This window comes from Strongylocentrotus purpuratus, unplaced genomic scaffold (genome assembly GCF_000002235.5).
Source record: "Strongylocentrotus purpuratus isolate Spur 01 unplaced genomic scaffold, Spur_5.0 spur5_scaffold_20, whole genome shotgun sequence".
Lineage (NCBI taxonomy): Eukaryota > Metazoa > Echinodermata > Echinoidea > Camarodonta > Strongylocentrotidae > Strongylocentrotus > Strongylocentrotus purpuratus.
In genome coordinates this window covers 274,789-346,877 of record NW_022145606.1, presented here as the reverse complement: position 1 = coordinate 346,877, position 72,089 = coordinate 274,789, and the positions used below count along the sequence as shown (strand labels likewise).

The following is a 72,089-nucleotide window of genomic DNA, read 5'->3' as shown; positions in this document are numbered from 1 at the left end:
TGTCTTCCTTCCTCGCTCGCTGACACTATTTTGACAGCAAGGCAAATAAAAGCAACGAGAGGCCCGAATATCCTCATATTAGTGTATCAAGGTCATGACCGAATATATTACTTTGTTTATGTACATTCGGCGGCAAGGTGCCCGCATACAGTACTTTAAATAGTTTCTAGTGTGTGGATTACAAACTATTTTTTTGACCAATGTCTTTTTATTCTTAAATGTGCCCATATGTGTGTGCATAGTACTTGATGAGAGCCAGAGTCATGCAAAATTAATAGTCTGTAAAGACTTTGGGATTTGAGGAAACTTTTCATTTCTTAAGAGGGTACCGTGACTAACAAAAAGCTAAAATAACGCTGCTCCAGAGAAATGTATTTCTATGTATTTTGAAAAGCGCTACACAATTACCTAAAACTTACATCCTTCGTGGAAATTACCAACCGCGCTGGCGTTGCATAAATTATAATAAAAGGGAAATGTGTAGTAATGAGAAAGACAACGTGCTATAGTATTTGAAAGAATATGGGGTCATGCAGGGGATCTTATGGGCTCGTAGCCATCTCTCAATGTGTCAGATCGTCTTTTGCTATTAAATTCTGATGGTCCACGGGGGTAGTTGTCATCGGGGGGTAATTGTCATCGGGGGTAATTATCATCGGGGTAGTTGTCCTCGGGGGGGGGGGGGTAATTGTCCTTGGGGGTAATTGTCCTTGGGGGTAATTGTCCTCGGGAGTTAATTGTCCCAGGGTGTAATTGTCCTCGGGGGGTAGTTGTCCTCGGGGGTAATTGTCCTCGGGGGGGGGGGGGTAATTGTCCTAGGGGGTAATTGTCCTCGGGGGTAGTTGTCCTCGGGAGTTAATTGTCCCAGGGTGTAATTGTCCTCGGGGGGTAGTTGTCCTCGGGGGGGGGGGTAATTGTCCTAGGGGGTAATTGTCCTCGGGGGTAGTTGTCCTCGGGGGTAATTGTCCTCGGGGGGGGGGTAATTGTCCTAGGGGGTAATTGTCCTCGGGGGTAGTTGTCCTCGGGGGTAATTGTCCTGGGGGTAGTTTTCCGGGGGTAATTTTCCGGGGATGATTGTCCAGGGGGTAGTTGTCCTAGAACCCGTTATTAAATGTGTATATGCAAATTACATGTTGACATCAAGTTATTATTGTGAGCATATTTGTATTGTACCATATGTTTATACAGCAGGCGCGTACGCAGGGGGGGAGGGGGTTTGGGGTAACCCCCCCCCCCCCCCGATTTGTTTTATGTGTATGTTTTTTGTAACCCCCCCCCCCTTTTGATTTTTGTTTTGTTTTGTTTTGTTTTTGTATAAAAATAAATAAAAATATGCCATTGGCTGACCTAGAAAAGGTGACCTTACCCCCCCCCCCCCCCCCGACGGAACACGGAACAAAATGTCAAATTTTCAAATTTGGAGACCAAAAAAAAAAGGAAAAAAAGTGTCCTCTTATTTACTTTATTTACAGAAAGTCCAATTTTGAGCGAAATGGTCACGTATCTCGCAAAGAGCCAAAGATGGTCCGTATAAAGAAAGTATGTTTACGTAAACATTTATGAAAAGATAAAAATGGAGTGACGAAGTGAAGGGTAAAGCCAGACCATTTTCAGTTGTGTATTTAAGGACAGGCGGGGTCTAAATATTAATACATCTCCTGCAACAATTTTTTGATTTAAACTTTGTATAATCTTGTAATATTGATGATTGATATTGCGAGGACGATGATTATGATGATGATGAGGATAATTTTATAATTAATAATTACATAATAATAATGATAATACAAAAATTGACATGAAAAATCTATTTTCACTGTAAACATAATGAAATTATGGGAATGCTAGAAGGCGTCATACCTGGCAGATGGAGATGCAGGAGCCGCAACTCCAATTGAAGACGGAAATGTGGGAACCGGGACTTCAATTGCACATGAAGATGCGGGAGCCGGGACGTCCATTTCAGACGGAGATGCGGGAACCGCAATGTCCATTGCAGAGAGAGATTCGGGAACCAGGATGTCGATTGCAGATGGAGATGCAGGAACCGGAACATCTATTGCAGACGGAGATGCGGGAACCGGGAAGTCAATTACAGATGGAGATGTGGGAACCGGGAAGTCCATTGTAGACGGAGATGCGGGAACCGGGATGTCCATTGCAGATAGAGATGTGGGCACCAAAACGCTTATTGCAGACGGAGATGCGGGAACTGGGACGTGCATTGCACACGGAGATGCGGGAACCGTTACGTCCGTTGCAGACGGAGATGCAGGAACCGGTACGTCCATTGCAGACGGAGACGAGGGAACCGGGATGTCTGTTGCAGATGTAGATGCGGGAACCAAAACGCTTATTGCAGACGGAGATGCGGGAACCGGGACGTCCATTGCAGACGGAGAAGATGAAACCGTGACGTCTTCTACGGACGGAGATGCGGGATCCGGGATGTCCTCTGCAGATGGAGATGCGGAAACCAAAACGCTTATTCCAAACGGAAATGCGGGAACCTGGAATTCTTTTCCAGATGGAGATGCGGGAACAAAGTGTGCTGACGTGGGTTCTGAATAAATTGAGCGTGGTTGAAAAGGAAATGTGAATCTTACAAAATATCTACATTGGTTTTATTGAGCATTTTGGGGTTTCTTATCTTGGAAATTGAGATTTCCTTACAGCTATTAGGAATTTAAAAAGATTTTACGTGAGTAATCAAAAAACGTAGACGACCTGTGTTTTTCGAAATGAAATGAATCCAAGGCTCGCTTTAACATGTTCATACATAAGCTTGAGTTGTTTTAATAGTGAACAAAACATTGAAAATGTTTCTCTTTAAATCAAACCAATTGTTAAGCAGTAAAAATATATGACCGTTGCTAAAAGAGTTGGAAATAAATTGTGTAATTGCGGAGAAAAGGGCAAGATATACATTCATCTCCTTAGAGAGCGGTAAATCTGTTTGGCTGTTTTGGCTTCACCTTTCATCAAATACCCGATATAATCCTCTCGGTGTGCAATTCATTAACGCCGAAAAGGGTAAACCCACACACTACACAAGCCAAACACTCTACTGTTAACTTCCGCATTATCACAATCAGCAGGTTGTTGTTTTTTTTTTACATTTCATCAGCTAGAGCACTGCACGTGTTAACTTGAATTTATTTTCTGCGTTAGTAGGCCCACTTAGTTTTCAAATTCTACCAACGCTCATAATTGAAAGAAACTTACGATCAAAGCGATATGGGAGAGAGAGAGAGAGAGAGAGAGAGTGAGAGAAGATGGGAAGGGGATGATGGTGGTGACGTTGGCAGTGTGCTGTGCTGAAAAGTAACGAATTGCCTACTTTGTTTGAACAATGCTCTTCCATATCAAAACTATATTTTGTAAATCGTATCATACTTTTGTTTTTGAAGTGGAGTACTCTAGTGTTTCAACAAACCAAATTTGCGGGGTCAAACGTTCGCGCTAAGAATATTATGACGTAACGCATTTGCTCGTGCCGTAATAAATAAGTACGATCGTATATTTGTTTGTGCAGCAATACAGTACGCCCTGCATGAAACCCTACACACAGCGCACCGCGGCAAAAGGGTCGAGGGTCACTTTCATGTATATATAATTTTAATGAAAGGAAAGACAAACTTATACCATGCTAGTACATGGTTAATGGTTTGTATCTAACATGTCTTAGCTACCCCATTATAATGTTTATTGTTTTCGCTGTGTACGGGTTTCGAGGTTGTGGCTTCATATACGAATGTAATAGGACCCGCTCATCTCCCTCTTGATTTTTTTTTTGTAGGAAAGAAAGGAATGTTATACACGGCATTATTTAGGCAAATAGGTTGTAATATTTTGTTTGAAATAAGGGAACATAATTCAAATAATCATCATGAAGGACACTACTTTATTTGTATGTGTAGTAGAATAATTTTAAATAGCCATCGACAATTTTGAGGATTAAAATGGGTGTTGCAAAATGTTGAGTTTTTGAATTTATGATGGTATTATCTCGATCAAATAAACATTTACTTTACTTGTACTAAAGAGAACTGTTGCTCAGCTAGCGCCATGAGCGATCCTGGATGGTGTGTGCGCTCTATAATAAGTTTACACTATTATTATTATCATTGTTATAATGTTAAAAGAGCATTTGTTTTTATTTATTATCATTATTTTGAATTTGAATTTTTTTTTTTTGGGGGGGGGGGGAGGGGGGTTGGAAAAGGATGATAAAAGTGAATCATTAATGTTTTATTTCTTGTAACGCTAGCTGTAAAAATAAATGGTTCAAATTCAGTATTTTTGTTGGCCCAAATTTTAAATATTTACCATATCATCGTATCACAGCATTATATAATATAATTTGGACCCCTCAGCAGAACAGTTGCGCTTTAATGGCACAACAGGACAGACCTGTCCATCCTGCGTGCAATTTACTAACGTTTCAAATTATGTTATTACATGTATTTATTATGTTGTTTATTTTTTTAGAACCGAACATTATATTCAAATTATGATTATAAAGGACGCCGTTGTTTAAAATGTGGCTAGTATAAAAATACTGTCCAATTGTAATCGGATTTTTTTGTTTTTGTTATGATGGTCACTTGAGTAGAAAAAAAATAAGACACATATACATTCTAACTTTTCCGGGGAGGGGGAAGGGAAAGGGGGATATGAACAGTAAATGTATTATTTATTGTAATGCTAGCTTTTAACGAAACCTGTTCAAAATCAGTATGTCAGTTTGCTAAATGTTAATCTTTAATTGCCATATAATCATAAAATATCATAACCATCATGTCATTTTGACCCTTCGGAAGAACAGCTGTGCTATAATGGCACAACTATCCGTAGACTTCCATTTACCCACGTTTTTATTTATGTTATTACTATGACTTCCTTTGCAATCAACCCCGGAAAATCACGCCGGGAAAACTACCCTCAAGGACAATTATCCCCCGGAAAAATTCCCGAGGACAATTACCCCCACCGCCCAAATTCCCCCTTTAACCCCCCCCCCCTTCCCCCATATGGAAACGTTGTATCATCTGCTCAATCTGACTTGCGTACATATAACAAATAAGCATTTTTCCATGAAAAAGTGAAGTTTTCTAAAATGTGCGTTTCTTCCCAGCATTGGGGTGCCCGGAAATCACTTTGGTAACATTTCATGAAGTATAATATAAAAAAGACCATATGCAAATTGTCTGTACTTTTATCTGAAAAAATATATTTATCCAGCACAATGTCGTCTCTTTTTGCGTTGGAGAAGAGCAAATAGCAAGTTCCAATCACACTTTGGCCGATTTTGCAAGCTCTCACTCGTTTCACTGTGGTCAAGCGACTTTGGGGGTAAGCGGTTAATGAAAAAACTAATCGTTAGCTTTCTTCTGGTATTAAACTTGCTTTGATTGATTGTATAATTTTGTCGGAACAAAGGAAACAAAAAGGCTTGACCAATAACTTATCAGCGTCTGAATTGACCTTTTGACCTTGAATTCCATGATGCAAGCGCACATAAACAGGTTATAAAGACGTCATCTTCGCTAAATCTGTGTCTTTTATCGTAAAATGCTACACTTTCACAATGTTTATCCATCTTTAGTAAGATATAACATATTTTGTCTGATATCACTGACATTTTGGGTTTTATTTAATGAGTAATTTTAAAGAGCCATTTTACTCTTTTAATTTACTGGATCGTACCATTAAAGTCGCAGGGTAGAAAGATGCATTTTCCAACCGTGCCAAATTTAATTTACGTTCCGACATTCTGTTAAATGTTCTGTTTATCAACTTAATTATTCAAATTTATGGATGCTTCCATCCCAGGTGTATGTGTTGTTGAAGTATTTATTTCACCTGCTATCATTCTTTGTACTCCAATTGCCAGAACGCAAATTACATTTTGGTTTTATAGTTTCATGCGGAGTCGTTTATCAACTATATGTCAGCATATTCAAATTTATAAATGTTTCCTTCCGAGGTGTTTGTGGTGTTTATGCATTTCATTCACCTGTTATTGTTCTCTGTACTCCAATTGTTAGAATACAAAATGTATTTTGGTTTTATAGTTTCATTCAATAAGTAATTCAATAAAAGAATATGTTCTGCACAATAAAAACAATGTGTGTCCATATTGTACAAGGTAATGTGTCCCCTCATTTTGAAATAGTTAATTTACACTTTCGCATAATGGAACTACCTGCCCGATGAAGCCAGTGGCCCGTGACCCCTGAGCACTCAACACCGTGTGGGAGACAAATCCAAGCAAACGTTTTCATATGCCCTCTGTTCGTTAAAGCATGGACCTATTACGGATGGACATTCATCGTTTTCCTAACGAATTCGATGTGATTGTCTCCGTCAATGTCATCTCAATAACATTCCGTACATGTTTCGTCACTTTGATCTCATGATGGTCACCGCCAAAAAGCCGGGACAGAATCAAGATAGTGATTTTACTCATGTTAATCTACATGCGCAGAATATAATAACTCGCCTAAATCATGGAAAATCGATGTTCAGCTCTGGCTTATAATCGGAAATTGTTGTTCCGTGTACTGTACATGTATCTTATTTTGAAAAACATGTTGATATTACCAGATAGAGGTTATTTTGGATTTTGGGGTTGTGATTTAAAATCCCGTTTCCCCTATTTCCTTAAAATATTCCAGAGTTACAAAGCACAGGACTTATACAGATCATGGCCTTCAAACTGTTTTATAAGGTAATGGGAGTGTGCAAAAGTGTGCAAATCAGTAATAATACATCACATATCACCGAAATCGTCTGTTTTTCAACTTTGCTGCTCCCCATTGGGGATGCTTTCATTTAAGACACACTCTTACAGAGCACATCATCCAAACAAAACCTAATGCCTCAGTCACACCTTTGCGTATTGGGCTTGCGTATTGCTGCATATTGCCAGAACGCAGACATAGGCAGTCATACCCAATAAAGCGCACTGGAACGTGCTCACTGCGTACTCAATACGCAGACTAGCGCAAAGGTCTGCGTTTTCCGCTCGCTAGTTTTAAAATTTTCTAAACTTTCGCAAGCAAACGCAAGGTCAAATCACCTACGAGCGGATACGAGTGGCAACCAGAGAATGCGAGCGACAGCGAGTGGCTTAGCGCAAGTATACGCAACCATACACACCTCTTTTTTTTGGAGCGCGTGTCACTGGCTATAGCTGCGTTCCCTGCACGATTTACCTCGCCAGAGCTCGTTGTCGATCGCATGATTACGCGTATTGTCGCGCTATTGCTCGCCTACCACTCGCAGCAGCAAGAACCGTTGCAATTGCCGCTCGCTACGATGCGAGTCTAGCTCGTACGCCGTTCGCTTTAGCTCTCTCTCTCTCACTCTCTCTCACTGCAATTAGTTGCCTAGCACCGACCACCGTCGCTGCGCTGCATTACATTAATAAACTAGATTTGTAATATTTTTTTTGGAACAAGTATATGTGGGCTGATCCAATAATAAATTGAGACAAAATAAAGGGTACATTTGAGATAGCTTTTTGTCTCAGCTACAACATACTCGAAGTTCAGCGTAAATGAAGCTAAAACGACGTAGTTATTGCTCGCGAAAGACGGGAATGTAGAATCGAGTTTTGAGAAAAAGTCATGTCCCATAGAGAATACACGCAAAAAGTGAAAAATTGACATGCCTCCTTTAATCTTAAAAAAATACGCCATGATGTCTTTGTCAAAATAAAGGATAGTAGTGACTGCATTTGTAGAAAATCGTCTCAGCTAGAACATATCAAAATTTGGAAGAAAATCGATCAAATTTTACAGAGATAAAAATAATTTTCCATATATATGCTGACGTCAAAATTTGCAAATTGGAATTTTGAGTTCGGAGGCCATTATGATGACGTCATGAGTTAATTGAGGGTCAAATGAGACATGAAATCATATATCCGAATCATACTCTATTGAAATATGAAAAAAATTGGGGTCACCTAGCATCCTAAAGAGCTACAATTGATTTTGTATAGGCAATTTTTTGCCTATATATGCTATGTATTACAAGAGCTCGCGCGCACGGAAATTTAGGTTAAACGGTCGATCATTCAGTTATTAATAGTCATAAAGAGACAAATATGGTATCAATTTGTTTGTAAAAATATGTGGAATAATATGAAAGCAACAAAAATGGCGATTCTATGTTGTGTTATACAGCCCACCTGATAAATGAAAGCGATTTTAACAAAAATATAAGGTGGTCTGTATTAGATACAGCCCACCTGATTAATAAATAAATAATAAAGGCAGTTCTAACGAAATTATAAGGTGGTCTGTACGATATATAGCCCACCTAATAAACAACATTTGTCTCTGATTCTTCCAGCTGAACCAAAAGCTTAAGCTTTTGCAAGGCAGAGCTCTGCTGCAGAGACATTTTTTCATTTGATTGATTTTTCTTGTAGATGTAGATTCGTAGATTCGAGCTAAAGCAAGCGAACACGCAGTAAAGCAGGGCTCCCACTTAGCCGAGTTGGACCCTTGAGTTGTGGCGAGCTGGCGCGATCTTATGGCAAGCAGTTTTACCATTAAAACATATTTCTTGATATCAATAATTCAATTCTTAATATCACGAAATCGAATTTCTGATATCACGAAATCGAATTTTTGATATCAAGAAATACTATCGTTTTACAACGTAAAATTATTTCTTGATATCAAGAATTGATTTCTTGATATCAATTAATAATAAAACGGCTTGCCATAAGATCATGCCAGCTCGCCACAACTTGAGGTTACAACTCGGGGAACAAGTGGGAACTGGTGCGAGCGGCTAGCGAGCAGCAAACGAGCAAAGAACCAGTTACATACGCAACGTGGCGAGCAAACTTCGTATTCAATCGTACTGCTATGGGCAACAGCGAGGCAGTCTTTGTACGAGCGGCATACGAGCTACCTACGAGCTAGATACGCAATAGTGTGACTGCTACCTTCAAATTTGCCGCGTGTTGCTGGGAACGGATGCGTATTGATATAGCCCGTACAGCGCAGTAATACGCAGCAACATACGCAAAGGTGTGACTGAGGCATAAGAGAGGGAAACTGCTCCTTTGCCAAGACCGAAAATACTTACGCAGTCGTTATTGTTGAAACAGCTGAATGTTCTCATTAAGATGCACATAATCAGGAGGCGGCCACTATCATTGGATCAAAGAAAGAATCACGTCGAGTGTCCATCCGTTATAGGTCCATGGTTAAAGGGAAAGTCCAGCCGGGTTATAAGTTGATTTCAATAAAAACTGTTTTTTCCTGAATTAATTATCCTCGGAGGGTAAATGTCCATTCGGGTTATTTTTCATAGGGGGTAATTATCCTAGGAAGTAATTTTCCGGGGGGGGGGGGTGGGTGGGATGTTCTCGGGGGCGGGGTAATTCTCCGGGGAGATAATATACCCGGGGAAGGGAAAATTGTCCTCTTGGGGGGTATTTGTCCTGGGTGTAATTGTCTTTGGGAAGGGGGGGGGGGGGGAGGGAAATTGTTCACGGGGGGGGGGGGGGGGGGAATGTCCGAGAGGTAATTTTCCGTTGGTAATTTCTGGGGGTCATTGCCGAGGGGTATTTGTCCTCGAACCCATTTATTTATATGGTGATTTTTTGTATAAGTCCAAATAACAACAATAACGTGTTTCTCGTCCGTACTTAAACAAAAAAAGGAGGAGGCAGGGCATTACCCTTTACTATTTTTTTTTTTTTTGCAAGTGTTTGTCCAAGATGGCTGCCATGCTAATTATAGCTGGCCAAGCCTATTTATTCACACATTTTGTGCCATGTGAGTATACTGATGCAATGTATGACAAAACAAATGATTTGTATCACTTTGGAAGCTATTTAAACAAAATGTATATCATAGGCTTGTTTTTTTTTCTTCTGAATAGTAAATAGTAATAAAAGGAGGCGGCGGCCTAAAACGTGGCGGGCGAGGACGAGAAACACTTTTTTTTTGTTATTTGGCCTAATGGAACATAATGTTCAAATCATAATCATAAAGGAGAAGGTTCTATGTGTGTGTTTATTTTAAGAGTATTGTCCAAAGCATTCGGAAAAAAACAACATTGTTATAATGGTCACTTTTGAGAGAAGTAGACATATATTCAAATTCCTTTTTTCGGGGGTAGGGGATATATAAAGGAAATGTATCATTTCTTATAATGCTAGCTGTACAAGTTGTACAAATAGTATTGTAATCTTCTTGTCCAATAGTAGTACCTCTAGTTTATTTCTGGATTCAAGACTTTGCAACGCTAAGTAATGTATTCAGATGTAGACCTCATAAGAAACCATGCACATACCTTCAGGTATTCTCACTTTGTAAATTACAATAGGCTTCTCCTGATAAGCCTGGCAGTCCGTTATTAGTCTTGTTCAGACGGGCAAAAGTTACCCCAGGGTAAGTGTCGGGGTAAGCGCAAGTCGAGGTAAATATGACGGGCCAAGCAAACCAATATCCGTACAACTATACATCTATTGCACTATACGTCTATCCAGCCGGTCAATCAAAACGCAGGAAACTGTACATCTATACAACTATACCAGTGGTGGCGGATTCACGGGGGGGGGGGGGGGGGGGCACATGGGGCATTTGCCCCCTCTCCCGGTAAAAAAAAATAGGGGAAGGGGAGAAAAGAAAAAGGGAAAAGGGGACAAAAAGTAGGGAGAAAGAAAAAGGAGGGGAAAAGAAAGAAAAGGAAAGAGAGAAAGAAGAAGAAAAAAGGGGAGGAGAGAAAAGGGAAGAGGAGAAAAGGGAGGGGGAAAGAAAAGAGGGGGAGAGAGAGAGAGAGAGAGGAGAGAAAAGGCGGAAAAGTAAGAAAGGGGGAAAACGGAGAAGAGAAAGGGGAAAAGGAGCATAATGAGGGGCGAAAAGGGAAGGGGGGCACGCAATTTTGCATCGTGCCTAATATGGGGTCGCTCTTGCCAGGCGTGTAGCCCCCCCCCCCCAACAAAAACAAAAACAAACAAACAAACAAACAAAAAACACACACACAAACACAAGAAGAACAAAAAGAACAAAGAACACAGCGATAAAAGAGAGATGCGAGAGCATGAGGAATTGCATTTCTTTAAACAAAAAAAATGGGATAACAACCAGGGGCGTCGATAAATGTGAAAGGGGTGTGGGATGCGACACGTACCCCCCCCCCCCCCCCACACACACACACTTTTCAGGATATTGTCGGTAAAATTGCGCTGCTGTCGGGAAAAATGAAAAGAAAGGGAAGGGGGGAAATGAGTGGGAAAGGGAAAGACAAAAAAAAAAAAAGGAAAAGAAAGGAGAAAAAGAGAAGAGAAGATAATTAGAAAGAAAGGGAAAAGAAAGAAAAGAAAGAAAAGGAAAAAGAAAAGAGAAAGGAAACAAAAGAAACGGGGATGAATGAGAAGAGGAGGTAAGAGCCTGAGAGAAGAGGGGTGGGAGTAAAATTACTAGGACCAACTTGCCACGAGTAAGCACGACCGACCTCAACGCAGCCTTCGCATCCAATCATGCTACGGCGGGGAATTGGAATCTTCCGACAATATCCTGACAGAAGGGGGGGGGGGGGGTGTCCCAGCCCAACATCCCCTAAAGCGACGCCCCTGGTTGTTATCCCATTATTCTTTTAATAGAAATGCAATTTCCTCAACATCTCGCACCTCTCTTCTATCGTTGTTTAATTCTCTTTTATTTTTTTCCTCTTCTCCTTTTAATAACATAAATTCTCTCTTTCCCCCTTTTTATTTATTGTTGTTCTTCTTGTCCTCTTTTTTTTTTTGGGGGGGGGGGGGCTACACGCCTGGCAAGAGGAACCCCATTGTGTGCATACTGCAAAATTGCGTGCCGCCCCTTTTCTCTTCTCCGTCTTTGCCCCTTTCTTCATTTTCCGACTTTTCTCTCCTCTCTCTCTTCCCCTTTCTTCCTTTTACGACTTTTCTCTCCTCTCTCTTTTCCCCTTTCTTCCTTCCCCCTTCCTAAATGTCTCCTCTTCCATTTTCTCTCCTCCCATTTTTTTTTCTTCTTTCTCTCTTTCCTTTTCTTTCTTTTCCCGTCCTTTTTCTTCCCCCTCCTTTTTCTCCTTTTAACCACTTTTGTTTTCCCCCTTCCCCTTTCCCCCTTTTTTTAACGGGGGGGGGGGGGGAGACGTGCCCCTTGTGCCGACCCTCGTGACCCTCACCTGAATCCGGTGTAGTTGGGGGTGGGGGGGGGGTCAACATAGCTGGAAAGTAAACCAATTTCTTGTGCACGGATGTAAAGATCGCATAGCCCAATATAACGAATTGACCGTCTGGCATGTTCTAAATGGTGGGTGTGGCCAGGGGAAGGGCCCAAAGTGGTCCAAAAATGAGCTAGATCAGCTGGAAAGGAAACCCTATGAAACCAATATGAGAAGATTCGCCATAGTCTCGAGGTACATAAATGGACAATGCCAGGCGTTTTAAGTGGCGGAAGGTGCCCGCCAGACGCCCCCAAAGGGAGTTCAGAATTTGAGCTAGATCAGCTTGAAAGGAAACCCTATAAAACCAATAGGATATTGTTCGGCAGAGTCCATATATACACAAATGGCCACAGTCACACGTTTTAAGTGATGGAGAGTGTCTGCAAGAAGACCCTTGGAATACATCAACCCCCAATATTGAGCTAGATCAGCTGGAAAGGAAACCCAATGGAACCTATATGAAAAGATTCGCCACAGTCCAAAGATGAACAAATGGCCATTGCCAGACGAAGTGATTACAGGCAGCCATACGCCATAATACCCCCCCCCCCCCCCCACCCCCTTGTCAAGCCTACATTGAATGATAATAGGGTCAAACGAATGTTCCAGGGAACGAAGCTGGAAAATAATAGCAAACAAACAAACAATCTGCTTTGTGCTATTTTGGGGGCATTTATGCGGAGGGCCAAAGTCAAATATCGTGCTGGTTAGTTTTGAGTTGACTGCTACTATCACACAAACTAAGCACACCTTGTTTATTCGAAAGACTTAATCATAATACACAATATTTTAGGTTTTTATTTTTTTTTATTTTAGCGAACACCCCTAAATCGGAGGAGTGTCTCAAAAGTGGCCGTTTTGGCGAATAATAATATGTTGTCAATATAATGTTAAGTAAACCTTGAACCGCCGTGTGTTTGGTTTTATATGAAAGGAAATTAAATTATCTTCATTTTGATACCATTTTCTTTTTTTTTTTTTTGGGGGGGGGGGGTGGTGATTCTTTTCTTCAAATATTGAATTTTATCTAAACTGTTATTTTCCATACTTATCAAAATCGGAAAGGTGCATTTTTCCGAAATTTTTCAGAAATTTGCGCATTCTTGGCCAGTTTTTCGGTATACTAACTGGACAAAAGTGATTAGACATTTAGTAATGCAGAGAGTTCAAAGGATTTGGAGTGCTGAGTGCAATTGATAATTTTTTCTGTAATCTGGGATGTTTCAGGAAATGCGGACATTGGCATTTCCCCCTCCCCCTCCAAACCCGCCCCTTCCAGCCGCTCTTCATAACCATAACCAAGACAAGTTAGTGCATCAGCATGAATATAATATGATATAGCCATGCTCGGTTCAATGGTTTATTTTGTTTGACTACTAAGAAAACATGTATAAGCTTTTAACCCTTACTGTACTGGGCTATTTTGAGCACCCTCTGACTGGGGGGGGGGGGGGGGGGGGGGGGCCTGGGAGGCCCCCCCTATGATCTCGGTCGTTGAATGTCCGATGAACACGAAAATTTGCATATTTGTAGATATTTACGTAAGGAACAAGATGGTATAATTAGTTTTTTCCTAATATGCAAATTTTTGTCGATATAGCCTAATTGATTATGCAAAATGCTAATTTTATGCATTTTACAGAAAACGCTACATATTTGTCCGTAGACTTGTGAAGAATCTTGAAAATGTATTGAATAAACGTTTCCTTCATCTCAAATTCAAGAGGTTTCATTATTTTTATGATATTTGAAAATGCTTAGGTTAATTTGCATAAATTATGAATATGCAAATTACGCATTCATGAATATCAAATCAGGAACTATATTTAGGGAAATAGAATCATTACAAAAATTGTCAGACTCCACTTTTTGAATGTTGAAACTCATTATTCATATGAAACTTCTTTTCTAACACAAAATAGTTATTTGATGTAATTAATAATGATAATTTATGCAAATTTGATGCGATTTTCAACTATTTATTTTCTTATGTATTTTATTGTTTTTTTTTATTTCTTATTATATATATTGTTTTATTTCTAATGTATTCTTTTGTTCTGGAATACATCAAGTTACTCTGAGAAACATATAAAAGCAATTTCATATCAATTCATATCTTCACATTTCTGCTTGTACATGAATATATGCAATTATAGCACTTTTTTGATTGACATGCGCATACTAATTGTTATGTAACACCTTACAGGTATATCCGATTTTGACGAAAATGGTATCAAAATGTGCGCAAGACTTGAGGGAAAAAAGTCATGAAACGACAATTCAAAATTCCAAGCGGTTGCGGCGCGATCTCCGAAAATGTCGAGGGGGGGGGGGCCTCCCAGGCCCCCCCCCCAGTACAGTAAGGGTTAAGCAATCACATTTTCACACATTAAATAACTCAATGACATTGATATTAACATGTAGATATTTTAATTATCATTTGTTTACATCAAAGCCATGGTGATTAAAGGTTTTACTTAAAACTTAGCTTTAAAACTCGATGTAAAGACACCAAACATGTCCTCGATACACTAATACACGTATATGCATAAAGTTAATACACATTTGGTCAAAAATGTCGTTTTTGTGGGGAAAAAAAAATCATATTTTTTATTTGCTTATTCCGAAAGGTCGGATAGCGTCGCGTCGCGTCGTGTTAACTTGAGCGCGACCATTCGTCCAAAGCCCCCCCCCCCCGGTTTTGCCGAAAGGGTGCGTTAAGAAGGGAGTACCGCCGTAACGCACCCTTAAGGGGTAAGTGGGGGGGGGGGGGGTTCTCGAATAAATTAATAAATTAATAACAGAGTACATAGAAAGAATTGAATTTATTTTGTGTAATTTGATAAATAAACGATTGACTTGCAAAACTAGGTCAATACCTTTATTTGACATTTTAAAAATACTTTAGTAAATTATTTGATTGTGTTTCTCGTTATTTATTTCTTAATTCTTATAAACGCCCGATCTGCGAATCTACGTAAACAAAACAAAATTATTTAATTTGTTATTTGTTTGAATTTTGATATATTTCAATTTAAAACGACTTAAATTGATATTCCTTAAATTTCATTTTAAACGACTGATGTGGAAGACTAGTCAACGCACCCTTTCGAGAAAGCCCCCCCCCCCCTCCCCCTCCCCCGCTTATCCCGAAAGGTGCGTTACGGCGGTACCCCGTTCTCAACTCACCTTTTCGGCAAAACAGGGGGGGGGGGGGGAGCTTTGGACGAATGGTCGCGTTCAAGTTAACGCGACACTACCCGATCGGAATAAGCCTTTTTTATTCGAATATTTGATGTTAATTAATCCCAATTCCATTAAAATTGGTGTGAAAATGAAGACAATTTTTTTCCTTTCATATGAACGAAAGCCATGGTTTCCTTAAAATTTTAGTGACACAATATTTGTTTTCATCAAAACGGCCACTTTATGGGACACCCCTCCGATTTAGGGGTGTATTTTCTACAATTATAAAAAACACCTCTGAAATGTTGTGTATTATAATATAATTTTTCGAATAAACAAGGTGTATTTAGTTTGTGTGATAGTGGCAGGCAACTCAAAAAATAAGCAGCATGAAATTTGACTTTGGCCCTCCGCATAAATGCACAACAGAATAGTACAAAACCGATTGTTTGTTTGCTATTATTTTCCAGCTTCGTTCCCTGGAACATTCGTTTGACCCTATTATCACTCAATGTAGGCTTGAACAGGGGGTGGGGGGGGGGGTATTATGGCGTATGGCTGCCTGTAATCACTTCGTCTGGCAATGGCTATTTGTGTATCTTTGGACTGTGGCGAATCTTTTCATATAGGTTGCCTTGGGTTTCCTTTCAAGCTGATCAAGCTCAATTTTTGAATCCCCTTTGGGGGAGTGTGGTGGGCACATTCCACCACTTGAAACGTCTTGCGTTGTTCATTCATGTACCTCGAGACTATGGCGAATCTTCTCATATGGATTTCACATAGGGTTTCCTTTCCAGCTGATCTAGCCCATTTTTGGACCGTTTTGGGCCCTCCCCCTGGACCCACCTACCACTTAGAACATGCCAGACGGTCAATTCGTTATATTGGGCTATGCGATTTTTACATCCGTGCACAAGAAAATTAGTTTCCTTCCCAGCTAGTTTGACCCCCCCCCCCCTCTCCCGCTGGCTCCCGGACTACTCGTAGTTTTTTCGAGCTCACAGCGCGAGCCCACCTTTGTGTTGGATGTTTGTGTTTTGTTTTATGTGTCATTTGTCCTTATATTGAAGAAGAAAAAAAAAATCTTCCACAGGTAGTTCCTTGCCTTTTTTCGCCTTGCTACTCTTATCTGATGCAGGATGACATTATTAGTATTTCAATGAATTGTCACGGCCTAGCAAATGATATGAAAAGAGAAGATATTTCGTTATATTTGAAATCTAAACAATATGATGTATGTTGTATCCAAGACATTTATTTGACTCCTGACATAACGACGGAACTATGTCACGAATGGGTAGGCAACTGTTTTTTTCTCTTAACATACATCCAGCTCTAGAGGAGTAGCAATTCTGTTTAAGGATATCATTCCGCTAAAAGTTACTCAGAGTATAATAGGCAATGGGGGAAACTTAGTAGTTTTATATTTGACATTATATGAGTAGACATTATACTAGCATCTTCATATTGCCAAAACACTGATAATCCAACTTTGTATACCGATTTACAGCATATCATAATATATTTCGAAATCCGCATGTTATTATTTGTGGGACTGGAATTTAGTGCAGGACCAGACCCTTAATACTCAAAAGTATGTTCATGTAAATAACCCTAGGGCGAGACAGCAGGTTAAATTATATAGAAAAAATTAGATCTATGCGACCTGTGGAGAATTAGATATCATGTGAAAAGATATTACACGTGGCGCCAGCCAAACCCTTTTGAACAAAGTATATTAGTCTTCTTGGTTATAACATCACGTACACGAAAGAAGACCATGCTAGACTTCAATAGTTTTGCATGAAGGACCAATACATTTTGACAGCTTATACGATCTCATTTTGTTGGAAGCATGTGATATTCTTAAAGTTCACCAACTTTTGACTCTCGGGATTCCGAAATTGTTATTCAAATCATCAATATAGCGACCATTTTGTTTGGAAGTCTGTCTTAGTCTGGTTATTAGAAGCGTAGCCTTTTCCCCCAACGGGCCGGCTCAGGCGATCTTGCTGTTCGTGTAAGCATACTTATCTAGGCCTATAATCTCCTAAATCGTCAGCATACAACAAGCAGGTTCTATCGTTCTCACTTGAGTGCGTTCACACCTGATTGCTTTCCGTCTTGGTTGCCTTCTGGGTTTAACAAGGTGCTATTGTTCAGAAATGACTGTATGCCGTTTTCTACAGAGTTTTCTTTGCATGCATGATCATACACGATGTCCAAGCCGCAACATTCCTCTATTTCTACGAGGCAAACGTTCAACTAAAACTGAAACCCCTCAATCCAATGTTTCTTTCAAAGATATCATACATCATGAGGATTTGTTTACATGCGGTGAAAAAAGCTTTGAGAGAAGCTGTAAGCGAAGAATTGAAAGATATAAAAAAAGAACTTGACAAAAGTTTCGCACAAACTAAATTTGGATGAATCGCGAATCGTCACTCTTTAAAAAGAAAAGGATTTGAACTCATCAAAATTGGTAGCTATGGAGAAGAAATTATCAGAGCAGAGTGATGATGATTCGAAACCTACAAAACAAAGCCTAGGAAGCCAAGCAATATTCGAGACGGAACTCAATTCGTATTGTTGGCTGCCCTGAAGCAGAAAGGGAAAACACGGATAGCATCATACTTGGTATTGCTAAAGATAAATTAGGAGTGGACATCAGCAGTAACGATCTTGATAAATTAATTGTACGGGCCCAATGGAGAGACCAAAACGGAACCCATCACAACATGTGCTAGGATCTTCGTAGTTGAATACGTCCGTATCATTGCCGATAAATTATAAGTCTCGTCATCGCCCGATCCTCGTCATGTTCACAACGTACCGCGCTGGCCATGCCGTGTTGAGAGCAAGACGGAAACTGAAGAATTATGGACTCTCAATAGCGGAAGATTTGACTTTAGCTAACTACATGGTACTGAGAGCAGCAAGAGAAGCAAGTAACATCACTGCAGCTTGGTCGCAGACGGACGAATTTACGTAGCCCTACCAGCAAGTAATGGAAAAACTGTTAAGAAGCTTATCACGTCCGTCGAAGATCTGGAAAAAAACGATGATTGAGTCGGTACGGTCGGTCGCATCATGGACCATGGTCGCATCGAATCCCCACCGTCGCAATCGGGTCCCGACTTCGTTTTTTGGAAACCGATGCCCCGATAAAAATAATGAAATATATAAGAAATTGCAGTTTTGCACACCGTAAAAATGCATCCACCTTTAAACTCTGAAGTATTTAATTTTTACCAATTAGTATTTAATATTCTAGCTCATCCTAAATCGATCCGAACTGTCAATATAAAGGTTGCAAAGCAGTTCGTTTTTCGCGGCATGGGTTTGTTGTTGCCTACGCACCTAACGAGCAAGCTAGCCACTGGCGAGGGCGCAGACCATCCGGGTGTCTAGTCTTAGCAATATGAATACATCAGGTTAAACAAACATTAATCTTAGAATAATAAAAGGGCTTTCTAAAAAAATCTTCTTTACAACATACTGATGGAATAATTTTGTTATTAAGACAAAGTAAATATTTTCTTCTTAATTTAAACGCTGCATGCTTTTTTTAAAGTTGATAATTGACAAGTTTCAATACTGAAACTGTTGCAAGGCAAGTTCGGACTAGTCACAGAAGAAATGTGCAATATACTTCATTAACTGTAATGCGTGCCGAAAAGAACCCAATCAAATACGTGATCGTATCAAGAAATCATTCAAAACTACGAGAGCACAATTGGAAGGACAACAACTACTAAAAATTACCGTAATCAGATACATACCTTGGATGGAGAATACAACCAAGAAAATCGGAATGGCCTGCTGCGTGGTACGTGTACGTCACATGTACTGTTGTATCGATCACATGCACACGGCTAGAATCCACTATATGCTACCCTCTACGGTAAAAAGCGGTATAGTAATTAGATATGTGTAGCAGGCCTCTTTCGATAAAAATGTGCCCAGTAACTGCTCTAGTATCACAATTTCTGTAGCATTTATTTGATAGAGGACACCCCACGGCTATGGTGTAGCTGTGCGAGGGGCGACACATGACCCTGAATATTTGTCTCTTTTTAGAGTAGTTATATTTCATCTTTTATCTTTGATAATTATACAAAGACATCCCCCGCTTATGTGGAGAAGACAAAAAAAAGTAAAACATAACACGCATATATAATCCTATCGTAATGTGTACTCCTTGTTGGAAATCTTGCCCCGCCACCCTGCCCTCGACTGATCTTATCCAGGCTACGCCACTGAGACACTAAGTAAACCAAGCAGGCTAGATATTTATTTAATGACTGAGTTTGCTATTTAAAAAAATACCCACCACAACCACCACCACCCTCACTCTCCCAAGAACAAAAAAGACAAGAAATGTTTGGTTCGTATTTGGATTATATACCCTCTTTCTACGCCACATGACTCAAACATCTTCAAGCCCCCAACCCCAAACAAAAAAAAAATTCTAAAGTGCCGCCACCCCCCCCCCTCATTCGTCTCTGGGCAGTTACTAGGCTTAAGATCCAGTCCAACCCCCCTATTTAATGTTTAGGTCCATAAGTCCTACGAAAAGCTACTTTCTACACAAACATTATTTAAACAATTACTAGTTTCTGAAATAGCAAACTCAGTCCTTAAATAACTATGATAATGGGCCTGCATGGTTTACTTAATGTGGGGCAAGATTTCCAAAAAGGAGGACAAATTACGACAGGACTATATTTTATGTGTGTTTTGTTTTACCTATTGTTTTCGTCACCACATAAGCGGGGGATGTCTTTGTATAATTATCAAATATAAAAGGTAAAATATAACTACTTTAAACAGAGACGATTGTTCAGGGATATGTGTCACCCCTTAGGGCCCCTTGTGGGGTCGAGGGGGTGGACACCCCTAAACTTAGTGGTTTTAGGCATTAATTTACGGTCAGATGAACAGATTTTGATACCTTATTTGTGACACTGGCAGGACACTAAGGTGCGTGAGGTCCAGGGGCCGAGACCCCAGAAGCTCGTGGGTTTTAAGCATTACATTACCGGAAGATTAGCATCCAGCCGTCCACCTTGGGGCCCTAGGTTGGGTACAGGAGGCAAAGCCACCAGAAGTCGGTGGGTTTTAGGCATTAAATTATGGTCAGATGAGCATATTGTGATATATCTTTCCCTTTTATTTAATTCTTTTTTTTTCAGGGGGGAGGGGGGGGGGGGGCTCGGGCCCCATGCCCCCCCCCCCACACCCTGGATCCGCCACTGGTGTTGTATATTGAATATCCTAAAGATAACGAATGAAATAAAGCTTCCTTAGATATATCAATTCAACTATTTATCATTGTTTTTTTTTGTGGATTATAGTAATGTTTTATAGGTAAATGAAATTGTTTAACCACGTTACCTATATATGCTGTACCTAAACTGACAAATGTATAATCTTAATCGTATCATAGGCCTCTTGAATTGAGATAGGGTAGGGGGCAGTTTCCAAAAATAAAAAAAGAAACAAGAAAATGAACTACATTTTCAATAATTTATTGCATTTTACCCCGGTCCCCAACATAAACAAATCTTATGTGTGCCCATGCATGTGAGTCATAATGCATGGCCGTTTACATAATTGTTTATGTTACGGACCGGGGGGAAATTCAACGAATTATTGACAATTTATTGCATTTTCTCAAAATAAAAGGGGCTGTTATTAGAGATGAAAAGAGCACTTTTCAGATAGATAAGGGGCACTTGTCAAAATAAAACGAGTATCTCTGAACATTGAATAGAGTCATTTACCAGAGATGAAAATGGGCACTAGTATGAGAATGAAAATGGACAATTTTCATAGGTGAAAAGGGGCATTTGTGAGAAGGGGAAGGGGCACTTCTTACAAAGGAAAAGGGGCACTTGTTAAATTAAAAGGGACACCTCTAATTAGGGCAATTATTAGAAATGAAGGAGGCGCTTATGACAAGTGAAAAGGGTCGCTTTTCGTACCTAACAAGGGGCAGTTACTAGAGATTAAAAAGGGCACTTATTATAATGGAAACTGGACACTTATTGCAAAGGAAAATGGGAACTTGTCGAAAGAAAAGGGGTACGTGTCAAAATAAAAGGGGCACTTATCAGAGGTGGAAAAGAGAGGGGCACTTTTACAATGTAATAGGGGCACTTGAAAAATAAAAGGGGCACTTTTTTATGTGAAAAGGGGCACTTCTTACAAAGTTAAAGTGGGTTGGGGGCACTGTGCCCCCGCCCCCGGGAGCGTCACCTCTTGGTGTAGGTATGCTGACAAATTAAATTAATTCATGCCCTATGATGTACAATATGCCTTACTAAAGTGCATAAGAGTTGTATACTAAAAGATGGTTTTGGCATGATGCTATGCCCTTTACTTGCATTCAAGAGCCGCCATTTTAATAATTTGACGTACCAGGCAAAGTTAAACATATATCACGCAACAACCCTAATAGTTGGAAAGACTTTTAAATGTAATAGCAACATATCTACGTTTCAGCAGGGACAATCATAGCTGAGAAGATACATGTAGTATTTGGTGACAAATATATATAGCAGGGGAGCAATTGAAACTCATTCATTAAAAAAAATACTAAAATATAGCAGTTGACAGATGTACTTCATATATGCGAAACCTTCACACTAGAAGAGTAGCAATTACTATAATTATGATAATCCAGTCGGAAGACAGTGGAATCGAGCTGTTATGGGCAGCAATCACTTTCAGGGGTAACACATTGCTACTTGGGTTGCTCTACAGATCACCACGCAGTCCAGCATCTTTTTGGGACCTACTGCAATCTGCTGTTGGTGCTGCCAATGTGGATAGCTTTGATGGATGTATTCTCCTTGGTGACTTCAACGTAGACATGTCAGTTGGATCTGCGTCATCTCATCGAAATCGCCTTCGGGAGATCATGGAAGAGTCCGGTCTGGTACAGCTTGTGACTTCACACACTCTGTTTGTATCGCATGGAAATACTATATCTGGATCCAACACCGACCCGGTGTTCGCTAATCGCAAACACTCTCTTTTTGATGTCGAGACTGAGTGCAACCCAGAGGACTCCGATCATCTTGCTATCAACTTTCGTCTCTGCTCGCCGAGGACAGTTCTATTACCCTCATCCTTGCGAGTATTCTACAAATTCATAAGGGGGACTTCATCCATCTTCGCAATGTGCTTCGTCTATTTCCGTGGAGCTTTATCATGAGTGGCATAGATGTAGATGAATGCAATGATACTTTCCTTGATCTCTTTCATGCCGCAATTAATGACTCAATTCCCCCAAAAAGAAAACACGTACAAATCGCTGCTCCCCATGGATAACACTTAAATTTCGTCACCTTTTCATGAAGAAACGTTCTGTGTTTAGAGTTACTAAACGGACCAAAGATCCTTCTGACTGAGAATCGTACAAATCAGTCAGAAATGTTGTAAAAACTCAGTGTAGAAAAGCTTACTGGTCATATGTGCATTCAAGTTTTGCTTCCGATGACAATAGGCGCACCTATTATGGGCTTTCATACGTACTCGTAAAAACTCACCATCTCCTCCAAAGTTCAGGTATAATGATGCAACAATTGTACATTTAAACAGGGACTTAAGTCCCTGATTTAAATGACATAGCTTCAGGAGCTCAAGATGGCGCACTTCTAGAGACAACACGCATTTTTGCGAAGTGAGAAAACCCGAGGAAAAAAAGCAGAAATGTCTGCTAGGAAAAGGATCTTAGACAACCCAAATACAATCGCTAAATACTTTGAATAACCTGGAGACAAATCAGATAAATAAACAAAAATTATGGACAGTAGCGGGGACAAAATGAATACTCAAAGTATGAGTGAAGTACCTGCCGGTCACATCGATAAATCTATCCCCGAAGCTCTGGGCGTGGAATCTGCCATCAGTACGATGGACCATGTTGACATGCAACGACGAACAAACGGCAACGGAGATCAGGCAAGTAACACCACAGCTAATGATACAAAGGAATTGCTTATGACGATTATTAAATGTAAAGACCAGTTATGGTCATGTGATTGCATTGTGAAAGAAACGTTGTGGAATCAATCAGAAAAGGTTGATCATCTAGCATCTAGCATCTGCAAGGTTCTGGAACCATCAAAATGATAAGAAATTTGGCCCATTCTTCGTAAAGTTACAAGCACTATACACAGAAAGATGTATATGGGACTACCCTATATCTCTCACAGACCATGAGAGAAACAAATTTACCAAATATATGAATTAGTAGGCGGCTTCCCGGCAAATTTGTTATCATCATGTATTAGTCAAAACATATTCTTTCACATGATTGGTAATGAGAGCTTCCATTTCATTTTTTGAAATTGGGGCGTTTCCAATACTGGTCTTTACCTTTAACAAAATAGACAATACAAACAGTAAAGTGGACGAAATGAATAATAACTGGACATCCAGACTAGATGTGGCTCTGCAGAAGATAGGCGAAAACAGGAAAGACATCGACGAATTGAAAGACAAACAACAGCACAATGATTTTGAGCTTAATTAAACAAAAGACAGAGTAAAAGAGCTTGAGAAAGAAAATCAAAGAATGAAGAAACGATTGGTTGATCTTGCAGCTAGAGAAATGAGATGCACAGCTGTTTACTTTGGCTTTCCTGAGGGCTGTGAGAAAGGAAATTGTGAAGGGCTGATTCAGTCCTTTGCAGAGTCACATCTGGATATGCAGGGGCAAGACCTACGTATAGAGAGAGCGCATCGCTCTGGGCAGGCATCTAAAATAGGGGCTCCTCGCCCCATAATGGTGGCTTTCAATCGGTACACGACGAGAAGTGCCATCCTCGCAAGTGCCAGAAAACTCTTAAAAAACAAACCTTTTGTGTATGAGGACAAGGAAAACCCCATTTTCATTGATGAAATGCTACCCAAGGAGATAAGAGACCTACGCAAGAAGATGTCACATACCAGCTGAAGGAAGAGCACGGAAGGGCTTACTTCAAATATCCAGCAAGGCTCTTCTACCGCGACAAGCAAACACAGAAGGAAGTGGAGTTTAAGAAAGATTGAAAATTAAAGACACCATCAACAGAAAGAAGAAAAATTAAAGCAACAAGTAAGGAAAGAGCAAGATGATAAAGCAACAAAAGGCACTTTTGATTAAGTTTGTTGAACAAGGAAGGTTATATCAGATCATTTTTTCACAACGCGAAGCGTCGCTTGAGCTACGACGAAAGAGGCTGATGGAACAACCTCATGCACACCTTTTCTGTGCATTTTTTCCTATTGTAACTGTTTATGTTTTTTGTTTGAAATAGTGGGACCAACATTTGATGCTTACATGATGGACAATGGATTTGAAATTAATGACGCATAATGTAAATGGATTAGGGGACTTCAAGGCTAGGAAGCGATACTTCAATTTCCTGTTAAAGTTAAAAAAGGATGTAACTTTACTTCAGGAAACACATTCCATCGAAAAGGACGAAATCTTGTGGAGAAATCAAATCAGATCAAACATAATATTCAGCCACGGAACATCCATGAGCAGAGGAGTGTGTATAATATTGAGAAGAACTTCGGACATTAAACTTATTGACTCGATCAAAGATAAAGTAGGACGCTTTTTATGTATCAAAGTTGAAATATACAAGCAAATTTTTGTTATAGCCAATATTTATACACTTAACAATGAAAAAGAGCATGTAGAGTTTGTAATGGTTTTAATGTAATACTGCAAAAATTTAATAATGAAGGTCATACATGTATAATAGGTGGTGATTTTAATCTTATTCAGGATTTGGCAATGGATAGAGAAGGGGGTGCTATGAAAACAATTTGGAAGCATTATTGTACCCTGGTAGACAGTTTGAAAGATTATTTTAATCTTATCGATATTTGGAGAGTAAGAAACCAAACAACTAAAAGATTCACTTGGAGGAGATATACACCATATGTCCAATCAAGACTAGACTTCTGGCTAATCACAGAAACTTTGCAAACTGACGTTGTAGAAAATGATATATTTCCATTTGTGCTGTCAGACCATGATTATGTTACATTGCACTTACATGTTAAGAAACAGAGAATGGAGCCTTCATACTGGAAATTCAACAACAGTCTATTAAATAATGAGGAGTTTGTTGAGGCTCTTAGTGACAATGTCCCTTTATGGGTTGATGAATATGAACATAAACATGACAAAAAAATGCTGTGGGACTGGCTAAAATATAAAATTCGAAAGTTTACTATCCCATTTTCAAAAAAGAAAAAATGTGAAAAGGAAAAGCTGAGACAAGAGCTAGAGGAAGAGCTGAAAAAATATATGAAATGGAAGGAGTCAGTTTGAAAGAAGAAACTTTAATTAGAAAGAAACAAATTGAAGAGAAATTACATACAATTTATGACTATTTTGCGGATGGGGCAATTTCGAGGTCAAAGTGCACTTGGTATGAAAAGGTTGAGAAAAGTATCAAGTACTTTTTATCATTAGAGAAAAGCCTGGCTGAAAATACATGTATTGATGTGTTGGATACAAAGGATGGGCTTATTCGAAAACAAGCAAACATCCAAATGTTTATTAAAGAATCCTTTCAAACATTTTTTGAGAATAGAGATATGGTATATCAAGAGGATTTTATGGAATATATTTGTCAAAGTAGACTTGAGTAGTTAACAGAATCAGAAAAGGCCTCGTGTGAAGGTTGCATATCATGCAATGAGGCAAAAGAGGAATTGATGAAAATGGCAAACAATAAAACTCCAGGAAATGATGGCATCACAGTAAAGTTTTATGAGGTATTTTGGCCTTTGGTTTCAAAATATGTGATTGATTCTTTTAATGCTTCATACAATGACGAGTGTATGTCAGTTTCACAAAGGCAGGGGATAATAAAATCAATTCCTAAGCCCAACAACTGGCGACCAATCACTCTGATAAATGTTGACGCCAAAATCCTTTCTAAATGTTTAGCCAAAAGGATATCTAAAGTGATAGAAAAATTGATCAACAGTCAACAGACTGCTTTTGTTAAAGGGAGATATAGTGGAGAAGGGATTCGATTAATATCAGATCTCATGTTTTATGCAGAAAAAGAGGGTTTACAAGCTATAATAATGGCATTGGATCTCACCAAGGCATTCGATTCATTAAGCCATTCATTTATTTCCCAATGTATGGAAGCCTATAACTTTGGGCCCTCACTAATACAGTGGGTTAAAATTCTATATACAGATATCAGTAGCTGTGTTTTGTTAAATGGGTTCACTACAGGTTACTTCAAAGTTAGCAGAGGAGTAAGGCAGGGTGATCCTCTTGCATCTCTGTTATTCATTTTGGGATTGGAAGTATATTTGAATAGAGTAAGAAATAATGGCAATATTGTGGGTTTTGAAGTGGGGGGGGGGGGGAAGGAAATAAAATACACAGCTTATGCTGATGACATAACATGTTTTTGCAAAAGTAATGAGTCCCTAAAAATTGTATTTTCAGAGTTTGAGGAATCGGTAAGAATAGGCATGAAGGTGAAAAGGACAGTGCCTATACATGGCCAGAGAAGGGCATAACAGTTCTGGGCATATATTTCTCATATGACTTTGAAGAAGCAAGGAAAATAAACTTTGAAACTCAAATTAAAGAAATGAGAAATATACTTGCTAAATGGAAAATTGATTGGCAAAACACAAATCTTAAAAACCTTTGTAATGTCCAAAGTAATTTATCTCTTGTCCAACATTTCATTGCCCACTGAATTTGTCAAAGAAATTGAGAAGCTCATGTTTTCATTTATGTGGAACGGTCCGGACAAAATATCAAGAGCAACTATGTATGCTGATTACTCAGAAGGGGGACTGAAATTCCCAAATATTCAATGTATGATAAATACTCAGCTGGTAAAATGGGTTCAACGATATTTTCACAAATCAGATCACAGCTGGACTATTCCTTTTGAGAAGTTCTTAAGGTTATATGGTGGTAAATCTATTTTTGTCAGTTATTATGCAATTGAGAAACTACCAAAAATTGAGGATATTCCTCCATTTTATGTTGCCTTATTGAAAGCATGGTTAAAAACAGATATTCATTGTGAATTGGTTACTAACGATAGAAATCAGGTCAGTATACTGAAGCAGAGTGTCTGGAATAATAAGTTCGTTCTGGTTGATAACAGGTCAGTATACTGCAGAGCATTACATGAGGCAGGGCTTTGTAATATATACTAATTGTTTGATAACAATGGAAAAATTCTCCATTTTGATTTTTGGAACGAAAAAGGTGTTTCAAACAAATATTTTTTACAATACAAGGCAATAGTGAACATGGAAATGTGAATTTGTTCCCTTGGTATTCGAAATTTTTTTGAACAGAGAAAGTGAAGAGCACTCTCAATTAGAGTTCTTGTTATCTGAACTATATAAACTGAAGTCGAAAATAGTGTATAAGGGTTTTCTTTCTGAAGTAATAGCAAGACCAGTTTGTGAACAATTATTCTCTAGCACCTTTGATATTCAAGAAAACGACTGGTCACAAATCTATATTTTACCTTTCAAGTGCACAATTGAAGTAAAAATGAGAGTTTTCCAATTCAAACGGTCACATAACATACTTTATACTAATAACAGATTGTATAAGATGAAATTAGTTGAGTCAGAGATGTGTACCGTTTGTAATTCAACTTTAGAAACACCTGTTCATTTATTTTATGACTGTGATGTTGCTTCTAAGCTTAGACAGGAACTTGTTGATAATATTGGCACGACATTTAAAGTTAAGTTTGAAGATCTCAGCAAGAAAAGAATAATGTTTGGATTCATCAAAGATTGGAAAGGGCCCTATATGATGTTATTGAATCACTTGTCGCTTATGTTTAAAAGATATATTTATATCCAAAAATGCAAAAACACAAAACCATGTTTAAGTGGGCTCATGTCTTTTATCAGTAACACGAAATATATAGAACTTAACATTGCAAAACAAAAGAAGATTGAAGGAATGCACTATAAGAAATGGTCCCCTGTTGAAGAATTATTTTGATTTTAATCCTATGATATATACTGTAGAAAAGAAAGTGTTACCCACTATTTCTGTATTGTTGGACGTTTTTCATTTGTTTTTACCTTTGTAATTATTGTGCGGTGATTTTTATGATTATTGTTATCATGATGTATGTACGAATTACTTGATAAATAAAAGTTTTAAAAGATAACAAAACAAAAAATGACATAGCTTCAGTATTTAGTTCTTATTTCATGTCTGTGTTTAATCCATCTGTGCCTATACCCGCAGATCCTCCGATATGTCCCTTGCCGAATGCTGCACTCTTTCGTTTGTCTATTCATGCTTCTGATGTCTATACAGCTCTTCTGAAATTAAAGAAAAACAATTCTCCTGGTTCCAGACGGAGTCCTCCCTAGTATACTTTGCCAAATTGCCCTTGAAATTTCTCACCCAACCTCCATACTGTTCAGCACGTCTCTGCGCTGTGGGAAAGTGCTAACATCTTTGAAATGCGCCAACATAACTCATGTCGATAAAGGTGGTGATAGGTCTTGTATTTACAATTATCAACCTGTCGCTCTAACCTCGATACTCAGTAAGCTACTTGAAAGATTTGTGGTAACTGCCTTGCACAATCACATTGATTCATATGGTTTGCTTTGCACTAACCAACATGGTTTTACGGCAGGTAGAAGTTGCGTGACCCAATTGGTTAATGTATTACACAACTGGTGTACTTCACTGGACAAGAGACGTCCAACAAGAATAGATACCGTGTTCCTTAATATGTCAAACGCCTTTGACAAAATGCCTTACCATGTCTTTCTCTAAACTTGCTGAAGATTTCAATGTCCAGGGTCAATTATGGCACTGGATATGTTCAATTCTCTCTAGTCGGATTCAGCTTGTCATTTTCATGGGACCGACGTCCAACCAGGGGTACCCCAAGGCAGTGTCCTTGGACCAAAGCTGTTCAACTTATTTGTCAACGACTTTCCTCTCTCAGTTCTTTCCCAATGTGTTCTCTTTGCTGACGATGTATTATTGTTCAGGGAGATCACATCTCCGATTGACGAAGTCCAATACCAAGATGATCTAAATGCTCTGCATTTGTGGGCCCATAGGAACAACATGATATTCAACGCAGCAAATACTAAGATTATGCATGTGACACGAAAAAAGCGGATTGAACCTCCTATTTACCTTTTAGGTGCTACCCAGATAGATCCCATTTCCACATTTAGGTAACTCGGCGTAGTCATAAGCTCCGACCTGACATGGAATTCGCACGTGGATGCGACTGTGTCTCGTGCGAATCTCCTTCTTAGTTTTATAAGACTTGTTGCACGTGGCGTTTCGTTCAATGCTTTATTTTGCCTATACAAAGCACTAGTACTCCCGTTACTATTGTATATGGCATTCCAGCTTGGCACCCAATGACATGTTCCCAGAAAAACAAACAAGAACGTATCTAGAAAACCGCCACGCGTATTGCACTGAAGCAATCTCGTGGAGTGATGCCCTACAACGAGAGACTCCGCTCTCTCAATTGGTATTCACTAGCTTCTCGTTATGACTATCTTTTGTGTTCATTTGCCATGAAGTGTTTATACGGTCTATGTGATTGTTCAGCTCTGCTTGATAACATGCTCATCAATCCTCATTTAATATGCCCATCATCCTTCTCTCCTTCAAGGTCTCAAAATCAGCAATATTAGATAGTGCCTAGTTGTGACGTTATCTTTAATCCGTTTATATCTTTGTTACCTCACTGTACACCCTCTGACTAATGTCCGTTAATTTGTCTTAATAAAGCATGTCATGATGCTGTATTAAACACACAAATATACATACAACAATTGTATTGTACTTAATTACTCTTACTTCTTTATCAAATATTAATAGGCTAACTGATATATAGACATGCTTTATTATGGCCTATAATATATAGCACTGAGCTAGGTATTATTACTATATTCTCTTGTATACTTGCATTTTACCTCATTTATATACTTACATTTTGATACTATTTAGGGCTCTATATCCTGCATCATAACTAAATACATTATGTCTGGTTTTAATGATTTTTCTCAACCCTGTTAAAGATACCAGACCCCTTACTCTTTAATTCCTCATTAATTTAATATAATGCTGCTTTGTATTATAATCATTATCATTTCCTTGGTACATCTTAATGATATCCTTGTTTGTAGGAATATGTGATATGTAATGAAATGTGTCATTTCAGTTTTAGTTTTAGTTTTATGAGGGGGTTAAGATTTTGTTTTTGTTAAAACAATGTGCAGTATTGTGTTAATATCTAAGTTGATTGAACATGTGAGGGCTCACAGGCCTCCGGGTAATAGTGTTGAATTTCACTTTTGTGAGCCCTGGCCCACGCATGCTCCCTCCCTTTTCCTCTTGTTTTGTTTATGTATTGCATGATCTGTCAAGAGGCTAGGCCTAGTAAAAGGGTTTAAATTATGACCTTTTATTTGAATGCTTCGCTTTGCTTAGATGTCAGATCGGGCCATATAGCAATCGCGTAGTATAATGGTGAAGACACCTTGTTATTGACATTGGGTAACTGTAATTGTAATTGCAACGGATAAGTGTTGATTTGATATCGTGTTTTTTTTGGTGACATATTACTAAAATTCATATCATAATAGAGATATGTACAATGCTAATCGAGGAGAGTTCCATTAGGATATCTCCATATTCAAGCTCATTTACTATTTACATTGAATATTGGTTAAAATGACACATACACTAAACATGGAGCCATGGGCCTAAATTCTTTAAGTTACATAACAATAATTAAAACAAATACTTCATTATCAATATAAGAACTAAAACAAGTATCAAATATATGTTTATTTCATTTATTGAAATTTATACATAGTGAAAGGGGAGAGAGAGGTGGGGAGTGGGCGGGGGGGGGGGGGGTTCTGTCTACTGTCATAAATAGCCCAGTTACGCGAGTAAGCTGTAGACAATCTTTGCTAGGTTTACTGTTTTTGGATGTTAAACGGGCAATGCCTGTTATTTCGTTTACAGTGGAGAAACGGTTATGTGTGGTGTGACGCCACACACGTTATGTGGTCACTGAATCGATGGCAAAAAATTGGTAAAGTGAAGAAAAGTGTGCTGTAAAACCAGAAAAATTTAATAAACTTTTTAAAAACCTCACATAGAAATCGCCGTTACAGGTATTGCGCATGCGCATATACCATCAAGGCAATGCCCAATTCCACCTCCTCTCCCCTAGTTATGTAATCGCTGATTTCTGCAACGATCATGACGATATCATTATGTAACCTTTTGGTGGTGCGACATCTGAAACTTGGTACAGGTTGTGCGCTTGGTTGAAAAAGGTGTCAAATGACACATGACATTTTGTTATGTGTGTACGGTCGTGCAATATAACAACCTGTTTTTCCATACCAGTCGATCGGCACCGCATGATAATTCGCCTCCAATTAGGGTTTTTCCGTTTTTTAATTTTTTTCTTCTTCTAAGAATCACTCATTTTGCATGGTTTTGGTCTCAATTTAGAAATTAGATATTCAAGTTTCCTTTCCAATGTATAAAAATCATGTCCAGGAGGAAGCTCGAATGGACATTTAGGTTTTGATATTGGCAAAGCGAGATTAAGTTTGTTTGCAATTCAGTGCTAATTTTCACCGTCAACAAAAATTATCATATGTAGAAAGAGTACATTTTGATCTTTCTGTGTGTATCAACATCATAATATGATATGGCGTAGCTAGGTCAAGAACCAAGAACTACCACGTGTATGAAGATTGAACAAAAATAAATAGCTGAGACCTGCCGGTTTACTTCCTTTGAAATGTATCTTCTAAATGAACATACTGTCTGATGCTGAACTAGACAAAATGTTGCCATCATCTTGAGATAAACATAACCCACTATCAGTTGTATCGTTTGTCTTAAATGGTAGATAAGGCTAAACAAAATATTAATTTGTTTCTTCAGTGTCTCATTAGTTGCACAATTTTACACTGCAAGCAAAAATCGCAAGATCCAGTGTTTTTTTTTAATACAAGCAACCACGACGGAAAAAAAAAATCAAAAAACAAAGTGTTAATCGAAACTTTGGTACGGATCAATTTTTCATATTGCGACTCTTCTCCACTCTTTTTCGATCGTACGCAGAGTAGCGACAAGTCGCGCCTGCGCACTACTCACCAAAGAAATTGGTATGAGCAAACCCTAATGGGTTTTTTTCTTTCTTCCTTTAGTGTAAACAAAACATTTGTTTTGGAAAATAGTGCTTGGGATGTGTAAACGGGCCTATAAACACGTCTTTAAAGCTAAAAACCAGTTATGGCCATGCAGTTGCATAGTGAAAGAAACGTTGTGAAATCGATTATAAAAGGTTAATCATCTAGCATAGATGTAGTGCAAGGTTCTGGAATCATCAACATTTGGCCAAGTCTTCATAAAGTTAGAAGCACTGTACACAGAAAGATGTATATGGAACTACACACACGTGCGCGAAACGTGCATTTGTATCTCTCAACAGTATATAGATATACTAATTTACCAAATTATATCAATTAGTAGGCGGTTTCCTGTCAAAATTGTTATCGTCATGTAATATTCAAAACATATTCTTTCACATGATTGGTAATAAGAGCTTCCATTTCATTTTTTAAAATTGGGGCGTTTCCAATACTGGTCTTTACCTTTAAGTGCGCATTATTAAGCAAATCAAGAGTACGCGCCTTCAATTCAGCTGTATACGCAGTAAGCGTCCTACTTTGCACTGCGCTTTAGGCAAGGAATTATGAATTATGAAACGTTACTGCATTTTCCGATTTTGATTTTTCCTGGTGTTTGCTGGTAGTTGATAGGCAACTGCTTACGAAACACCGGAATACACACAGAGAAATAAAAGGTGTTCCATTACGAAAAGCTCTCGTTAAAACTATACCCCACCACTATAGCACAACAGTCAAAGTAATCTGGTGGGGTAGCACTACCCCAGATTCGTTTCTCTCGTTAAAACTTTGTAATCTGGTGGGGTAGCAATACCCCAGTTTCGTTTCTCTCGTTAAAACTTTGAGAGAGCTACTACTATTACACAGGCACCAATGGGAATCTGATGGGGTCTCACTACCCCACTTTCAATTCTCTCGTTAAAAACTTGGACAGAGCCTTGAGGCTTTGAGTGAGAGATTAAGATATTGGATTGCAGCTGGACTCTACATCATCTTACGTAATACTAGTGTAAACAAACTCTTACTGGGGTCTGCCTGAAAGGAAATGAGAAGTAGGAAATAAGTATTTTACTTGTTTTAAGATATTTTCATGTCCTAAAGTCACTAATAATTTAGATGAAGACCAAAATGAAAGTTCGAACGAAGCAAAATGACCCATAATTGGCGATATAACAACAATTTTAACTCTGGCAGCGAACCCCTGCATGTGTCTCTTTCTCCCTTCTCCCTTCCTTTCCCCTTGTATCATGCTTATCTCTCTCTCGCTATCACCTCATCAAGGTCTCGGTGGGGGTGGATTACAGCGCTAGTGTTTACTTAGGGCTTATCACAATCTCAGCTCTAGTACAAGTAGAAATGGTGAAAGTCAAATGGGGGTTTCAATTTTAAACGACGAGTTTTCGTCATGCTTGGGGATTAAAACGAAATAGGAAACATAGGACGTCCCCTATTACACCTTTTAGGGAGTAAAACACGGAAATACGCAAGGGTGTACAAACAAGTCATTTGATGGGTGTAATTTTACACCCTGTTTTAGTCAGACGAGCTCTTATTGGTCAATTTATTTGTCTATTGTGAGTGCATTTGCGCATGCGCTACAGCAACGGCTCATCGTGTCGATATAGCTACTGCCAAATAAAGGAAAATTAGCATAATTTACATATTTTAGTCATGTTAGGGGAATTATCATGTTTCATTTGGGCATATTATTTGTGTGAAAGTTATCAGATCAAGAATAAGGGGTTCTACCGAAGGTTATATTTGATACTTTAATGCAATTAGTAGAAGTGTTGTTTCACTTACTAGTACATAATTGCCGTCTTATGCGTGTAAGTAAAGGAAAGATGTTCGGGGAGGCAGGATTGTTTTAGATATTTCCACTAAATTTGATCCGACACGTCCATACAGGCCAGCCTCACCCAAATATTCCGGTCTGATTTCTTTAGAGCAATGAAACGTAGACAAAAGGGTGAGAATAAGTGACTGTTGGGTGATTACGAAGCATGGATGATTGATTGCTCGAGGGATGATCAATTGGTTGATGCTGTGCATAAGAAGGGTGTAGGTTTTAATCCTCACAGTGTGTGGAATCGATCATATAGGGTATAAAATTCTACCCCAAGGGTGTAAATTTGAACACATTTTTCATGAAAATGGAACCAAAAGGTGTTAATTAAACGCAAATTTCACTTCTTAAAAGGAGTAAAATCATAGCCTTGGCGTGTAAATTTACACCTCATAGTGGGGTGCACATTTACTCTCAACATTGGGGAGTAAATTTACTCCTTGAGGGATTTCACTTATGCGACAAGCATTTACTCCCTATAGGGAGTACATTTACACCTCTTTTTCTCTGTGTGTATGAGAAAACAGTGACGAGTTTTTGTTGCAGTGTAAATTCAGCTGTTTAATTTCTTATATCTTTCTTTACAGGAACATGCTTAGCAAATTTGAGTATTCTATACAAGCATAAGAATTTATCAAATATTGTTTGAATTTATCTCAGAATAAAATTATTTACAAGGTTAACTAGTTGACTTTACAAAAAACGATCTGTTTTATTTAATTTGAACATAAGATGCGAAGCTTAGCCTCTTCATCATTACAAATATTCCGATTAATGTTTCACTGGTGGGAATATTTTTTCAGAATTGTGTGCCATCTATTTTAGCGGAGATAAGGAGATAAACCAGATGTACCTTCTTGTTCAGCTTCGGACAAAAATTTATATTCCATCTCATTGTCAGTTTTATGAATAATTTACACCCCTCTTTCATTAAGGGTGTGGGGGGGGGTAATGAAAGGTATACATCATAAACACAATGCAATGATCTCAAAGCACTGATACACTTATGGTTACTCTTCGGTAATATGCATAGATGCGCCCTTCATAAAATATTACTATGCCAGTCACCTCAGACAATTCATAATTTCAACCGGAGCCTCTGAGTGCATGCTTTATTTGAGTATTATCTTGAACTCATGAGCATTCAATATTTGTATGCTATGAGACAACATATATACGTAATATCATATAAAGATATACAAAATGTCATGTTGACATCACTTAACACCTGTCAAAAACAAGAAAAACATACACTGGCAACTCATTGTTTTATACCATGTTAAACACAAATCGTTATAAATATATGCGACAGGAGATGGCTTTTAAGATAAACACAATAACACAATTTAATACTTTGAAACGAATTTTGTTATGTTATATTTATTTCCCCTGCATACTTTTCGATTTCATAATATTTTTTTTTATCACAGACATTATACTGTAAGCGTTAAACAGTTTTGGCACTTGGCTTTAACAAACAATAATCTTGCCACCATCATGCATCAGAATACATTATTGAGAGTACTAGTATGGCGTCAATAAAAACCAAATAGTTTCACTCGAAGTTGTAAAGATTAATCTTTATCTTATTACAGGATACCGACAGCTCAAACTGTGACCATTTTACATTTCAATAAGGACATGAACAAAATACATTCGTCGTTATTCATTCTCCGTTACTACAAAAGGTGCATACTCGGTTACTTATTTAAATCCCAACAATGTGCCTTCTTGCAAATGCTTATATTCAATAATTTGGATTGGAACAGTTTACATCAATAATTGATTTAAAACGAATTTTAGTAATATAAACTCCATACAATATGTACAAATTCAAACGTTTATTTCCATTTCATGACACGTTTACCCTATGTTATTCTGTAACTCAAAAGCGCCTAGTAAATAAATGAACATTAGAAGCAATACTTCAGGAATAATACGTGGAGGTTCCATTTTCTTTGGTGTAACTTTTTTCCTCAGACCTGATCGAATAGCATTACACAAGCCATACTATTTAAGAAGTTTAAATTGTACGTCGTATCTTTGTTGAAATTCAAAAAAGAAGAAAAAAAGATTCATCAATTAACAAACAATATCGTTGACATTGCGTACACCTTTAACAAAACCAAAATTTAAAATATAGTACATCATTATTGATTTTCTATCTAGGATTATTCCGATGGGGTTGATATGCAGTGGGGTCTTTACCGGACCCAGATATCTCTGAAAAAGGGTTAATAACATTTTTTTCAAAAGTGGTTGAGCATTAAACTGGCTTGTGCTTTGCAATATTCAGATCCCATATATAAATGACGAGATCGAAACGATTGGGGCAAGGCGAGTGGAACAGTTCGTGCCAGAGGTCAATAACGAATTATATTTATGAATTATATTCTCAAATGGTCATTTTAACTCCACCGTCATCTGATCATTGTTTTCCAAAGTTGGCCATAGCCTTAGCAAGGTCTGCATCTGATAACCCTTTGATTGCCTGGGTCATTGCCTTGAATGGTTCAAAGAAGGATTTCTTACTACAGAGTCTGTTTTTGATGTCCTCAAGAAGGAGTATTATCTGATCTTTGTCGTCCATGCTGTCTGGTGGGGCTGAAAAAATAAAATAAACTAAGAATTGTTTCATCACAGCTTTTGTATTATCTTTGATTAATGACGAAACTAGAGATCTGCATCTGTTTTCTTCGTTTTCATAAAAAAAAACAGTTTGGAACATCGGGATCTTTGGAACGAGAGAAAAATTAAATACGTGTATAAAAGTATAAAGCATATTATACCGTTTTTATCATCGGGTACCATATCGCTTGGGGTTTCTGACTGTTGCCTTGCTATCACATTTAAAATATCTCTAAGGAATATTAAACGAGCAAGAACTTGTAAATGTTTTAAACATTTGTTTTTATAGTGACAATCGCTTGTTCCTTATTATACCGTGTATGTCAAGTTGATCACACACATACATTATACGAAATTAAGTTGCCACTTTTTTAAAAGTATTATATTGTTATTATAACAAAAACGTTTAAGTTATATGGCACGAATAACGTCTTTTAAATACGATAGTCGTGTATTAAACAATTTCTAACAAATTACATGAATACTGTGTCGATGTTTGACGTTCCTATGAGAAGGCTTGTTACTCGCCGCTTGCTATGGGAAGCTTACTTCTCACAGCTGTAGTGAGTTAATGTGTTTATTATTACAGGTATGTGATTGAATACATATCTTTTGTTTTTGTCAGACCGTTAACAAGACAGATTCCGTGATTTGGCTTTGAATATTACGATTACCTATAAAGACTGGTACATATTTTATGTAATAACATTCCTAAATCATGCAAATAACATGGAATATTACTATAATTATTTCAATAACATTGAATTACAAGTCTGAGAGGGTCCCTCCTTTCAAAATATTACTTGAAAAAAAAATCCCCTCAATGTGTGTATATAAAGTAAATAAATATATACATCACGAAACCTGTCTGGTGGCATGTCCACCATAAGGTTGCACATCACGATTGGTATTGGTTTGCATGGACCTATTATGCTCCTGGCTTAAATGGAACGTCCTTTCCTTTCAGTTTTGAGTACTTTAGAGTTAAACAAAATGTATTACAAAGTGAAGCAATATGGCATTATCTTAAACATTTATATTCTTCACGTCACGCAATAAATAAATAGAGACGATGATGTTTAACGCTCGCGGAAATGTTCTTAAGAACTTTTTCCTTTGCAAATCGCCCATGAAATGCATTTCATAGCCCATGCCTTGTTATCCTTATTATGCCAAGGAACATTATAATTTCCAAAATTTGAAATGAGTTTCCCTTTATTATAATATGTCGATTAACCCTAAGAACGGTTACTACTACTGCACAAGGGGTTATTTATAGGGCACAAAACTCACATATTTCAAATTCCTTTAAATGTCCTCCATGTTGCCTCACTGCCAAGCACATATACATATGTTTACCCTGTTATTATACTTTATGTCATTTACAGAATGTAAGAATTATCCGTGTTTGTGATTAGCTTTATTGTTTTTTCTTCATGTTTGTCATGTTTCCTTTCGCGTTGTCTCTCTATTTTTCTCTACCTCTCTCATTTTTTACTGAACTGTGAGCTGTGAAATATGAAATGTTATTTAGCTCAGATGTAAAGTCGTCTGTACTACAGCTATCATTACAAATAGCATAAAGTTCCTAAATTCCAATGTTCTTTTGATAAAAAGGATGAAGACAATAGTTTCGTTATTGATTAAAGACTGCAATGATACAATTCTTGTGTTTTCTTCGGCCCCACAAGTAAGCTTATTTCAGTCGCTCATGAGTCTTCGGTCGAAACCAAATTTATAATTAACTTCATGGAAGAATAAACCATTTCACCCTATAAAACACACACGTATACAAAATTATAAATATGTTTGAAGAAGAATTAATAAAACCGTAGGAGATACAAAATATACGAATCTTCGGCTTAAAGCCTTCGTCAAGTAATGACAAGTTTATTCAAAACACATAAAAAGTGGCGCAACAGTTGGTGAGTGGGCATTATTCAGAAAACAAAGAGAATAAGTGTGCAAGGAAAGTTGAAGAAACGAATAAAAAACAGAGAGTGCGCGGAAAAAGAAATCACTAACGGAAGAAAATGAGCACGAGAGAAGAAAAAGAGAAAAAGAGAGAGAGAGAGAGAAAAGGGGGTAGAAAACAGCAGTAAACAAGAATAAAAGAGAAACGAAAGATGGAGAGTAAAAAGAAAGAAAACGAGAAAACGACCCCCCCCCCCCCGAAAAAAAATGAAACAATGTTCAGAAAACAAAGAGAATAAGTGTGCAAGGAAAGTTGAAGAAACGAATACAAAACTGGGAGTGCGCGGAAAAAGAAATCACTAACGGAAGAAAATGAGCACGAGAGAAGAAAAAGAGAAGGAGAGAGAGAGAGAGAGAAAAGGGGGTAGAAAACAGCAGTAAACAAGAATAAAAGAGAAACGAAAGATGGAGAGTAAAAAGAAAGAAAACGAGAAAACGACCCCCCCCCCCGAAAAAAAATGAAACAATGTGAAATAAAGGGAAAAAAGTTCATCCCACGAGTTATGAGACAGCCGAGGTAGTAGATATTAAAAGCGTTCCTCAATTTCCTCAATTAGATAGCATCCATTAGGACGGTCACTTGGAAGTCATTCGTGCTGTGGTTAGGCCTGTTGAAATGCTGTGCCACGGGGAGGCCGGCCGTCATGATCTTGATATAACTTAGATATTCTTTCACTCTGTCGGATAATCTCCTCTTGGTTTCCCCGACGTAGAGATGATGGCAATTGGTGGAGTTGATCGCGTAGATACAGTTATTGGCAGTGCAAGTGAAGAGTAACATGACATGTATTAAATCGAGGCCTCTCGCAAGGTCTAGATCTTATAAATTACACCGGGTTGGCTAGCTTAGATGTCATTATGAGCTGGTGAAGGGAGTGGTCTTTTCGGTTCGCCTTAAGAGGAAGCACATCGAAAATGTCCTTTATTGAAGGGTTGCCCCTTAACTACTTAACATTCTCCCTCACTGACTTGGCAAGACGCTCACTCTTAGGGCAATAGGTGAGTACCGGCGGTATCCGGCTTTAAGTGGCACCCTTCTATCTTATTTCGTTGTTTGAAGTACCCTATCATATCAGCACGGTGGAGTTTTCCTCTTCTGAGCAAAGTCAACGAATGCGAGAATGTTGTGACAAGGGTACACATTTCTTACATGCAGGTGGATGTGATGATTTATAGTTGAGGTATTAAGCATGGGAATGTAGTGATATTGTGATGCTCATAACTTTGTTGGTGACATACATGCCAAGGAACTGGACACTGACGTTTGACATGTTTGGCTGATATTCACTAATAGTACGTTGCTGTTTCGCTGAGTGTGTCAATGAATGCCAGAATATCATCTCTGCTGCATGCATCAGCACCTAGATCATCATCGATATGTATGCATGCATGGTTGTGTATATACTAAATGGGTCCAAGAAAACGAAACCCGAAAACGAACGGATATTGTGAAGAAACTATGAGTTGTACAAATAATATTATTTGCTTCTAATACATCATAATTAATGTGCTTTCAAATTATAGAATTATTACATTAGTATATAAATCTCCCGAGCAACATTGTTTTAAGAATGACGAGTCAAAGTCGGATTATGCCAGATTTGGATGAAACAGTGTACATGGTTGAAAACATTCGTATCACACGCTAACACGACCTATAAAGGGAACATAAACTGTAAAGCCGAATGAGAAATTGGTTTAAATGTACTTCTTTTATATAATAATGAGGGCAAGGTTATTGACATCACTATAAACAAAGGGATAGTAGAGATAATCTCGATGATGAGTGCATATTACATTGTATGTACCTTATCTATTTTTGTTCTTGTTCTTAAACTGCTATGAACAGTTATTTTAGAGTTGTTTAGAACCGTAACTTTTTAAAGATCGAAACAGAGAGTCCGATAATATTTTCGCAAGAGTCGAGGTACGGGGGCACCTTCAATTTGTATAAAGGGGAATAGGTTTTGTCTAATGGCCACATAGGCAGAAAATAAACCATGTACATTGTAATTTTCCAGGATGAGCACTATTTTCAATCAGTAAAGGGACACTGTTCATGGCTCGAGTGATATTTATTTATTGGAGGAAACGTGAAGCAGTACGCCCTTGTCATTCAGGGAATGGGTATTCGCCGTTTTTTTTTTTCAATAGGTTATTTATATGGATGTTAACCTTGCCTTATCATCTTTTAAAGCTTACATTTCCCTAAGATACGTCGTAATGCTTACCTTTCGTTATGTTTGCCTATTATACTTTTCCTTTTCTTTTTTTCGTGATACCATAATCTGACACAAATTGATTGACTCGTTTGCAATTATGAAGGCGATTACAAGAAATGAAAATTTGAGAATAATGGTATGTAGCTCTAACAGACTTCCTTATTTCTGTCCTTCTTTTTTGCGTTGCTTTCATTCTTAAAAAAAAATGAAGAAGTGTCTCAACCGTAAATCGAACTCGGTTCGGTGGCATAGAACGACAATGCCGCAATTACCACTAGATCAGGAGACGGGCCAGTACTTTCGGGTAGACCAGATTCAATCGACAGTTTGAAAAATCTAGAAAATGTTACTAAGGGTTGAAATCTTACTTCAGGTGCCGTGGTCTAGTGAATACTTCGGCGGACTGTGGATCGCATGATACTTGTTCCGCTGCAGCACTAATGTCCTTTCGCAATACATTACTTTGCACATGCCACTCTCCACCCAGATGTATGCAATTTTCGATGACCAAACAATTATAAGACATAGTCTCTTAAATATACACAATACACACATGACAAACACATAACATTACATAATTACAAAAAAAAAGAAAAAAAAAGAATTAGAACAAACAATGGCCTGTATTCTGAAGTCTTGTTGAATAAAACCCGGATTTAAATTTAAACCTGGGTGTTTTAAAGCCAGACTTCAAGTCAAAGTTCCATTTCAGTATCAGAAAGCCAGGTTCAGCTAAACCCGGGTTTAAGTATAGCCTAAACTTGAACCCAGGTTTGAAGTTAGGCCAATGTTTAACTACTATGGAGATGTAGTCTACTTCTACTGCACATGCTCAGTACAGCTCACCCATCTTCCAGGGTAGCTGCTAGCTGGGTTTCGTGCTACAAATGTAATAATTTCAATTCAAAACATCTGACACCAAAGCATTTCTTTCGAAGCACCCGTTGAATGTTATGGCGTGATTTTTTTATTTGTATTACTCTTTGATTATAATTTTGTTATCTGCTGAAAAAGTTTGAATCTAGGCTTATGTCTGAATTGGCCTTTAAACATATTAAATACAAATTATATACATAACTTGACAATTCTACAATTTCTTCCCAGATTATTCAAAACTTCCAGAAAATCCTAAAAATGCTATAGATACGATTAAAATGACTTTATAAAATGACACTAAAAATGATTTAAAATACCTTCTTGATGCAGAATAACTAGTTCAAGGTCAACATTGAAGCTCAATTGGTTGAATTGTAGACATTTGTTAAGGACAATGCAATCCTTTTTCAAACCTTGTTTACGTAAGTATGACGGCCGAGAAGTGGATGTATTGCGATCCACGTCCCGGTCACGGTGCGTGCGACCTTGGACTAGTTATTCTGCATCAAGAAGGTATTTTTGATCACGTTCAGTTTCTCTGTTAGTCTTTTCAATCTTATTAAGATTTCTTATTTTTAGGGTGTTCCGGAAGTTTTTACTAATCTTGGCAGATATTGTAGAATTACCCAAAACCCTACTAGAGTTCTAGCTGAATACGTTTGTTGGCTCTTAATCAATCAATGATTGCCTTATAAATATAAATCTAGATGTACAGGATTTACTCTAACTGGAATCCAACCTTACAATTAAATTTTAACTCGCATTTGTTTACATCGTTGGGACGCAATTCAAACACGTCAATTGCATTCACAGCTTCAAAGTAAGTGAACTTAACGTCACACTAAAGGTGTGGCGCTACTGTATTTGTTTTACTCTGCAACAAAGTGATACGCGTCAATTTAATTTGGCAACTTTTTAGTTTCAAAGATTGTCGCACAATGAAAATCACACAAACTTATCCCAAATATAAATCCTTAAGATTTGGAAAATATTAGACATAAAGATTCAACAAGCAACACAAGTACCAAAACTAATGTTCAAACTTGCCAACGGCATAAAAATCGCAAGGCGGTCGGCACCAGCATTCGCACGCGATGTGTGTCTTCTTTAGTGCTGGACCCACCTAGCTAGCAAGTATCGGGTCTGTAAATCGCCGTTTGTTTGGTAAAACGACAGCGATGCAAAACATCCTCGTCAACGTATATGTGCAGGCAATATTTTCTTTCAATGAGAGGTCTCTCGAGTCTAATAATTTGCAGTAATTGGTCGTAACGGTTTCTTCTTCTCTCGATATGTAATAAATACGCCATGTCGAAAAATAGTTAGACCTGACTTTAGCCAGGCTTAAACTAGGTGTACCCCTGGTTTAGAAATCTGTACGGTTTCTACACAGTTAGACCAGACTTAAACCTAAGTTTATGTTAAACCTGACTTCAAAGACATAACGTTAAACCTAGGTTTAAATCTGATAGTTTTGTAATAACAGGCCCACTTTTTATACAACCTCAATGGAGGGCATTACCATATGTATTTATTGCCACTTTACTCTGTGTTAATGTATGTTTTTTGCCTTTCCTTTCGGCGATTTGTTTGATTCGTATATAGTGGCCTTAGGTATAATGTTTTTCACAAGAGTAGAATAATAAAATATCTTTTGTCCTTGGTTGAAAAAAAATTAGTGAAAATTGATTTGCAAAATATTGAAATCCTGGGGGAGCGGAAGAACAAAATTAATATGGTGTGGTTTATAATTCTTCGTTGCAAAAAGAGCATCGACCGTCACTTTTTTCCAGACGCGAGCTAGTCACGTGTGTACTGGGCTAAAAGTCTTATACAATGTTATTCTCGGTCTTATGTATATTGTTACGCTTGCTGGTTGTATAAAGAGATTTTTTAACTTTTGTCCAGCCCTACACCATATTTTTTCTCTGAGTTAGCCAATCGCTGTTGGTGTTCCACAATTATAACAATCTAAGAAGTTAGTTGTAAAGCTGTTTGTGTTGTTACATTCCTCCAAACTGACAAGAGGGAGGCAGCCACGAACACCCTAAATGGTGTCTGTATCGTTACATTATTTTCTTATTTTTTGTAATTGCTGTTGTTATTGTTGATGCGTGTTGTGTTAGGGTGTAGTGTCTCTGTTTGCTTTTGTAGGTACTTTATGAAACCAGGTCCGGGTTTTTATATTTATTTGTCTGTTAAATGACCCTGATTTCTTTTTGGAAAAGGTATTTTAAATGTAATACCTAAACATAAAAGACAAACAATTTGTAAATATATACACTGTATGTTGATAGTTTATGTATTACTTTGTTGAATACGTTTACAAATAGTATGTATTAGTTGATAATCAATTATTTATATAATTTATATAATATGTTCCAAATAATTATGTTAATGAAAAATAAAAATCAAGTTTGTTAATAGATGTAAATTTCGACCCCCCCCCAAAAAAAAAAAAAAAAATGACACTAATCAAAATTACGCAGAGCCCAGGGGGGCAGAAGCACAATACTTAAACTGTGATTGAAACGAAATGCGCACCTTAAAAAAAAGAATCGTAGTCATTTTTAACGCTATCAAATGTCCCTTTTATGTATAAGTTATTACAAAATAAGAGCGCCCGTTTTAACTTACAATGGCATATCCTTCCTCAAATGCAAAAAAAATCGCCATCAGCCTAAGGACAGAATTATGTCAGAAGGAAGAGCGATGGATGCAAATTCAAAACTATATGTATATGATTCCAAAAACTCTATGGCTATCGAAATGCGAAAAAAGGACAAAGACTTTAAAAAGTTATATGCAGATGCTTTAAAAAAACCCGTGGTTTTAATTCAATTTAACTAAGAATGTAGGCAATCAATCGTTTCCAATCTCAGTTTAAACGAATAGCTAGTCGTGAAAGGAAAAAAGTGGATTCATTTCAAGGGGCTACGATATATTACCTGTATATTGAGTATGATATTCAAGTGTCGTGGAATCCACACTTCCCATCAGTGGTTCTGGGGCTCCTTGTTCTTTTTTATCAGCCTCTGCTTGAGAAACTAAAAAAAGAGCGAACGAAAAACAGAGAAAAGAGGGACGTGAAAGAGATACAGAGATACAAATTTTGTTGAGCTTATATCTAAATTCTACATCCTTCATTAATTTTAAGGAATTTGTGTTATAGTATATACAATATTCTTTAGCGCTTAGTAGTAAATTATTACAAAAGTTGTTTCGCATTGTTATGCTTTATTTATATACATATATTAGGATTAAAGAAAAAAAGAATACTACATGGCTATCATAATGACAGAAGCTGCTTACGACTTTATACATATATGTTATGATGTTGTAAACAAACTCTTTAAACAAATTCAATTTATCTTAGAGTGCAGACAATTTAAACCAGTTTTACTTTTACCCCATTTCAAGTCGTCCAATTTAAAAAGATGATATTTGTAAAGAGGGAACCGTTAAATTACCTGTAAATGGAGGACCGTCTTGAGGTGTCTTGGAATCCACACGTCCCTCCGATGTTTTTGGGGCTCTTTGCTGAATGTTATCAGGCTCTTCTTGTGAATCTAAAAAGAGCGAATGAAATACAGAAAAAAAAAGAGGGAGAGCAAGGGATAAAGAAAGAAACATTTTCTTGAGATTATATCTAAATTCAACATCCTTCATTAATTTCTAAAACGAAATTTCATAATATATAAATTATACTTTGGCGCTTAGTAGTTGATTAATAAAACATTTGTTTCGAATTAATGTTTTAGCTATATACTAAGATAATAGAAGAACAAGAAATCCATGGGCATCGAAATGAAAAAAAAGCTGACTACGAATTTACAAATGTATGATTGATGTTATGAACAATTTGTTTGGTTCTAATTCCATTAAGCTGAGATGGCTGCAATCTAAATCAGTTTAAATTTACACAATTTCTAGTCGTCCAATATGATAAGGTTATATTTTTAAAGGGGCACATTTATGTTACCTATAGATCGAGTACTGTCTTGAGTTGTCTTGGAATTTTGTTTGGCATTATTTTATCTATATAAATATATAATGAGAAAACTACAAGACTCCGTGGCTATCATATTGAAAGAAGCTGCCTACGACTTTATAAATGAATAAATAATATGATGTTGTAAACAATTTTTTAAAAGGGGCACCTTTATATTACATGTAAATCGAGTACTGTCTTGAGGTGTCTTGGAATTTCGTCTCACATTTATGCTTTATCTATATACTGATATATGAGAAAACTTCAAAACTCCATTGATATTAGTTTAGACATATTTGTTACTTACACCCAGTAAATAAGATCGACTTATCGATATGTAATTGAAAAACAAGTCAGAAAAAATGTAATGAACATTATTAAGTCAGAATGAATCAGGAGAGCTTTGGGTATTTGTTTCTAGTTCATCGTGAATGTGCCATTGTCCAGTGATGGCCTGGTGGTAGAGTCGCTGCTCGGCAAGCAGTAGATGGCAGGTTCAAATCCCGCTGGTTCCAATATTTTTTTTGACTTGTTTTTCAATTACAGATCGATCAATCGATCTTATTTACTGGGCGTAAGCGACACATATGTTTAAATTATTGAAATTCTCCCAGGAAGCCTTACATCCATGGATATTATAATGAAAAAGCTGCCTACGACTTTACAAATATAGGATTTGATGTTTTGAATTTTTTTTATTTTTTTAATTCCATTTATTTTAGAGTGCAGGCAATCTAAACCAGGGCCCTGTTTCATAAAACTCAATACCAATAACAAGTTATAAGCTACTGTTATAAGCTACTGAAACCTGGCATCTGATTGGCTGAGAACAAATTTGTCATATAAATTTAGCAGTTGTTATAGATAACAAGTTTTATGAAACGGGCCCCTGTTTTAATTTTACCCATTTTAAGTCGTCCAATTAAAAACGATGATATTTGTGAAGAGGGAACCGTTATATTACCTGTAAATGGAGGACTGCCTTGAGGTGTCTTGGAATTCACACGTCCCTCCGATCGTTCTTTGGCTCTTTGCTGAATGTTATTAGCCTCTTCTTGTGAATCTTAAAAGAGCGAATGAAATACAGAATAATAAAGAAGGGGAGGAAGGAATACACAAATTCTTGAAATTTTATCTAAATTCAACATCCTTCATTAATTTCTAAAATTAAATTGCATAGTATATAGATTATTATGTGGCGCTTATTAGTTGATAAATAAAACATTTGTTTCGTATTAATGTTTTAGCTATATACCAAGATATGAGTAGAACAAAAAATCCCTGGGTAGCGAAATGAAAAAAGCTGACTACGACTTTAAAAATATATGATTTGATGTTTTGAACAATTTCTTTTTTAATTCCATTTAGCCGAGAGGGCTGCAATCAAAATTAGTTTTAATTTTACACAATTTCTAGTCGTCCAATATGATATTTTTAAAGGGGCACCATTATGTTACATATAGATCAAGTAATGTCTTCAGGTGTCTTGGAATTTCGTTTCTCATTTATGCTTTATCTATATACCGATATATGAGAAAAGTACAAAACTCCATGGATATTATACTGAAAAAAGCTGCCTACGACTTTGAAAATATATGATTTGATGTTTTGAATAAATTGTTTGTTTTGTAATTCAATTTTTTTTTAGAGTGCAGGCAATCTAAACCAGTTTTAATTTTACCCCATTTCAAGTCGTCCAATTTAAAAAGATGATATTTGTGAAGAGGGAACCAGTTTTAATTTTACACAATTGCTAGTCGTCTTAAATTTTAATTTTAAAGGGGCACCATTATGTTACCTTTAGATCAAGTAATGTATTGAGGTGTCTTGGAATTTCGTTTCTCATTTATGCTTTATCTGTATACCGATATATGAGACAAGTCCAAAACTCCATGGATATTATACTGAAAAAGCTGCCTTTAAAAATATATGATTTGATGTATTGAACAAAATGTCTTTTTTTTTTTGTTATTCCTTTTATTTTATAGTGCAGGCAATCTAAACCAGTTTTAGTTTTACCCCATTTCAAGTCGTCTAATTTAAAAAGATAATATTTGTAAAGAGGGACCGTTATATTACCTGTAAATGAAGGACTGCCTTGAGGTGTCTTGGAATTCACACGTCCCTCCGATCGTTCTTTGGCTCTTTGCTGAATGTTATAAGCCTCTTCTTGTGAATCTTAAAAGAGCGAATGAAATACAGAATAATAAAGAGGGGGAGGAAGGAATACACAAAAAAAAATCTTGAAATTTTATCTAAATTCCACATCCTTCATTAATTTCTAAAATTAAATTGCATAGTATATAGATTATTCTTTGGCACTTAGAAGTTGATTAATAAAACATTCGTTTCGTATAAATGTTTTAGCTATATACCAAGATATGAGTAGAACAAAAAATCCATGAGTATCAAAATGAAAAAAAAGCTGACTACGACTTTAAAAATATATGATTTGATGTTTTGAACAATTTTTTTTTTTGATTCCATTTAGCTGAGAGGGGTGCAATCTAAACCAGTTTTAATTTTACACAATTTCTAGTCGTCTTAAATGATATTTTTAACTCATAGCCTGCCATGAGGCTGCATGCACGCTATTGTTACTCGGCTTCTTGTATGCTAGCACGCGTTCGTAATAGCAGTTATTGTTCATGCCCATTGGACTGTGCCTAGTGTTTTGCATGCGTTTTTGTTAGTACCATCGCGTTAATCCGATTATCTCGTTATAAATCTGGCACGGGGGGGGGGGGGAGCCCTGTGGCAGGATACGAGTTATAGGGGCACCTTTATGTTACATGTAGATCGAGTAATGTCTTGAGGTGTCTTGGAATTTCGTTTTGCATTTATGATTTATTTATGTACCGATATATAAGAAAAGTACAAAACTCCATGGATATTATACTGAAAAAAAACTGCCTACGACTTTAAAAAATATATGATTTGATGTTTTGAACAAAATGTCTTTTTTTTTTGTTATTCCTTTTATTTTGGAGTGCAGGCAATCTAAACCAGTTTTAGTTTTACCCCATTTCAAGTCGTCCAATTTAAAAAGATAATATTTGTAAAGAGGGACCATTATATTACCTGTAAATGGAGGACTGCCTTGAGGTGTCTTGGAATTCACACGTCCCTCCGATCGTTCTTTGGCTCTTTGCTGAATGTTATTAGCCTCTTCTTGTGAATCTTAAAAGAGCGAATGAAATACAGAATAATAAAGAGGGGGAGGAAGGAATACACAAACAAAATTCTTGAAATTTTATCTAAATTCCACATCCTTCATTAATTTCTAAAATTAAATTGCATAGTATATAGATTATTCTTTGGCGCTTAGTAGTTGATTAATAAAACATTCGTTTCGTATAAATGTTTTAGGTATATACCAAGATATGAGTAGAACAAAAAATCCATGAGTATCAAAATGAAAAAAAAGCTGACTACGACTTTAAAAATATATGATTTGATGTTTTGAACAATTTCTTTTTTTGATTCCATTTAGGCGAGGCGTCAAAAATAAATATACCAGCCAGCGGCAGCTAACTGCACTTGTGCGTCCTGGCTGCATTTTTAAAATTAGCTCAGCCGGCTACCGCTGGCGGTAGGAAATGGCGTTCAAAAGCATACGCCGGCTGCCGCCTTTCGAATGGAAACCGAGCCTCAGATCCCAGCCTGGCGCAAGCCGGCTGGGCTAACAAAAGAAAAATAATTGCCCCAGCCAGGCTTCGGCCGTAATTGCAGCCTCGATGCGCCAATACGTGAGGCGGCAGCCTGCTGGTATCGATATTTTTGACGCCTCGCCTTAGCTGAGAGGGGTGCAATCTAAACCAGTTTTAATTTTACACAATTTCTAGTCGTCTTAAATGATATTTTTTAACTCATAGCCTGCCATGAGGCTGCATGCACGCTATTGTTACTCGGCTTCTTGTATGCTAGCACGCGTTCGTAATAGCAGTTATTGTTCATGCCCATTGAACTGTGCCTAGTGTTTTGCATGCGTTTTTGTTAGTACCATCGCGTTAATCCGATTATCTCGTTATAAATCTGGCACGGGGGGGGGGGGGGTAGCCCTGTGGCAGGATACGAGTTATAGGGGCACCTTTATGTAACATGTAGATCGAGTAATGTCTTGAGGTGTCTTGGAATTTCGTTTTGCATTTATGATTTATTTATGTACCGATATATAAGAAAAGTACAAAACTCCATGGATATTATACTGAAAAAAAACTGCCTACGACTTTAAAAAATATATGATTTGATGTTTTGAACAAAATGTCTTTTTTTTGTTATTCCTTTTATTTTGGAGTGCAGGCAATCTAAACCAGTTTTAGTTTTGCCCCATTTCAAGTCGTCCAATTTAAAAAGATAATATTTGTAAAGAGGGACCGTTATATTACCTGTAAATGGAGGACTGCCTTGAGGTGTCTTGGAATTCACACGTCCCTCCGATCGTTCTTTGGCTCTTTGCTGAATGTTATTAGCCTCTTCTTGTGAATCTTAAAAGAGCGAATGAAATACAGAATAATAAAGAAGGGGTGGAAGGAATACCAAAAAAAAAAATATTGAGATTTTATCTAAATTCAACATCCTTCATTAATTTCTAAAATTAAATTGCAAAGTATATAGATTATTATTTGGCGCTTAGTAGTTAATTAATAAAACATTTGTTTCGTATTAATGTTTTAGCTATATACCAAGATATGAGTAGAACAAAAAATCCCTGGGTAGCGAAATGAAAATAAACTGACTACGATTTTAAAAATATATGATTTGATGTTTTGAACAATTTCTTTTTTAATTCCATTTAGCAAAGAGGGCTGCAATCTAAACCAGTTTTAATTTTACACAATTGCTAGTCGTCTTAAATTTTATTTTTAAAGGGGCACATTTATGTTACATGTAGATCAAGTAATGTATTGAGGTGTCTTGGAATTTCGTTTCTCATTTATGCTTTATCTATATACCGATATATGAGACAAGTCCAAAACTCCATGGATATTATACTAAAAAAAGCTGCCTTTAAAAATATATGATTTGATGTATTGAACAAAATGTCTTTTTTGTTTTGTTATTCCTTTTATTTTATAGTGCAGGCAATCTAAACCAGTTTTAGTTTTACCCCATTTCAAGTCGTCCAATTTAAAAAGATGATATTTGTGAAGAGGGAACCGTTATATTACCTGTAAATGGAGGACTGCCTTGAGGTGTCTTGGAATTTACACGTCCCTCCGATCGTTCTTTGGCTCTTTGCTGAATGTTATTAGCCTCTTCTTGTGAATCTTAAAAGAGCGAATGAAATACAGAATAATAACGAAGGGGAGGAAGGAATACACAAACAAAATTCTTGAAATTTTATCTAAATTCCACATCCTTCATTAATTTCTAAAATTAAATTGCATAGTATATAGATTATTCTTTGGCGCTTAGTAGTTGATTAATAAAACATTCGTTTCGTATTTAATGTTTTAGCTATATACCAAGATATGAGTAGAACAAAAAATCCATGAGTATCAAAATGAAAAAAAGCTGACTACGACTTTAAAAATATATGATTTGATGTTTTGAACAATTTCTTTTTTTGATTCCATTTAGCTGAGAGGGGTGCAATCTAAACCAGTTTTAATTTAACACAATTGCTAGTCGTCTTAAATGATATTTTTAAAGGGGCACCATTATGTTACATGTAGATCAAGTAATGTATTGAGGTGTCTTGGAATTTCGTTTCTCATTTATGCTTTATCTATATACCGATATATGAGACAAGTACACAACTCCATGGATATTATACTGAAAAAAGCTGCCTACGACTTTAAAAATATATGATTTGATGTTTTGAACAAAATGTCTTTTTTTTTGTTATTCCTTTTATTTTATAGTGCAGGCAATCTAAACAAGTTATCTCAAAAAACGATATATTCATGGGTGTCGGAATGAAAAAAGCTGAAATTAAAAATATATGATTTGATGTTTTGAACAGTTTAACAAAAATCCAATAGCTGAGAGGGCTGCAATCTAAACTAGTTCTAATTTACCCAATTTCTAGTCGTCCAATATGATAAGATGATATTTTTAAAGGGGGCACCTTTATGTTACCTTTAGATCGAGTACTGTCTTGAGGTGTCTTGGCTTTTTTTTGCATTGTTTTATCTATATACCGATATATGAGAAAACTACACAACTCCATGTCTATCATATTGAAAAAAGCTTCCCGCGACTTTAATAAATATATAATATGCTGTTTTTAACATACTCTTGAACAAAAAAAAATTATCTTAGAGTCTAGGCAATCTCAACCAGTCTAAGTTTTATACAATTTCTATTCATGCATTTTGGACAGATGATACTTTAGAAGGGGCTCAGTTATATTTTCTGTAAATGAATTTCTGTTTTGAGGTGTCTTGGAATTTCGTTTCTCATTTTTGCTTTATCTATATACCGATATATGAGAAAAGTGCAAAACTCCATGGATATTATACTGAAAAAAGCTGCCTACGACTTTAAAAATATATGATTTGATGTTTTGAACAAATTTAATTGTTTGTTTTGTAATTCCATTTATTTAAGAGTGCAGCCAATCTAAACCAGCTTTAGTTTTACCCCATTTCAAGTCGTCCATTTTAAAAAGATGATAATAGTAAAGAGGGACCGTTATATAACCTGTAACTGGAGTACTACCTTGAGGTGTCTTAGAATTCACACGTCCCTCCGATCGTTCTTTGGCTCTTTGCTGAATGTTATCAGCCTCTTCTTGTGAATCTTAAAAGAGCGAATGAAATACAGAATAATAAAGAGGGGGAGGAAGGAATACACAAATAAAAAATATTGAGATTTTATCTTAATTCCACATCCTTCATTAATTAAACAAATTAAATTGCATAGTATATAAATTATTCTTTGGCGATTGGTAGTTAATTAATAAAATATTAGTTTTGTATTTATGTTTTAACTTTATACCAAGAAGAAAAACAAGAAATTCATGGGTATCGAATTGAAGAAAAAAAGCTGACTACGACTTTAAAAATATATAATTTGATTTTTTAACATTTGTTTTATTTTAATTCCATTTAGCTTTGAGGGCTGCAATCTAAACCAGTTTTAGTTTTTTCCCATTTCAGGTCGTCTAAAAAAAAAAAGATGATATTTGTAAAGGGGCACCTATATATTTTGTGTAGATCGAGTACTGTCTTGAGGTGTCTTGGAATTTCGTTTCATATTAATGCTTTATTTATATACCGATATATGAGAAAACTAAAACAACTCCATGGATATTATAATGAAAAAAACTGCCTACGACTTTAAAAATATATGATTTGATGTTTTGAACAAAATGTTTGTGTTTTAATTCCATTTATTTTAGAGTGCAGGTAATCTAACACGGTTCAAGTTTGACAACATTTCTAGTCGTGCATTTTGAAAAGATGATACCTTAAAATGGGCTCCGTTATATTACATGTAGATGTTTTATTATCCTGAGATGTCTTGGAATTTCGTTTCTCATTTTTGCTTTATCTATATACCGATATATGAGAAAAGTGCAAAACTCCATGGATATTATACTGAAAAAAGCTGCCTACGACTTTAAAAATATATGATTTGATGTTTTGAACAAAATGTCTTTTTTTTTGTTATTCCTTTTATTTTATAGTGCAGGCAATCTAAACAAGTTATCTCAAAAAACGATATATTCATGGGTGTCGGAATGAAAAAAGCTGAAATTAAAAATATATGATTTGATGTTTTGAACAGTTTAACAAAAATCCAATAGCTGAGAGGGCTGCAATCTAAACTAGTTCTAATTTACCCAATTTCTAGTCGTCCAATATGATAAGATGATATTTTTAAAGGGGGCACCTTTATGTTACCTTTAGATCGAGTACTGTCTTGAGGTGTCTTGGCTTTTTTTTGCATTGTTTTATCTATATACCGATATATGAGAAAACTACACAACTCCATGTCTATCATATTGAAAAAAGCTTCCCGCGACTTTAATAAATATATAATATGCTGTTTTTAACATACTCTTGAACAAAAAAAAATTATCTTAGAGTCTAGGCAATCTCAACCAGTCTAAGTTTTATACAATTTCTATTCATGCATTTTGGACAGATGATACTTTAGAAGGGGCTCAGTTATATTTTCTGTAAATGAATTTCTGTTTTGAGGTGTCTTGGAATTTCGTTTCTCATTTTTGCTTTATCTATATACCGATATATGAGAAAAGTGCAAAACTCCATGGATATTATACTGAAAAAAGCTGCCTACGACTTTAAAAATATATGATTTGATGTTTTGAACAAATTTAATTGTTTGTTTTGTAATTCCATTTATTTAAGAGTGCAGCCAATCTAAACCAGCTTTAGTTTTACCCCATTTCAAGTCGTCCATTTTAAAAAGATGATAATAGTAAAGAGGGACCGTTATATAACCTGTAACTGGAGTACTACCTTGAGGTGTCTTAGAATTCACACGTCCCTCCGATCGTTCTTTGGCTCTTTGCTGAATGTTATCAGCCTCTTCTTGTGAATCTTAAAAGAGCGAATGAAATACAGAATAATAAAGAGGGGGAGGAAGGAATACACAAATAAAAAATATTGAGATTTTATCTTAATTCCACATCCTTCATTAATTAAACAAATTAAATTGCATAGTATATAAATTATTCTTTGGCGATTGGTAGTTAATTAATAAAATATTAGTTTTGTATTTATGTTTTAACTTTATACCAAGAAGAAAAACAAGAAATTCATGGGTATCGAATTGAAGAAAAAAAGCTGACTACGACTTTAAAAATATATAATTTGATTTTTTAACATTTGTTTTATTTTAATTCCATTTAGCTTTGAGGGCTGCAATCTAAACCAGTTTTAGTTTTTTCCCATTTCAGGTCGTCTAAAAAAAAAAAGATGATATTTGTAAAGGGGCACCTATATATTTTGTGTAGATCGAGTACTGTCTTGAGGTGTCTTGGAATTTCGTTTCATATTAATGCTTTATTTATATACCGATATATGAGAAAACTAAAACAACTCCATGGATATTATAATGAAAAAAACTGCCTACGACTTTAAAAATATATGATTTGATGTTTTGAACAAAATGTTTGTGTTTTAATTCCATTTATTTTAGAGTGCAGGTAATCTAACACGGTTCAAGTTTGACAACATTTCTAGTCGTGCATTTTGAAAAGATGATACCTTAAAATGGGCTCCGTTATATTACATGTAGATGTTTTATTATCCTGAGATGTCTTGGAATTTCGTTTCTCATTTTTGCTTTATCTATATACCGATATATGAGAAAAGTGCAAAACTCCATGGATATTATACTGAAAAAAGCTGCCTACGACTTTAAAAATATATGATTTGATGTTTTGAACAAATTTAATTGTTTGTTTTGTAATTCCATTTATTTAAGAGTGCAGCCAATCTAAACCAGTTTTAGTTTTACCCCATTTCAAGTCGTCCATTTTAAAAAGATGATAATAGTAAAGAGGGACCGTTATATAACCTGTAACTGGAGTACTACCTTGAGGTGTCTTAGAATTCACACGTCCCTCCGATCGTTCTTTGGCTCTTTGCTGAATGTTATCAGCCTCTTCTTGTGAATCTAAAAAGAGCGAATGAAATACAGAATAATAAAGAGGGGGAGGAAGGAATACACAAATAAAAAATATTGAGATTTTATCTTCATTCCACATCCTTCATTAATTAAACAAATTAAATTGCATAGTATATAAATTATTCTTTGGCGATTGGTAGTTAATTAATAATTTTTTTTTTTTTTTTTTATGTTTTAACTTTATACCAAGAAGAAAAACAAGAAATTAATGGGTATCGAATTGAAGAAAAAAAGCTGACTACGACTTTAAAAATATATAATTTGATTTTTTAACATTTGTTTTATTTTAATTCCATTTAGCTTTGAGGGCTGCAATCTAAACCAGTTTTAGTTTTTTCCCATTTCAGGTCGTCTAAAAAAAAAAAGATGATATTTGTAAAGGGGCACCTATATATTTTGTGTAGATCGAGTACTGTCTTGAGGTGTCTTGGAATTTCGTTTCATATTAATGCTTTATTTATATACCGATATATGAGAACACTAAAAAACTCCATGGATATTATAATGAAAAAAACTGCCTACGACTTTAAAAATATATGATTTGATGTTTTGAACAAAATGTTTGTGTTTTAATTCCATTTATTTTAGAGTGCAGGTAATCTAACACGGTTCAAGTTTGACAACATTTCTAGTCGTGCATTTTGAAAAGATGATACCTTAAAATGGGCTCCGTTATATTACATGTAGATGTTTTATTATCCTGAGGTGTCTTGGAATTTCGTTTCTCATTTATGCTTTATCTATATACCGATATATGAGACAAATCCAAAACTCCATGGATATTATACTGAAAAAGCTGCCTTTAAAAATATATGATTTGATGTATTGAACAAAATGTCTTTTTTTTTTTGTTATTCCTTTTATTTTATAGTGCAGGCAATCTAAACCAGTTTTAGTTTTACCCGATTTCAAGTCGTCCAATATAAAAATATGATATTTGTAAAGAGGGAACCGTTATATTACCTGTAAATGGAGGACTGCCTTGAGGTGTCTTGGAATTCACACGTCCCTCCGATCGTTCTTTGGCTCTTTGCTGAATTTCATTAGCCTCTTCTTGTGAATCTTAAAAGAGCGAATGAAATACAGAAAAATAAAGAGGGGGAGGAAGTGATACAAAAAATAAGCATTTTCTTGAGATATATCTAAATTCCACATCCTTCATTAATGTCTAAATTAAATTGCATAGTATATAAATTATTCTTTGTCGCTTTCTAGTGGATCAATAAAACAGCAGTTTCGTATTTATGTTTTAGCTATATACCAATATATGAGAAGAACAAAAAGTACATGCGTATCGAAATGACAAAAAACCTGACTATGACTTTAAAAATACATGATTTGATTTTTGAACAATTTTTAAATATTTTAATTACATTTAGCTTTGAGGGCTGCAATCTAAACCAGTTTTAGTTTTTTCCCATTTCAGGTCGTCTAAAAAAAAAAAGATGATATTTGTAAAGGGGCACCTATATATTTTGTGTAGATCGAGTACTGTCTTGAGGTGTCTTGGAATTTCGTTTCATATTAATGCTTTATTTATATACCGATATATGAGAAAACTAAAAAACTCCATGGATATTATAATGAAAAAAACTGCCTACGACTTTAAAAATATATGATTTGATGTTTTGAACAAAATGTTTGTGTTTTAATTCCATTTATTTTAGAGTGCAGGTAATCTAACACGGTTCAAGTTTGACAACATTTCTAGTCGTGCATTTTGAAAAGATGATACCTTAAAATGGGCTCCGTTATATTACATGTATAATAATGAAAGAAAACAAATCTTTGAAGAAATAAAATCATCAATGTGTTCATAAAAATGAAAAGGATGTATTAATAAAAATAATCATACACATGTACGTACATGCACAAATCCTGTAAAAGCTTAAGGCCGCTATAAGTGTATACATATATAAAAGGAAGACAAGTAATATAAAAGGAAAAAACGAAGGGGGTGGGATTGAGCCCATGTCATTTACATAGAAGGTAGGTGGAAAGATGTCTCCGAAAAGATAACCTTGATGTTTTTAATCTAATTTCATCTGGCAGATCATTCCACAGCTTTGTTCCTACGAACGAAATACAAAATTGCCCTTGCGTTGTCTTACATTTTGGTTGATAAAGTAAGCCACTTTCTTTTCTCCTAGTTGCATATATATGCTGTATCATCTGACAATAATCCACTAAAGAGTGTGGTAAAAAACTTTTACCAAATCATACATAAATGTTGATACAAGAAGTTCATGAAGTTGAAAAATATTTAAAATGTTTAGACTTTGGAAAAGAGCTTTGGAGTCTGTTCTAAGTGGACTGAATGTAATTGCTCTCATTGCCATTTTTTGACTTAAATATATACAATTTAGATTACTTTTGTAAGTGCTCCCCCATACTTCTACTCCATAAGAGAGGTGAGGCTGTATAAAAGCCTTATATAATAACACAAGTATATTCTTGGGAACAAAATGTCTCAGTTTAAACAGAATACCTACTTTCTTTCTTATGCATTTGTTTATCGTCTGAATGTGTTCTTTCCATGAAAGGTGACAATCAATTTCAATTCCTACAAATGATGCAACGTATACCTCTTTAATATTTGATCTTGATATTCTCACAGATCCCTTTTTGTCTATTGATCTAGCTTTGGATTTCATAATCATATAGTTTGTTTTCTGTAAGTTAATTGTGACTTCATTTGCATTACACCATTCCTGCACCTTCATTAAATTTTCACTTACAATTTCTAAATCAATTTCTTTTTGTCTAGGATTAAAAGTATGAAAAAGATTTGAGCAAATAATCTGAAATTGAAAAAGTTTGTGGAGTTAGGTAAGTCATTTATATATAGTAAAAATAATGTTGGTCCAAGAACGGAGCCTTGAGGGACACCACATGTTATATTCAATTTCAAAGACATTTTGTCTTTATATAGTATAAACTGTGATCGTTTACACAAATAATCTTCAAACCATTGCAAGGCTAACCCACGTATTCCATAGTGTGACATTTTTTTGAGGAGAATGCTGTGGTTTATAGTATCAAATGCCTTTTGAAAGTCAATAAAGATGCCAACTGTTGTTCTACCTTCATCAATGTATTTCAATAGTGTATTTGTAAGAGTAATCAAAGATAACTTAGTGCTATGTTTCTTACGGAAACCGTACTGGTGTTGAAACAAGATATATTATTTGCTTCCAAATAGTCAATTACACGATTATTTATTATTTTCTCAAAGATTTTACCCAGTATAGGTAAAACTGAAATAGGTTTGTAATTACCAGCTAGATCTTTTCGCCCCTTTTTATAAATAGGTGTCACTTTTGCTACTTTCAGTGCGTCTGGAAATTTACCTCTTTCTATGGAAAGATTGAAAATATATGTTAATGAGCTTGAAACGTATAGGGCAGCATCCCTCAACAATCTTGCCGGCAAATTATCATAGCCACATGCTTTTTTGTATCTAAAGTCTGTAAGTGGCATTTTAATTCATTCTCTGTTATTGGTTTTAAAAATAGTGATTTTTCTGTTCTATATCCTAAATATTCTGTAAAGTCAGAATTCACTGGTAGTATTTCCTTTGCCAGCTTTGGACCTATGTTTACAAAAAAGTTGTTAAATTCGTTAGCTATTTCATTATCAGAAGTTATCACTCTATTTTCTCCACCACCTGAGCTTAATAATTTCTCTACATTGGTCACTTTATTTTTGACATTTCCACCGCTCAACAACTCGTTAATTGTTCTCCACGTTTTACGACTATCATTCTTATTAATGAAGAAGGGGTTACTATAATATTGTCTCTTTGCATTTCGTAGAACTGTAGTTAGAACATTTCTATACCTTTTGTATTCTTCCTCGTCTTTTTGTTGGAAATTTGATGCCTTTAGTTTAAAATACAACTTGTGCTTTTTCTTGACTGATTTTAAAATAGCATTAGTCATCCATGGTTTTCTCCCAGCATTTTCCCCCTTTTTTAGGTTCTTTGAAGTTGATGATATAATTGGTGCATGCTTGTCACAGACTTGCGTAAACAAGTCGTAAAATACAGAGTACGACTCATTTAATTTTGTACAACCACTTACATTGTTCCAATCAATTTTACCTAGATCATCATGGAATTTATTAATATCATAATTTCTGAAGGTACGAAACACAGACTTTTTGTTGCTTGTTTTACTTGCCTTTCTAAGATGCTCAAATGCAACAAAGATAGGGAAATGATCTGATATATCAGTTTCTATAACTCCAGCATGAATAGAAGAAATTGTTACATTAGTGTACACATGGTCAATTAGAGAGGAAGTTGTTTTAGTTACTCTTGTTTGTGAAGTGATTAGTTGCTGCATACCCAAACATTGTAAAGAAGTTAAAAATTGTTCTGCTTTCATATCTATTCCTTCCTTGTGTAGTACATTAATGTTAAAATCTCCAAGTAAAACTACATTTGCTTTATCAATTTTCAATCTTTCTAATGTTACAAGCAAGGAGTTTTGAAATTGATCAATATCAGTATTGGGCTTACGATAAATAATACCTACAGTAATTTTCCTACCATTCAGGTCAGTTTCTAACCTGAGACTTTCTGTGTGAGTGACTTCATGGTCAAGAATAACATATTTTAATGAAGAGTGAATGTAAGCTCCAACTCCTTCACCCCTTGTGCCACCTGTTCTACACTTTACCTCAAGGACATAATCATTTAAGCCTAAAATACCTTTGTTTGAAACATTCCACACTTCTGATAAGGCAATTATATCAAATTTTGTTTTTAATGTATCTTCATATAACAAATTTAGATTATCAAAGTTCTTATTAAGAGATCTGATATTAACATGTGATATACAAAATGAATGTAACATTTGCTCTGATAATGTATTATCAAATAAATTAGGGCTAACATTATGTGATTGAATTACAGATGTCTCATTTTGTTCCATTTAAATAATAAAACATTTGTTGCTCATCATATTTATAAGTCATTTACATTATGGAGAGTTTAAAATCTTCGTATTTGATGTCGGTTAGCCCAACATCAAACAAGTCATCAGGTGTTTTGATGACTTTGAAAGTGTCATCCTGCATTTTGCAAACGATATTTCTATTTTTTGTGGGAATATTTTTAACAAGTGGAGAGTTTTTTTGCGCTTCTCAGCACAGAATATTGCAGGTTGGTAAGATCATCGTTAACAAAAACGCCCTTGTAGGAAGTTTTCCCTTCAAAGCATACTTCCGATTGTATATTTCGTCCCTCTTTCGCCGAGATATGAGCCGAACGATCGTTTGGCGAGCTCCTCCTCCTCCCACTCTTGGCTTTCCAACCCGATAGCATGTAGAAATGTCATCTGGGGTGATGTTCACTCCGACCTCTTCTGCCAGCTGACAAACTTTGCCCATCAAGGCCTCTTTTGATTCACCTGCATTTTCTTCTGTCTCCGCTTGTCCTACCTGCCCCTCTGTGAGTCCTATGATACGAAGGTTTTCCCTCCGCATCTGCTGGTCAACTTCATCCCTCTCGAATTGGCTGCGAAGTAGGTGTGGGTTGATATCCTCCTTCACAGAGGCAACACAGGCTTCTCTCACTGCCCTCACAATTGCAGGTATTGCTGCCTTGACAGCTGTCTCAACAGCATTCCCGATGATAATGGCCAGATCATCTTGAGCTACTCCAATATTCCCCAGCTGGTCATGAACACTTTGCACGTCGATGAACACACCTTCTTTGGTTATGGAAGAGTCCAACATTCCTTGTTTCGCTTTAACTGTGCGATCTACTCCCTTGTGGGGAATAAAAGGCTGTTTTGGTGATGGCATGGCCTGACCTTGACCTCTTTGTGAAGTAGGCAGGAATTTGCCAGGAGAAGAGTTGGGCTTTCCTCTGCCTCTTATCATATTGCGAGGAATGTTTCACGAGTAATAAAACAACACAAATCTTGGTAGATGGGCACACACACAATTTTTAGCTTAGAACTCAGACAAAACTTGCCTGGCATTCTCCCTCGAGCTATTCATAGGATTCTCCATCAACTATGGAAAATGGACCATACAATCTTAGACAGTGCTGCATTCCACTGTTGCTCTTGATATATCCAAAGGTATAAAGATGATACATCAACAATCATATACAACACACAGTTGAACAGACATGCTTCTCATCGCTATCTCATTGTGATGTTTTGAACAGTTCAACAAAAATCCAATAGCTGAGAGGGCTGCAATCTAAACTAGTTCTAATTTACCCAATTTCTAGTCGTCCAATATGATAAGATGATATTTTTAAAGGGGGCACCTTTATGTTACCTTTAGATCGAGTACTGTCTTGAGGTGTCTTGGATTTTTTTTGCATTGTTTTATTTATATACCGATATATGAGAAAACTAAAAAACTCCATGGATATTATAATGAAAAAAACTGCCTACGACTTTAAAAATATATGATTTGATGTTTTGAACAAAATGTTTGTGTTTTAATTCCATTTATTTTAGAGTGCAGGTAATCTAACACGGTTTAAGTTTGACAACATTTCTAGTCGTTCATTTTGAAAAGATGATACCTTAAAATGGGCTCTGTTATATTACATGTAGATGTTTTATTATCCTGAGGTGTCTTGGAATTTCGTTTTGCATTTATGCTTTATCTATATACCAATATATGAGAAAAGTACAAATCTCCATGGATATTACAATGAAAAAAGCTGCCTCCGACTTTATATAATACATAGTATAATGTTGTTAACAAACTCTTTTTATTAATTCCATTTAGCTGAGAGAGCTGCAATCTAAACCAGTTTTAGTTTTACCCCATTTCAAGTCGTCCAATATAAAAAATATGATATTTGTAAAGAGGGAACCGTTATATTACCTGTAAATGGAGGACTGCCTTGAGGAGTCTTGGAATTCACACGTCCCTCCGATCGTTCTTTGGCTCTTTGCTGAATTTCATTAGCCTCTTCTTGTGAATCTTAAAAGAGCGAATGAAATACAGAAAAATAAAGAGGGGGATGAAGTAATACAAAAATAAGCATTTTCTTGAGATTATATCTAAATTCCTCCTCCTTCATTAATGTCTAAATTAAATTGCAAAGTATATAAATTTTTCTTTGTCGCTTTCTAGTTGATCAATAAAACAGCAGTTTCGTATTTATGTTTTAGCTATATACCAATATATGAGAAGAACAAAAAGTACATGCGTATCGAAATGACAAAAAAGCTGACTATGACTTTAAAAATATATGATTTGATCTTTTAAACAATTTTTAAATATTTTAATTACATTTAGCTTCGAGGGCTGCAATCTAAACCAGTTCTAATTTTACCCAATTTCTAGACATCCAATGTTATAAGATGATATTTTTAAAGGGGCTTTTATTATCCTGAGGTGTCTTGGAATTTCGTTTTGCATTTATGCTTTATCTATATACCAATATATGAGAAAAGTACAAATCTCCATGGATATTACAATGAAAAAAGCTGCCTCCGACTTTATATAATATATAGTATAATGTTGTTAACAAACTCTTTTTATTAATTCCATTTAGCTGAGAGAGCTGCAATCTAAACCAGTTATAGTTTTACCCGATTTCAAGTCGTCCAATATAAAAATATGATATTTGTAAAGAGGGAACAGTTATATTACCTGTAAATGGAGGACTGCCTTGAGGTGTCTTGGAATTCACACCTCCCTCCGATCGTTCTTTGGCTCTTTGCTGAATTTCATTGGCCTCTTCTTGTGAATCTTAAAAGAGCGAATGAAATACAGAAAAATAAAGAGGGGGAGGAAGTAATACAAAAATAAGCATTTTCTTGAGATTATATCTAAATTCCACATCCTTCATTAATGTCTAAATTAAATTGCATAGTATATAAATTATTCTTTGTCGCTTTCTAGTTGATCAATAAAACAGCAGTTTCGTATTTATGTTTTAGCTATATACCAATATATGAGAAGAACAAAAAGTACATGCGTATCGAAATGACAAAAAAGCTGACTATGACTTTAAAAATATATGATTTGATCTTTTAAACAATTTTTAAATATTTTAATTATATTTAGCTTCGAGGGCTGCAATCTAAACCAGTTCTAATTTTACCCAATTTCTAGACATCCAATGTTATTCAGATGATATTTTTAAAGGGGCTTTTATTATCCTGAGGTGTCTTGGAATTTCGTTTTGCATTTATGCTTTATCTATATACCAATATATGAGAAAAGTACAAATCTCCATGGATATTACAATGAAAAAAGCTGCCTCCGACTTTATATAATATATAGTATAATGTTGTTAACAAACTCTTTTTATTAATTCCATTTAGCTGAGAGAGCTGCAATCTAAACCAGTTTTAGTTTTACCCGATTTCAAGTCGTCCAATATAAAAATTACGATATTTGTAAAGAGGGAACCGTTATATTACCTGTAAATGGAGGACTGCCTTGAGGTGTCTTGGAATTCACACGTCCCTCCGATCGTTCTTTGGCTCTTTGCTGAATTTTATTAGCCTCTTCTTGTGAATCTTAAAAGAGCGAATGAAATACAGAAAAATAAAGAGGGGGAGGAAGTAATACAAAAATAAGCATTTTCTTGAGATTATATCTAAATTCCACATCCTTCATTAATGTCTAAATTAAATTGCATAGTATATAAATTATTCTTTGTCGCTTTCTAGTTGATCAATAAAACAGCAGTTTCGTATTTATGTTTTAGCTATATACCAATATATGAGAAGAACAAAAAGTACATGCGTATCGAAATGACAAAAAAGCTGACTATGACTTTAAAAATATATGATTTGATCTTTTAAACAATTTTTAAATATTTTAATTACATTTAGCTTTGAGGGCTGCAATCTAAACCAGTTCTAATTTTACCCAATTTCTAGACATCCAATGTTATAAGATGATATTTTTAAAGGGGCTTCGTTAAATTACATGTAGATCGAGTATTGTCTTGAGGTGTCTGAGAATTTTGTTTCGCATTGTTTTATCTCAAAAACCGATATATTCATGGGTGTCGGAATGAAAAAAGCTGAAATTAAAAATATATGATTTGATGTTTTGAACAGCTTAACAAAAATCCAATAGCTGAGAGGGCTGCAATCTAAACTTGTTCTAATTTACCCAATTTCTAGTCGTCCAATATGATAAAATGATATTTTTAAAGGGGGCACCTTTATGTTACCTATAGATCGAGTACTGTCTTGAGGTGTCTTGGATTTTTTTTTGCATTGCCAGATCGACGTTGCTCTACCCCTTATTATTAAACGCCATACATGGTAGCAACAACTCCAATCTGTTAACGTCTTTTGGTATGACGCGGCCGTAAACAAACTCTTTTTAACAAATCAATTAATCTTAGAGTGCAGGCATTGTAAACTGATGATACTTTGAAAGGGGCTCCGTTATATTACCTGTAGATCTAGTACTGTCTTGAGGTGTCTATGAATGTTGTTTCGCATTGTTTTGTCTATATACCGATATATGAAAAAACTACAAAACTCCATGGTTATCATAATGAAATAAGCTACCTACGACTTTATAAATATATAATATGTTGTTGTAAACAAACTCTTTTTGATTTCAATTTATCTTAGAGTGCAGGCAATCTAAACAAATTTAAGTTTTTGTCCAATTGATAGTAGTGCATTTTGAAGAGCTGATACTTTTAATGGGGCACCTTTATATTACAGGTAGATCGAGTACTGTTTTGAGGTGTCTTTGAGTTGGATTTTGTTTTGCATTTATGCTTTATCTATATTCCGATACATGATACAAATACAAAACTTTTTGGATATTACAATGAAAGAAGCTGCCTACGACTTTTAAAATACATGATTTGATGTTTAGAACAAAATGTTTGTGTTTTAATTCCATTTATTTTAGAGTGCATGCAATATAACACGGTTTAAATTTTACCACATTTCTAGTCGTGTATTTTGAAAAAATTATACCTTAAAATGGGAGCCTTTATATTACATGTAGATGGATTACTGTCTTAAGGTGTCTTGGACGTTTTTTTCGCATTTTTGCTTTATCTATGTGAGGATCTTATTCAAATTAGATAGTTCTTTGTGAGCCCATGTAAGTTATACGAGGATCATATGCAAATTAGATGTTCTTTTGTGAGCCCATGTAAGTTATGCAAGGATCGTATGCAAATTAGATGTTCTTTTGTGAGCCCAGTTATGAACAGGTGCTTAATGTAGATTTCCACTTCACTAGATGAATAGTTAAGTGTATTCAAGTGTACACAATATCTAGGTTCTGTCAGGTGTATAGAATTGCAGACTCTTTGTATGACACATTTTCATTTGCGTGTGCTAGTAAAAATGCACATACAGACTGCTCACTTGGATAATTGATCTTGAAGAGAGAGGTCTGTGTTACATTTTTTTTTTTTTTTTTTTTTTTTTTGGGGGGGGGGGGGTATTTCCAAGGAAAGGAACCGGCGTGGTGTGGTGCCATGCAACCCAGTGCATGTTGAGACTGTTCTTTCCTCTTCTCAATGCCGAATTGTAAGTACATTTTTATACATCATTGCATGTAAACCTAGGTCATTGTTATGGTCATTTAGAGAGGATAATGTGAACTTGTTTTATTACTGAATGATATGTATTTTGTTTTGCTGAGTCCTTTATAATATGGACATTTTGTAAACGACAATAATATGATGTGTTCTATTTTTAGCAAAGATATTTGTAATATCCTCCTTGATTTGAGTTACATTAAATGTTTCATTCATCCTATATTTTTGGAATCCTTTGGTAGTATTATTCAGGGTGGTTAAGTAGCCTATTCTAGATTAGTGAGCTAATACAAGCGAGCTATCGCACGCGACATTTGGGGGCTCGTCCGGGAGTCGAACCCGGGACCTCTCGCAGTCGCACTTGGGTTGCAAGCACCTTGTACCAGCTATAGGGGTTTTGGTAAGCAATTCATTTGTTTATGAAGAGTCTGCAAACCTGTCATACCTGTTATTGTAGTAGTTAGTGTAAACATGGATTCTAAATTATTTGAGTTAGGAAAGGATTTAGGGTTTTAGGTGAAGACCTTTTAGCTTTTGTAGAACGGGAACGTAAAGTAGCTAGGGATGATAGACATGCAGCTAGGGAAGATAGACAAGAAGAAGAAAGGTTGTTAGAAAAGAAACTTGAATTGGCACGTCCCCAGAATAGTACAGGAGTAGGTGGTAGTAATGGTGACCGTCGTAATTCAGCCCCTTCCCCGAAACTTCCCCCTTTTACGGAGGTAAGGATAGTATGGATGCGTATCTTAATAGGTTTGAACGCTATGCTGAGAGAAACAATAATCTCGCAAACATAGCGATTTTGTACTCTTATATATAAGAGCAGAAATTTGTTGCGACAAACTCTTACTAATAACTATATAGTAGCGAAATATGTAATCGCGAGTTAGATCGCTACGGCTACTGCGCTCTCCTATATTAAGAGCGAAATTCAAATAGCGAGTTAGATCGCTACGGCTGCTGCGCTCTCCTATATCAGAGCAAAATTAAAATAGCGAGTTAGATCGCTAAAGTTGGCGCTCTCCTACTGGTACGAACTCTTATAAATAACTATATAGTAGCGAATTCTGTAATAGCGAGTTAGATCGTTACGGCTGCTGCGCTCTCCTATTATAAGAGCGAAATTCAAATAGCGAGTTAGATCGCTACAGTTTGTGCTCTCCTACTAGTAGTGGCAAAATTAAAATAGCGACTTAGATCGCTACGGCTTCTACGCTGTCGTATATAAGAGCGAAATTAAAAAAGCGAGTTAGATCGCCACAGTTGGCGCTCTCCTACTAATAGTGGCAAAACTAAAATAGCGAGTTAGATCGCTACGGCTGCTGCGCTCTCCTATATAAGAGCAAAATTCAACTAGACTTTAATTCGTCACTTTGACGAATTAGGTGATACGTATGCTCATGTGTAACATAATAAAGAACGCATTTTTACGATTTCATATTTCGTTTACTACTCCCATTATGGTCTATCCATGAGTCAAGTTTCAACTGTAGGGCAGAGGGAAACAGACCAAGAGAATAAGCGGGACGCAATGCAAGAGAGAGAGAGAGAGAGGGAGAGGGTGAAAGAGAAGAGAGATAGATAGATGCAGAGACAGACCAAAAAAGGAGAGGGGCAGAACATGAGAGGAAAAGTAAAAGAGCAAGAGAGAGGAGAGAGAGAGAGAGATGCAATTGAGAACAATGCCTTCCAGATGACCATGATTGAAAGTGGTATAGCGCCCCCTTGAGGTATCCGATTGAGGATTGTTATATATGATAATGGATTAAGTGAAAATAGGGTAATAATAAAGAAAATAGGGTTATTTATTACATTATTTACGATTATACGTGTTTTAATAATCAAAGGAGATGGTACAGTGAAAGGTCAAAAGGAAAACAAAGTGAAGAAAAAAATTGTTGGAGACACCCGGACTCGAACCAGGGATCTCGAGGTTGGAAGTCATGTGCGTATACCGATATACCAAAACATCTCCCATAGCGATTACACGTAAACGGGAAATGGAATTCTGAAATCTTACTTTGCAAGTGAATATGAGCATGATCCCGGCATCTGATCGAAAAATAAACGATACACTTGTGATAGCTTATTGTCTCAGCTACAACATACTCGAATCTCAGCGTAAACAAAGCTAAAACAACGGAGATATTGCTCGCGAAAGACAAGAATGTAGAATCCACTTTTGAGAAAAAGTCATGTCCCATAGAGAATGCACGCAAAATGTAAAAAATTGACATGCCTCAATTAATTGCAAGATTACGCCATGATGCCTTTGTCAAAATGAAAAATTGTGGTCACCGCATTTGTAGAAAATTGTCTCAGCTAGATTATATCAAAATTTGAAACAAAATTGATCAATATTTACAGAGATACAATCAGTTTTCCAAAAATATGCTTACGTCATAATGTGCAAATTAAAATTTTGAGTTCGGAGGCCATTATGATGACGTCATGAGTTAATTGAGGATCAAATGAGACATGAAATCATATCTCCGACTCATAATCTATCTAAATATGAAAAAAATATTGGGAGTTCCTATCTATTCTAAAGAGTTAAAATTAATTTTGTATATGCATGATTTTGCCCATATATTGTGGATAAAGATAACGCAGATCCGCGCGCGCTGTCAACTTTGGCGGACGCTCATTGCGTTATTAAAAGATGAAAAAGTTATCAAAATGCTTGGAAAAATGTGCCAAATATGATGATAAAGAAAATTCGGCGATTCTATGTTACAAAATGCTAGTACGCGCAAAACACAAGCGCGCATGCGCGTGAGCGCGATTTTTTATCAAATGCTCTATATGGCCTGAAACGTATGCAAAAAAAATTTGGGATGATTTAGAGCACTTTAAATTTTTGCGCACGCGCGCATTTTCGCACGTTTTTTCATCTTAAATTGACCGGACGGATATTGATCTTAATCGTGATAATTATGAATAAGAAATACTTTTCCGTTATGAAGATATGATCATTAGTTGATTTTCACAAAATGGCGCCTGGATGACGTCACGATAATTTTGAGTCTTTGAAAAGTCACGAAGTTCTAAGTTAGACTAAGATCTATCATTATTGAAAGATTCATAACAATGGCTTTATTCAGTCTTGAGATATCATGCGAACAAATTCGAGGAAGAATAATAATAAATAACTAGACTTTAATCGTCACTTTGACGAATTAGGTGATACGTATGCTAATGGTTTACATAATAAAGAATGCATTACACGATATCATATTATTTCATGAAATGCTTCATCCATTAAGATCTATCCATATGTCAAGATTAAATTGTGTCTCCTTGATCATCATGGATCTAGGGAAGATAGATTGAAACAATATATGACCTTTGACCCTGTGCAGTAACCAGTTACACATTTGACTCTAATTTACATCATGAAGAACACCTTTTGACGATTTTATCTTATTCAAAGAAATGAAAATGTAATTGATAAATGATTATCATCATTATGATAATGATGATCATGATGATACTGATCATGATCATGATCATGAGCGCGATCCTGACATCTTATTGAAAAAATGTGGGTTGATTTAGATAGCATATAGTCTCAGCTACAACATACTCAAAAATCAACAAAATCCAAGCAGAAATAACGGCGATATTGCTCGCAAAAGACAGGAATGTAGACTCCAGAATTGAGAAAAAGTCATCTCCTATAGGGATTACACGCAAAAAGTAATGGATTAAGTGAAAATAGGGTAATAATAAAGTAAATAGGGTTGTTTATTACATTATTTGCGATTCTACGTGTTCGAATAATTAAAGGAGATGGTACAGTGAAAGGTCAACAAGAAAAAAAAAGTTCAGAATTTTTTTGGGGGAGACACCCGGACTCGAACCCGGGATCTCAAGGTCGGAAGTCAAGTGCGTTACCGATATACCAAAACATTTCCCATAGCGATTACACGTAAACGCAAATGGAATTCTAAAATCCCACTTTGCAAGTAAAATATGAGCATGATCCCGGCATATAATCGAAAAACGAAGTACACATTGGAGATAGCTCATTGTCTCAGCTACAACATACTCGAAGCTCACTGAAAAAAAAATCAAAACAACGGAGATGTTGCTCGCGAAAGACGGAAATGTAGAATGCAGTTTTGAGAAATAGTCATGTCCCATAGACAATACACGCAAAATGTGAAAAATTGACATGCCTCCTTTAATTGCAAAAATACGCCATGATACCTTTGTCAAACAGGAAAATTGTGTACACTAATTTGTAGGAAATTATCTCAGCTACAACATATCAAAATTTTGAAGAAAAACAATGGATATTTTCAGAGATACAATCAATTTTCAAAAAATATGCAAACGTCATAATATGCAAATTTAAATTTTGAGTTCGGAGGCCATTATGATGACATCATGAGTTAATTGAGGATCAAATGAGACATGAAATCATATCTCCAACTAATGATCTATCAACATATGAAAACATATTGGGAGTTCATATCTATTCTGAAGAGTTACAATGAATTTTGTATAGGTATGTTTTTGCCCATATATTGTGGATAAAGATAACGCAGATCCGCGCGCGCTGTCAACTTTGACGGACGCTCATTGCGTTATTAAAAGGTGAACAAATTATCAAAATGCTTAGAAAAATGTGCCAAATACGCTGAAATAGAAAATTTGGCATCTCTATGTTACAAAATGCTAGTGCGCACAAAGAACGCGCGCGCATGCGCGTGTGCATGATTTTTTGTCAAATGCTCCATATGGCCTGAAACGTATGCAAAAAAAAATTGAGATGATTTAGAGCATTTTTAATTTTTGCGCGCGCGTAAACGCGCGGACGAACGCGCCCGCGCGCATTTGCGCACGTTTATTGACCTGAAATTGACCGGACGAATATTGATCTTATTCATGATAAATATGAATGAAAAATTACTTTCCGTTATGAAGATATGATCATAAGTTGATTTTTACAAAATGGCGCCTAGATGACGTCATAATGACTTTGAGTCTTTGAAAAGTCACGCAGTTCTAAGTTAGACTAAGATCTATCATCATGGCAAGTTTCATGATAATGGCTTTATTCAGTCTTGAGATATCCTGCGAACAAATTCGAGGAAGAATAATAATAAATAAATAAATAAATAAATAATAATAATAATAACTAGACTTTAATTCGTCACTTAGACGAATTAGGTGATACGTATGATAATGGTCTACATAACGAATAATGCATTACACGATATATTATTTTGTAAAATGCTTCTCCCATTCATATGCTTCTCCCATTATGATCTATTCATATGTCAAGATTAAATGGTGTCTCCTTGATCATCATGGATCTAGGGAAGATAGATTGAAACAATATATGACCTTTGACCCTGTGCAGTAACCAGTTACACATTTGACTCTAATTTACATCATGAAGAACACCTTTTGACGATTTTTATCTTATTCAAAGAAATGAAAATGTAATTGATCAATGATTATCATCATTATGATAATGATGATCATGATGATCATGATCATGATCATGAGCGCGATCATGACATCTTATTGAAAAAATGAGGGTTGATTTAGATAGCATATAGTCTCAGCTACAACATACTCAAAAATCAACAAAATCCAAGCCGAAATAACGGCGATATTGCTCGCAAAAAACAGGAATGTAGAAGTCATCTCCCATAGGGATTACACGCAAAAAGTAATGGATTAAGTGAAAATAGGGTAATAATAAAGTAAAAAGGGTTATTTATGACATTATTTGCGAATCTACGTGTTTAAATAATCAAAGGA

At 36.2% G+C, this 72,089-nt stretch overlaps 2 protein-coding genes across 2 annotated transcripts; one reads left to right on the top strand and one right to left on the bottom strand.

Annotated features, from left to right (window-relative positions):
* Positions 1 to 1,986: 1,986 nt before the first annotated feature.
* LOC115927350 (jacalin-related lectin 34-like) lies at positions 1,987 to 2,571 on the top strand. Its single transcript, XM_030993132.1, has one exon. It carries the CDS (start codon positions 1,987 to 1,989, stop codon positions 2,569 to 2,571), a length of 585 nt encoding a protein of 194 aa, XP_030848992.1.
* Positions 2,572 to 36,923: 34,352 nt separating this feature from the next.
* Positions 36,924 to 66,310, bottom strand: LOC105447188 (nipped-B-like protein). The gene is made up of 17 exons (XM_030993131.1): positions 66,232 to 66,310; positions 64,204 to 64,302; positions 63,428 to 63,526; positions 62,654 to 62,752; positions 61,100 to 61,620; positions 60,368 to 60,389; positions 56,759 to 56,857; positions 55,703 to 55,783; positions 54,622 to 54,702; positions 52,853 to 52,933; positions 51,358 to 51,456; positions 50,575 to 50,673; positions 49,268 to 49,366; positions 48,266 to 48,364; positions 47,151 to 47,249; positions 45,666 to 45,764; positions 36,924 to 37,099 (listed from the first exon to the last, which is right to left on the bottom strand). The coding sequence occupies exons 1-17, from the start codon at positions 66,308 to 66,310 to the stop codon at positions 36,924 to 36,926; spliced, it is 2,031 nt and encodes a 676-aa protein (XP_030848991.1).
* Positions 66,311 to 72,089: the final 5,779 nt, after the last annotated feature.

What these genes read in the sequence shown, in the direction of transcription:
- LOC115927350 (XM_030993132.1), top strand. Translation starts at nt 1,987, where the DNA reads ATGTCCATTGCAGAGAGAGATTCGGGAACCAGGATGTCGATTGCAGAT.
- LOC105447188 (XM_030993131.1), bottom strand. Translation starts at nt 66,310, where the DNA reads ATGTACTTACAATTCGGCATTGAGAAGAGGAAAGAACAGTCTCAACAT. An exon ending in AGGCAGTCCTCCATTTACAG is followed by an intron (nt 62,753 to 63,427) that starts GTAATATAACTG and finishes CGCTCTTTTAAG; the next exon opens with ATTCACAAGAAGAGGCTAAT. An exon ending in GAATTCTAAGACACCTCAAG is followed by an intron (nt 51,457 to 52,852) that starts GTAGTACTCCAG and finishes CGCTCTTTTAAG; the next exon opens with ATTCACAAGAAGAGGCTAAT.